Source organism: Balaenoptera physalus (assembly GCF_965194825.1).
Source record: "Balaenoptera physalus genome assembly, chromosome: 8".
NCBI classification, from domain to species: domain Eukaryota; kingdom Metazoa; phylum Chordata; class Mammalia; order Artiodactyla; family Balaenopteridae; genus Balaenoptera; species Balaenoptera physalus.
In genome coordinates, this window is record NC_138887.1 from 16554928 (window position 1) to 16627016 (window position 72089).

Genomic DNA, 72089 nt, shown 5'->3' on the forward strand with positions numbered 1-72089 from the left:
CAAAACACTCTAGGACAGCTTTGGAGACAATGAATATAAAGTATAACCTGAGGGCAGGCTACCATCTAAATATGCTGGCTAGAAGGAAAACTGATAGAACCCCAAATTAAAAGCCTCATATTAGTTTTTACCCGCCACTCTTCTCTTCCTCTTTTCTAAATTCTTAGAGAACTCGCCTCCCGCAGGAAAAGTTATTTTTTCAGCCCCTTTCCTCACAGTCGCCAGTCACTGGTTTCAGATTTTCGGAAGACTGTGGTATCTTAAAATCTGCTGATACTAAAGGCATCTGGCAAAAAGAAGTTAATAACCTTAAATTAAGGCACTTAAAAGCACCCATGGAGGGCTTCCCTGGTGGCGCAGTGGTTGAGACTCTGCCTGCCAATGCAGGGGACACGGGTTCGAGCCCTGGTCTGGGAAGATCCCACATGCCGCGGAGCAACTAGGCCCGTGAGCCACAACTACTGAACCTGCGCGTCTGGAGCCTGTGCTCTGCAACAAGAGAGGCCGCGATAGTGAGAGGCCCGCGCACCGCGATGAAGAGTGGCCCCCACTTGCCGCAACTAGAGAAAGCCCTCGCAAAGAAATGAAGACCCAACACAGCTATAAATTAAAAAAATTAAAAAAAAAAAACGACCTTTTGAGTTTGGCAAAGCTGTAAAATAGTAATCAATATCATATCATTTTTTAAGATGACGCTGTTTCTAGTAGGTAATAATTTTCCTTTTGTATGCAGTTCATTTGCCGCAGTATCCCTTGAAATTGATAGGGTCAGATCATCTCATTTTAGAAATAACAACAGGGAGAAGTGAAAGCAGAGAGCAAGTAACTCATTTGTACAGCATCACTCTTGTCCTAAATTACCAATAAGATGTGAAACTTTTGCTCAGCATTTGCAGTAAAGAACCAAGCCCAAGATGAGACCAATAGAGAAGAGGCATAATATGTTAAGTACCAGAGTCATCGTTCTAGAATAGAAAGAGATTAATGTTAGCCTAAAATCCAATGTGAGGTTGGCCTTAGGGAAGACTCTGTTGGTTCCTGGAGTTGCTGTCAGAACTGGAGTGGTTTATTGAGGCACCTCATGGATGCTTTTTTTCTTAAGGGCCAGTAAACAGAACAGATTTTCATCTAGTGTCATTACACAGAGGTCACACCTGAAAACAAGATAGGTAAGCTGACTTAGTAAATTGTTGACTCTTCTGATCTTAAGTTTCAATGATAGGAGCATTGATTTTCCTGGTATTATCTCTCCGATTTGCATTTATTTATTTATCTATCTATCTATTTATTTATTTATATTGAAGTATAGTTGATTTCCAATGTTGTGCCGGTCTCTGCTGTACAGCAAAGTGACTCAGTTATACACATACAAACATTCTCTTTGATTTACCTTTTTTAAATGTAAAAGTTTAATTGAGATTTAATTCACATACCATACAATTCACCCATTTAAAGTATAGCAACAGAGTTGTGTAACCATCATCACAACCAATTTTAGTACATTTTCATCACCTCAAAAAGAAACCCCATAACCACGAATAGTTACTCCCCTACCATGCCCTGCCTCAGGCCTGGGTAACCACCAATCTACTTTCTGTCTCTATAGATTTGCCAAATCTGGACATTTAATATAAATGAAATCATACAATATGTGCCTTTTGTCACTGGCTTGTTTCACATAAACTTGGTATGATGTTTTCAAGGTTCGTCCATGCTGTAGCATGATAGTACTTTATTCTTTTCATTGCTGAAAATATTCAGTTGTACACCACATTTTAATCCATTCATCAACTGGTGAATTTTGTGTTGTTTCTAAATTTTGCCGGTTATGAATAATGCTGTTATGAACATTTTGTACTAGTTTATATGTGGACATAGTTTTCATTTCTCTTGATATATAACTAAGAGTGGTATTGCTGGGTCATATAGGAACTTGATGTTTAATCTTTTGAGGAACCATCAGACTGTTTTGCAAAGCAGCTGTGCCATTTTACATTCCCACCAGTAGTGTATGAGGGTTTCAATTCCTCCACATCCTCACCAACGCTCATTATTCTCTTTTTGATTAACTGTCCTAGTGGGTAGGAAATGGTATTTCATTGAGTGTTTGATTTACATTTCCCTGATGGCTAATGATGTTGAGCGTCTTTTCATGTGCTTATTGACTATTTCATATTTTCTTTAGAGAAATATCTATTCATATCCTTTGCTCATTCTTAAGTTGGACTCTTAATTCTAGTCCGTTGATCTATGTGACTATTCTTATGTCAGTATCACATGGTATTGATTACCGTACCTTTGTAGTTAAGTTTTGAAATTGAGAAATGTTAAGTCCCCCAACCTTGTTTTTCTTTTTTGAAATTGTTTTAGCTATTCTGAATCCCTTGCATTTCCATAATTAGAATCAGCTTGTCAAGTTCTACAACAGAGCCAGCTGGGATTTTCCTGAACATTGTCTTGATTCTGTAGAACAGTTTGGGGAGTATTGCCACCTTAACAATGTTATCTCCTGATCCCTGAACATGGATCTTCTCCACTTGTTTAGATATTCTTTAATTTCTTTTAATAATGTTTTTATAGTTTTCAGAGTATAAGTTTTGCACTACTTGTTAAATTTATTCCTAAGTGCTTTATTCCTTTGGATGTTATTATAAATCAAATTTTTTCTTTATTTCTTTTTCAGGTTGTTTATTACAAATGTATAGAAATACAACTGAATTTTGTACATTTAATTTACTTTTGCTCTAAGGTAAACTTACGCTGGTAGCAGAAAAGAGCTGAAAGATATATTTTTTGTTCTAAGTAGATTGTGCTAATGAAATAACACATTGTAGCCCAAGCAGTGTCTTTGTTTTATCCTAACGACTGAAATATGTCATCAAAAAGCAGATGCATAATGCAAAGTCATTTAAACATATCGTATTCATCCCATAGATGGTTTCTGACGCTCAAGTACCCCTGGAATAGGTGAATAGCATCATCTATTTCTACAGGTACTTAATTTTCTCCAGCAACAGCTGATAATTAACTAAGGGCTGGCGCCCTAATTCTCTTACTTCAAGTCTTGACTCTGATGTTAATTCCCCACAAGGCCCTTCCTGACCCATCTATGCATGGCTGTCCTCCTGCATTTACTTGGTAACAAATCACCTAGTTTATTTCTTTAATGACACATTACAATCTGTAATTATCTCATTTGTTTACTTTTTATCTCCACCATACGATGCAGGTCCATGAGAACAGGGACTTGCCCTGTATTTGTTCACTGCAGAATCCCCAGTGACTAACTCATACTAATTTTTGGTGCACAAGTGAATAAATGGACTTTCCAAGTATAAAAGCATAACATAGACAACTACTAAACATACAAAGCAACTAACAAGTGACGCTACATCACACTTGTATACGCTTTTGATGGACACCCAAAAGGATTGTAGAGATATGGATGTGATGGGTCAGAAAGACTCGCTCATTAGCTAAATGCCTCACCTCCTTATATGAGCCTCACAACTTGGGTTCAAAGTTGGTTTCCTACAAAATAAAAAAAAATCAGTTAATACATACCATTGGATCTTTAGAGTTGCCCATCAGTAATTGAACTCATGGATGTTAGATCTGCTGGTGTCCATGGTGTATTTTGTGGTTGTCTAAGGAAAGTTCATGAGATGATTTTTTAAAATCTGAATACATTTAGAACCTAGTAATTCTAGTTGTCACAATATCAGCCGTTTGATTATTTAGTCCAATTAATTAGACATTCTGAAATCTTTGGTTCTGTTCTGCAGTTTTTCTATCCAAAACTGTGTAAATTCAAACTATTCGCAAGTCAATTGACATACTTGGTGAAGACAGAATATTCCAAAAATTCAAAATATGCCCTACATATTTCACTGAGATAAATATAAAATTTTAAGAGAGTTCCAGGAAATTTGAGAAAAAGGGAATGCAGCTTTTACTTATGAATCAATAGCATATTTCACTTGTGATTCGCAGAAACAGAGGATTGAACTTAGAGGGCAGGGCCGCAAAGAAAATGATGAGCCTTTATTGAAGTTTGCAGGTGAGCTGATGGTGGCTCTTGCTTACACAAATCCGATGTTAATTTGGGTTGCTGGCTCTATTTTCCTTCTAAGAAGAACAAAGGCTAGGAAGGGTAACAATCATTCATCAGTGATAAACATTTGAAGAACTTGAGCTCTTGTGTTTGAGAATATTTGAAAAGCCAAGTTGCCGCAAGAAAGTTTTTCCTAAATACTACTTTATCCAGATTAATTAGGCAGTGTAATTTTTTCCTAAATGTGAGCCAGGAAAAGATACAGGCAGGAGACTTAATTACTCTGTCTCTGAAGGAATTGTCTGTTATTAATTCTGAATTCCAAAGATTTTCCATGGATCCTGGCACATACGTGTTTGATAATCACGTTGAAAGAGAAAGGACATTCTTGTGAAAGTAAATTGGATACATTCAGCCTTGACCTCATGGCGTCCTAAGTGGTGAGGGTGACTTCAAGTGGAAATGGGGATATTGTTTTGGAGGCCTTGCTTAGTAAGGGGTCTGGAGTAAGTGCTGTTCTGGCTACTATTTCTTTCCCTTGTCTCTCCAAGACTAGTCACTGTTACAGTTGTACTCCTGACCTATTAAATAGAGTCATGCAGTCTCTTCCATATCTTAGAATGATACCCTCTTTCCCCGTGTGATTTGCTTGCTTTTCATTTGTTCTATTGATGTTGGACATGGGGGAGGACCCTGAAACCAAGATACTGAGCTGATGCCTTAAGATGTCAAGAGTTCCCAAAGAAGAAATAACATGGACCTCCCAAGATAAGCATCCCTAAATTAGAGGCAAAGGTTAAAGAGGCAGGCTGATTTCTTCCAGATAATAGCCCTGGTTGTTATGAAGGTGGGAAGGGGAGGAAACAGGAAGAGGACGGTGAAGTGCTGCAGTGGGAGGAGTTAGTTATATAAGTCTCCTGGTTCACATTATATCCCTTCGAGCCAAATAGGACTCGTCCTCAACCTTGCTCCTGTGGCACTTTGGGAACCAAGGTATCAATAATTTCCTAAAATTATGCAAAATCTGATAGGTTGGGTTTGTTTGTCTTTGTAACCCTACCCAAGAACTCTATAAGATCAGAGCTGTTGAAAAAGGTCCTGGAACTGATACTAAATACGCATGGCTCTTTTCCAGGCCATTTTTGTCTAATCTGAACATGAGAGCATTGGGAATTCAGATTCAAATAACTAACGATAATCAGTGAGCTATCTCCTCTTGTTCCCTGAGGAATCCCCACCGCCCAGTCTGATATACACTATAGGACTTCTTCCACTTCCCTTTGGTAAGCCAGAACTGGCAAATGCTTCAAAAGATGCCAAAAGCTACCTGGGAGAATCTTTCTCATAGAACCAGCCAGTAAAGAAAGACTTGATACTACGCAACCTTAAGCAGATAAGCCCAGTCCCTGCTCCTAGAGCTACAGCGGAGAAGCCCTGGACTTGACCCTGTAATAGATGGCCTGGGCAAGGGGTCAGGGGGAGAATTCCCAGGCTGCAGCACCTGCTTCTTGAGAAGGTGCATGTGCAAGTTTCTTTAGAAATGGTTTCCAGGGAAACTATAACTTCCATTCTCTTTTGCTTAAATACACTAAGCACTAAACGTGCTTGCTGGTGCTTGGAGTTCTCGTTTGAAGTCAGAAGCTGCTGAAGAAGAGTGTTTGCGTGAAACACACCCACGTAGCCAGAAATCGTTTTTTATGCTTCCTTCACTAAATGTCAGCTGCATGCTTAGCTGGAGAGAAGTAAATGACCTGGGTTCATTTGTGCGGTGAAAGATAGAGAAGATTAACTTGACTTGGTTGAATTGCCTTTCTTCCCTGTTAGTGTGACGGCTGCTAATTAGTGATAGTGATGTTTGCATTCAGCAGTTGTGTCCTACCAGTTAGATCCTGTATTAGGCTATGTAGAAAATGTGAATACAATAGAATGTCTTTATGTATATTGTTTAATATGCAAAGAAATATTCAAGCAAGAAAATCAGAAAACTTGACCAAAATGTTTCTATACCTACATATCTCCATTTCATGGCCAAAGACTTTCAGAAACTTAGCCTGTTACCCTGCCCTTGTTTCCAGTGTAGTAGGGATAAATCTTGGCAGCCATGTTTTCACCATGTGACCCCCACGTCCCTAATCATAACTGATTGGCCCTGAGGTGGACACCTGACCAAAGCTGAGCCAGTTGTAACCTTTAATGCAATTTAATTGGACCTCAAAGATGCTGGAGGCTTAAACTAGACCATCAAACCAGAGGAGAGCTGAGAGGCAGCCCTGCTTAGTTACTGCTCAACCAACAGGAGGAAAGCTGGTTTGCAGGGAGAGAGAGGTTTTTTTTTTTTTTTTGGCTCTAGAGTGAACTGCAAAATCTGTCCAGAAAGTGAGCTTTCCTTAATTATATTTTATTAGGCAATATAGATGAATCTCAAAAGCATTACGCTATGTGGAAGAAGCCAGGCACAGAAGACCACATACTGTATGTTTCCATTTATATGAAATTCTAGAAAAGACAAAACTCATGATAGAAATATTTCAGTGGAGAGATGGGAGGGTATTGACTACAAAGAAGCATGAGAGAACATTTGAATGATGGAACGGTTCTGTATTTTGATTGTGGTGGTAGATACATGGGTATATACATTTGTCAAAACTCATCAAATTGCACATTTAAAGTGGTGAATTTTATTTTATGTAAATTAATCTTCAGTAAAGCTGGTGGAAAAAGGTAAATAGGAATTAGTAGCCTTGCCGGTTGATTCCAGTTGGTCTGACTTGCTTTAGGCTCAGAAGAACCCAGGGACTAATTTGCATTGATTAGAATAACTCATCAGAGAAAGATGCTATTTAGATTTCCTTGGTATCTGATGTTGGCATAGAATAGAAATTATTTCTCCTTTGAAGTCCTACTCAGAAGACACCATACTTAGAAACTTGTTAAGATTTCCATCATTGTAAATACTCCTAAGAGTCACACTCCAAGTATGATGCCATTGAACTTTTCATTTCGATCTCTCAAGATTCTTCAGCCTTCCTTGAAAAGGAGCAGAGAAATGACAGCTTTCATTTATTGAGCAATAACAGTAATGTAGAGCCAGACACTCTACTTAATGCTTCACTTTCATTATTTCATTTCATCTGCACAGTAATCCTGCAAATGAGGTACTGCTGTTCTCCCAGTTTACAGAGGAGAGGGCTGACATTTAGAGAGATTAGACAGTTTTTTCAAGTGACAATCAGTGCTTGAATTTGGAATGGTCTAATGCCAAAGCCACTTAACTACTCTCTTTACTGCCGCACCTACTCCAGACTTCTCCTGCAACATCTGGCACAGACCCTCGAATGGATTACCGCCAAGTTACTGGCTAATGGTCCAGCATTTCCACTAGGAGCTCTCAAGGCTCAGACTCCATTCAGTCTCCATAGATTAAAGGAGTCAAAACCATCTACCCAATGAAACCTGCAGAATATTCTCTGTCACCGTGAAGAATGATTGTCTAAGCGAGGAGGTGCTTCCAATAATTGTCTTCTCTGGTTTCCAGAACCATGAGTTGGAGAGAGGTCAGGGGTTTGGCAGTGGTTTGTGGACATGGGATTTCCCCAGTGGAAGACCTCAGTAGCCACAGGCCGGTTGTTTTGTAGCACAGGTGCTTGGTGATGATGCAAAGGCAAGCTGCAGGGTGGGAGGCCTGACTGGTCCCTAACAGCTGGTGTTATACATCTGGCGATGGGAGGTGCTGTTCAGCCACAGACCTTGCACGTGGCTGGAAACGGTGGGGGTAATGGTGGGTGCATCTCTGCAGACAGTAGGGACCTATTTTACCTCTTAAGTGTAATCAAAAGAATTCTGAGTTTCATTCTCTGAGTATAAAACTTCTCCGATGACTGGCCATCTGCTGTGAAACACAGAGGAGTGCTGCTGAGGTGCTGCAAAGGGTTTTTATGTTCCTTGGTAGGTCCCCATCCTCATTACATCCTCCAAGTCAGATCGACCCGTGCATGGTGAACTCAGACTCAGAGCCCAGCTCCCAGAAGAGAAAATTCTTACCAAAGCAGCAGGCAGTGAGATTTAAGCCGCACTAATCAGCGAATGTGTAGGAAAAAAAAATCTGACGTTCATGAGAAGTGAAAATGAGGCAGTTTGCACCTCCAAGGGGAGCCTTAACCATGAGCTAGAGAGCTCAGCATGGCCACAGGGGCTGCACAGGTTTGAAGAGCTGAGAAGAACTGAGCCGGGCAAGGCATCGCTTAATGATTGAAGAGAGCAGCCCTGGAGGCCCCCCGCCAAAAGCACTGACACTTTAGGGGATGGATGGGGCCAGCCTTAGCGTAAACAGATCACAATCAGGCAGGGTCCGGTAAGACAGGAGGCTTCGCCATTGTCGTCTTTATGCCAACAACAGCTTTGATGTCAGTGCTTGATAATTATTGACTTCACGTGATTATTTTCCCTCTGAGAAACAATTTTCTGAGCTTTTAATGACACTCCATGTAAGCTAAAGGATAAGATTATCATGCAGACTGCATTTTTTCCCCAAAATGAAAGACAATTTTTTATCCCTTGTTAAGAAATTCAACCTGTAGAAAGTCAAATTCCCCAAAATCCAAGAGAAAAAAATGAATGCAAGGTAAAAAAAAAAAATCACTACTAACGGTTTGGTGTGAGTATATCCCCCAGCCTTTAATGCATGTGCAAACCTACATGTTAGCTTGAACGTAACTTTGATGTAACCCTGTCCTGTAACCACCTTGTTTCACTCCTCAGCAGGTCATAGATGTGCCTGGTTGCCAATAGATTTTGATCTGCCTTTTCGAGGGCTTCATTGCAGTCCAGCGTATGGATGTGATTTAATCAGTGTGCTATTGAGAGGGGCTTTTCATTTGTTTCCAATTTTTGGTTATTACAAAGAGTGCTGGCAACTGTTTTTATCCATAAGTCTTTGCGTACTTGTCCAAGAATTTCTGAAGGATAAATTCTTGGATGTGGACTTGCTGGGTCAGAGAATAGATACCTTCTTCATTTTCTAAGTTTTGACAAAATACCAGGCATGAATTTACCAACATATTCTGCTTTCAACAGTGTCATAGACTACTCTTTCTCTCAAAGTATCGCGAACTCTGGGCATTACCAATATTTGCTTATCTAATGGGGAAAAGGAACTTAGGTTTGAATTTGCATTTGTTTAATCAACAGTGATTTGGGGTCTGCTGTCATATGTTTAATGGCCACAATGCATGTTCTCTGTGTGAATTAAATATTTTCTAATGAGGTATTATCTTTTACTTACTGAATTATTAGAGATTTTTAATATATTAAGAATATTAGCGCTCTGTTATGTATTTTGCTCACAATTCAATCTTGTTGGTAACAGCAGAAAATATCAAACAGGTTTACTTACCTAAACTATGTGATCCCCTGACCCCCCAAAAAACCCCACAAAAATTTTCATTATTGACACTGTATTAGTTTCCTAGGGGTACCATAACAAAGTATCACCAACTGAGTGGCAATAGATATGTATTCTCTCACAGTTCTGGAGGCTAGAAAGTCTGAAACCAAGGCATTGGCAGGGCCATGCTCCCTTGGAAGCTTCTAGGGGAGGAGGCTTCCTTTCCTATTCTACCTTCTGGTAGCCCCAGGAGTTCCTGGGGCTTGTAGACGCATGATTATAATCTCTACCTCCGTCACAAGGCATTCTTCCTTCCCTTCTGTTAAGTATACCACTCATAATGGATTAAGGCCCACCTCATCTTTTTTATTTTTATTTAAAAAATATTTACATTCTTTTTTTATATTCTTTTCCATTATGGTTTATCACAGGATACTGAATATGGTTCCCTGTGCTATACAGTAGGACCTTGTTGTTTATCCATTCTATATATAATAGTTTGCATCTGCTAATCCTAAATTTCCAGTCCAACCCTCCCCTGCCCCCCTCCCCCTTGGCAACCACAAGTCTGTTCTCTCTGTCTGTGAGTCTGTTTCATAGATAAGTTCATTTGTGTCATGTTTTAGATCCCCCATGTAAGTGATATAATACGGTATTTGTCTTTCTCTGTCTGACTTACTTCGCTTAGTATGAGAATCTCTAGTTGCATCCATGTTGCTGCAAATGGCATTATTTCGTTCTTTTTTTGTGGCTGAGTAGTATTCCATTGTATATATGTACCATTTCTTTTTTATCCATTCATCTGCCGATGGACATTTAGGTTGTTTCCATGTTTTGGCTATTGTAAATAGTGCTGCTATGGACATAGGGGTGCATGTATCTTTTTGAATTACAGTTTTGTCCAGGTATATGTAAGGCCCACCTCATCTTAACTCGATTACATCTGTAGACCTTATTTCCAAACAAGGTCACATTCACAGATACCAGGGGTCAGGACTTCAACATATGTTTTGGGGGGACACAGTGTAACCCACAGCAACCCCCATCATGAAGTGTCTACCGTCACCAGCAAATTATAAACTTTTTAAGGACTGGGACTGGGTTGGTCTAGTATTGGATATGGTTGGTCATATCCAATACTTCACACAGTGTCTAGTAAGTAGTGGGCACTCAGTAAAGATTTCTTGAAAGAAAATTTGAATTTTAGGAATATCTGAACCTTCAGACATTGAAAAATGTATGCAGAGAACACACGATATCAGATTCCTTCTTTTATTTGAATTTACGTTTAACAATTTGCAATGAAAATATAAATGCAAGTGGGGAGGATGGGACTGTCCGGAAGAGGGAGTGGCTAGCTCTCTGGGCTCACCTAAGCCAAGGTGTGTGCTCTAGTTCCCCAGCACCTGTCCTGAAGATGAGTTTTTGGAAAATGCAGACAAGCACCCAGACTAGAACCAGATTTCCTGACCAGAATTATTCGGTTGGATTCAACAGAAAATAATACAGCAGAAACTTTAAAAATCCAAATTTCTTTTTTCTTTACATAGTAAAATATAATTGACAATTTATTTCACAAGTCAAAGAGAGCCTCACTTACCAAATAAAGGCCAGAATTTGCTGCAGAAACTTACTTTCTAAATTATTTTTCAGACTCATTTCAAAAAATAACTAATTTCCATTTACATAGCACCAACAGCCTCCAAATTATGCAGAATTCCGACATCTAACCTTTCTTTAAAAAATAATTCGACTCTTGTAACAGATATATTTAACAAAGTTAATTTTTTAAAATTAAGAGTTTGCTCTAGGAGTTGACATATTTTATTACAGTTTCCACTTCCCCCTACTCTCACCAAAGTATCACCAAAGCCAGTCAAAGGCAGTCATGTGGGACTAGGGCTAGAATATCCCCTTTGCTTTACTTTAGTGGCCATAGTTCCAGTTCCAAAGCCATGGGCCAGTGTTTTAGGACTTCACGTACAGCCGTAGAGATGAGGTATTTCAGTTAGAGCAGAAGCAACATTTTGATCTGGAGCGTTAACCTGCACTCACACAGGCGTGGTCTAAGTGTAAGCTGAGCACCAAAGCCATTGTTCAGATGCGCTCAGTGTCAGCTCCATGGGCTTGTGAGCTGGGCAGTGACGCACGCTCAGAAGGTTTAGTGCTCTGCTGTTGCCGTCTTGAATTTCGTAATGATTTGTGAACCACGGCCCCCGCGTTTTCATTTTGCCCTGGGCTTGCAAATTATGTAACCCACCCTAGATACACATATATGCTGCTTTGACCTGAACCATCTGACTTGTGATCTCTGTTTTCATCTGGCACTGAAGATAGAGTAGGGGTGGTTCCCCAACATCTCCTCCCAAGAGCAAGATGACCCAGGTTCTAGCACATTTTCAAAGGTATAAAAGTTGTGGGTCATTGGGGACGATGAAGGAAGCACACAAAGGTGATTTTTGTTTATTTGTATGTCTACAGAGTTAAAATTGTACCTTCATTGGAATATGGAAGCATCAACCCCAATGTGATACATATATATACAGAAACAGCGTTAACAAAAGAACTTGTTCTTTTGAAGAGCAAATTTGTACACACATGCACCAACAGGCTAAATATAAATACATTCCTCTGTCATTCTTCTATCATTAAGATGATTTCTTGAGCAATTCAAATAAAAAGTGGCATTTGTGCAAGGTCTGAGCTTGACTGTGCTTTATAAGAATAAAGAAACATCCTCTTCTGAATGAGAAAGCATCATTCTTCAAAAGAATGGTGGAGAATAGTTGGTTTAAAAATGCTATAAAATGTCTATTCTCCATTAACACAGAGGAATAAACATTTCATTACAGGCATGGTCCTCTGTACAGAGTGATAAGCGTGATGTTAAAAGGATGAGTTGTCAAGGAAGAGGAGCTTTTTCTGGATACTTCAGGAGCTGGGGAAAGGATCAGTAGAAAAGGAAGCACTGTCACCTGCACCTTCAAGGGTCATGCAGGGCTTTTGAACCCTGCTTGCATATTAGAATCACCGGGAGTACTTAGAAAAACACTGATGTCTGGACCTCATCCCAAACTAATTGATTACAAGTGGAGGTGGATGCTCAGGCAGAGTACTTTTTTAAAGTATCCCTGGTGATTCTGATTTGCAGCCAGAGTTAAGAACCACCGGGCTTTTGCATACTCAGAAAGAAAGGTTTGGGCTACACCAAAGTCCAACAGGTATCTATTTAGAAAACTTAAAAATTAAATATATATTTATATCTCATTAAACTTAAACACAGACACCATTAACAGAGTTATTTCTATGTCAAGTATTAACTATAGGTCATTTAAAAATATTTTCTAAATAATTTAATGATCTTTCTCTGTTAACACTTCCAATAAATAGAAAATATTTAAGAGATGAAAATAGTTTTTAAAGAAGACATTTGAATTGTTTTTAGAAAATCTGAAGAATGTGTTGGAGTGTAAAAGTCCTTTAAACTGCAAGATGCATAGGGCAAGTAGTGTTCTTCCTAACTTGGAGAACTGTTTTAGATATTAAATATCTTCTTCCATTAAAAAAGAAAGGAAAAACTGCTGAGACCAAAATTTGAAATTAAGGCATTTGGAAACATCCATAATTTCAGGAATGTCTCCTTTAATAACGTACTTTTTAAAAACTCCAGCAAACAGCTTTACAAATAAGTACCTAAAATTCTAGTATCCCTAGAGGAGAAATTCTTTTCAACTAATTTTGAGTTCTAGGGTAAAGGTATTGTTGAAGATTTCACAACTCTGCATAAAGAGCTGTGAGAATGTGGAAAGTGAGGAAGAAGAGAGGCAGGGAGAAAGGCGGGGGTGGGGGGAAATATAAAGGCCCCAAATGAGTCCCTTTAGTTACTTCCTGTTTCTATGCTGAGAAGGCTATCATAATTGCACCTGAGAGTTTGCTCTGTGGGCAGAGTTGAGACAGATTTTGCTATTCTTAACCCTGGAACCAGACCAGCGGAGAAGGGCCAGGGCACAAAGGTTCAGATGTTCCATTTTGTGTTTGTGAGTCTCAGTGGTAAGAGAACCTAATTACAAAAGACCCTGAAAAGACTAGCTCGCTTTCCTTGCTTTTAGCACATCACTAACGTCTGCAGCCATGGAGGGGATGTTCGGAAGTGTCGTTTACGGAATGAGACAAAGGTTACAATGATCATATTTTTTTCTTCTGAAAAGAGTTTGAGAAACACAAGGATAACCCAGATTGAGAAGAAGCCCAGATGAAAAGAGATGTTACCAGTTATTCTAAAGAATTTCCAGAAGTACTCAATAGTATGATAGTCAAAACATCAGCCCCAGTGAGGGAGGAATTAGGCTGTTTAAACTTAGAATGTTCTCCAACATCATGGAGACAAATGAGAAAAAAACAAACCTGCAAATAAGGCTGAAATTGAACATCACTTAAACAATCAGACATGCCAATATTTTTCTCCAGTGAAGAGTTCAGCTAGAGAAAGAGCTAGGTTTCTCAAGTGGCAGCTTTCATAACGTCCTATGACATTTTACATCAAGTTTGATGACCGCCGTGCTGACTTAAAGCTTTTAAATTCTAGTCCAAAGTATTAGGCAGAATGTTTCTCCCCTTGTTTGATGCCGAGAACAAGATGTAGGAACCAGTTAAACTGCACAGTCCATCCTTTGTCTCTGCAAACTTCAATCTGATCCAGAAAATACTTTTTAGCCTCCTCCTCGCTCTTCCCGACTGTCAGGGCATCCCGAATGTATTCGATGTCTTCTTTGCTGGTTAACTGGGGCATTCCTGTCATCAACATCATGGAGAAGAGGATGATGAGAAGGTTTGTGTGATGACGAAGGGCTAGGTAAGCCTTGACGCAGACATCCTGGATAAAGGGAAAGAAAACGCTGTTAACATAACGCTGTTATGGCATCGAAGTAGGCTGCAGACCAGCAGGCTGTTTTGGAATTTACATGGCATTATCCTGTCCCTGCGAGGAAATCATCACAAGCAAGGCAGGTCCCCTGCCTCAGATGAAAAACTGGAGAACACAGACTGCTTTTATAATCTCTGAAGCAATGTAGTTTGGTTGCACACACCCAGGGTGTGCTCAAGGAAAACTAACTGATACAGTAAGTTTCATCTTCTTTCTTACTCTTTTTACTTCAATCTCTTTTCTAGGCAAATGAGGGTGGAAATTTCTGTAGTCTCTGAAAAGCAATGAGTCAGTTTTTGAACACCATCCAGGAATCACATAACTTTATGTAAGCGTAAATAATGTTTGCCAAGAGCTAATGGAATCCAAAGAACGGATGGAAATGTGGTGTTTGAGATTTAGGTAGTTTTCATCTTTATTTTCCAATGTGTCCTATCCTAAGAAAACAGATGAATTAGTTTTTCATTGTCTGACTCTCCAAATTGTTGACTGACCTTTGGAAATTTAAAATAAATTCTGAATACTGAGTGAGAGAGGGCTTTCAACAATGCTATGGCTGGTGCCTTCTCTAAAAGCCTTGGAGTAGGTGACAGGTGAGTTAAGCCCACTTCTGAAGCAACAGGCATGCTCATGCCAATTAAATTGTTCCAACATGAAGAAGAAGTTGCAAGGTTCCCAATTTTACAAAATCAGAATAGTCCAACCTTAATATCGTAATTTGGCAAAGATGGCATATTAAAGAAAACTGAAATTAATGATTACAGGTTTAAATATTTCAAATAAAATACTGAGTAAAATGTTAAGAGAATAACACTCCATAGGCAACTAGGGTTTATCAGAAACTTGCAAGAGTAGTTCATCATAAGGGACTGGATTAAAACCCACTTTTGATTTTTATCAAAGTAACATGTAATTTAACATGTGACAAAAATGAAATGATGTGAAGAATGATCTGAAATTACCAGTCACAGTCATTCTGAATAATGAGTCTGGGAAAAAGAAATGTATAAGATCAGAAAAGTGAAGGTTAAATCGTTAGTATTTACAAATAACCGTTGTCTTCTAGGAACACTGAAGGGGAAGAAAACTAAAATACTATTGTAACTAGTTTTTATTAAACTAGCTTTTTATAAAATTAATAAATAGAATGCTATAAGTAGGAGCCACCAGTTAGAAAGTAAAAAGACGGATGCTGTGAATAACGGTAACAAAACCCCCATGATTCCTGAGATAAACACCTACACAAAACATGCAGAACCCATTTTTTAAAAACTGTAAACATTTACTGAAGTAAGTAAAGGAAAACTTGAACATGTGGAGTGACATGGCATGTTCCTCAGTGATAAAACTGTTTATTATAAAGATAAAAATTTTTCTCAGATTAATCTATAAATATAATGAAATTGAATACAAATTCCTATTGGATATTTAAACCCAGATATGTTTTGAAGTTCATCTGGGATAATTAGGGCCTGAGAGAACATTCTGAAAAAGTATAGTAACGAAAAACAGTGCTTGCCGTCCTAGATATTAAAGCACGTTATAAAACTACAATATTTAAAACTGTGTGATATAGTACCTATTCTTCTCTAAAAAAGATAAGAAATTTTGTGGAACAGAATGGAAAGTTCAGAGACATATCTAAGTACATATTAAATATATAATAAAGGTGACTCCTCAGATTAGTGGGGGAAAAGATTATTTGATCAACAGGGGTGGTACAATTGGCTCATAATTTGGGGGGAAAATAAAGTTTCTCCCATGTGATATACCAAAATAAATTCCAAAAGAATTAAACATTTAAATGGAAGAAGGGAAAATATTTAAATAATCACAGAATGAGAAAGGAAGGACTTTTTGAAGCTGATTTCCAAGGTGGAATCCATAAGGAAAAGATGGAGAGATTATGGAAACTTCAAATTTTTGGAAAAAAAAGCTATAAACAATATTAAAAGAGGGAAATGACAAGAGAAGACATATTTGCAACATGACAGCTCACTTCTTCATCCCTAGCCCCTGATAGCTCTTACAAAGCAATAAGAAAGAGATAAACAGTCGGCTAGAAATATAGGCCAAAGATATAGTATTTCATACTATAAGACATAAAACCAGATAACATATGAAAAAATATGCAACCTCATTAGTAATCAAATAAATGTAACTGAACATGAGATGGAAACATTCATATACCAAATTGGAAAATCTTTTTTTTTTTTTAATTTTTAAGGATAATCTCTAATGTTCACCTTTCATAGCCTGATGGTAGATGGGACTAGATGGTAGATGGTATACTTTTCCTCACAGACGACTGACAACATGCATCAAAAGCTTTAAAATACTTATAAATGTTATATAACTTAATTGTAGTGGTGGTTACATAACTGATACATTTGTCAAAATTCAAAGAACTGTACACCTGAAAAGGCTGAATTCCGCTCTCTCTGAATTATGCTTCAATGAACTTGACTTAAAAAATGTTAGAATCCTTTTACCCAGCAATTTCCAGGCTAGGAATTTACCTTTAAAAAATTTGGATAATTTTGTAGTGATTTATCTACAAGAATGTTCATTAGAGCATTGTTTAACATTGTGGAAACTTGAAAGCAACTTAAATAAACTTAAATATCCTACACTCATAGATCGATAAAAAGAGTTTATGAAAGTATCTACATAGCTCTGTAACTACTAGAATGATCCTGTAGAAGAGTATTTAATAAGCATGTAAAAGCGAGTTTTAAAAAGCAGGTATGAACCACCACATGTAGTACAATCCCATTTTGGTAAATGGACACAAAATACTTACATAGAAAAAAAGAATATAAGTTTAGTGGTCAAAATTTTAGTAGTGATTTTTCTTGTTGCTTTTATATGATCTTGTCTGTGTCACCTGCACGCGGCAGGGTAACCCCAATGATAGTGGGGGTCAGGCCGGTGTCATTCTGTATGTCAAGGCTGGATTGTGTACGTATCACCGTGTCCAGGTACAAAAACCCACGGACTATTCTGGCATTTTTTAAGTCAGACAGTATATATAAAATGCTCAACATAGAGGGTGGTACATAAGGAGCATTCAGTAAATGTTAGTCCTCTCCCTTCCCTACCTGGAGGGGAGATCAACTCTGCATCTCCTCCCTGCTTACTTACCACAAAGCAGGAGACTCAACACTGTTTGGGCTGTTCCTGCCTTGGTCCAGTCACCTCTTGCACCCTGGAAGCAGCTGTGGTGCATTAGCGCCCTTGCGTTCTTAATGATTCCACTTACGTCCGGAAATCATTTTCTTTTGCTCATCCCTAGGACCCACTGAGGTCTCTCTCATTTCTTGGCAATTACACAGGCTAGGGGCAGACTTCACCCCAGGCAACAGTCTCATTAATTGGCCAACTCGCACAATTTTCACAAGGGCAGATATGGGGATGCCTTTTGCTTTTGAATTAGAGGACATTCTGATTTTTAATTATTTTCTAGCCTTCTGTACGCTGGGGGCTCCGGGCAAACCCCCTGCTGTCTGAGCCCACTGTGTGGTCAAACTCTTTAACAGGAAAATTTTGAGGAGGAAAATTAATCTGGGGTCACGTCATTATAACACCAATCCGTGGGTGCTGAGTAAATATTTAAGTGGCAGTGCACCGATTCACCAATCGCTGTAGCCACAGAGAGACATATGAAAGGGAAGAAACTGTCCTGTTGTTCTCCAAGGCCACCTCTCCCATATAAGGAATTTCTGCTGGCTTGAATTTATTCGGTTAATTCTAATTTTCACACCCAAGGGTCACTTCTATGAGAACAAAATTTCATCTCCAAATTTAACCACACACGCTCCATACTGGTCAGACACACTGTGTAAATTCTGTTTGGCGGTGCAGACTTAGAGACGTGGTACAGACTTAATTATCTTTTGCTTAAAGGTGTGTGGAGCAGGGGTTAAAAGCACACAGTCACACCTCACTGCCTGGATTCAACTCGTGCCTTTATTATCGACAAGCTGTTTGTCATCAGAGAAGTTACTTAACCTCTCTGGACCTTGGTTTCCTCATCGTAGAATCAGAATAATAATAACAACAATACCCGTGTCATGGGATTGTGGTGAGATTCAAGTGCTATGTAAAGGGTTGGCTATTATTATTGACAGTGTAAGAAGTCACACACTTCTCATCACTGAGGAGGTCACCTTGCCATCTAGACCACCTGTCCAAAAAGTCCCCTCCGACAGCAGAGACCTAGGGGTGGGCTGGGCCAGGGCAGGAAGGAGATGAGCCCCACTCCCACCAGAGTCAGTGGAGGGGGTGTCTTGGCGCTGGCCCCAGGAGGTGAGGGGATGATGGAAGCATATAGCACACTGACTACATAGCAGATGGTTCTCTTGCTAGGAGGGGCCCAGCTGGGCCCTTGCTCGGCCTGCTCAAGCCCCAGGGGTTTCATTTCTGCCCTTGGACTCAGCCCTAGGGTCTGTCTGAGCTTCCTGACCGTGCTGCCTCAGCAGAGGCCTGTGGTTTGAGGGGCTGTGAGGATATGGCTTGGGGCGCTCGGGGGGAAGCACAGAACACAGAAGTTATTGGCTGTAGCAACAGAATGTTCCCTTCTGCCGGGGCTGCCGGCCACTGACCACATGCATCCTCAGCCTGTCCTTCTTAACTGCCGGTTGAGGCTTTGTACTGTGGAGCAGAGAAGGGGGAAAGGAGGAACCTGATGTCCAGGGACTCGGTTTAAGATACTTGTTAACTAGTGTGAATGTGGGGAACAGTGTAACATTGTTACTGTCATTGGCTGGACCGCTACCCATTAGCAGCTAATAAGTAGATTGAGCCTATATAGCAGGCAGTCTGCTCTTTATTTCAGAGTTGATTCAAATGCCTTAATTCCAGCAACCAGTACCAAAGGAAAGGGTGCTTTTTACACAGCTACCCCTCTCATAAGTCTTAAGAACAAAGGAAACTATTACCATTTCAGGGTCAACACTTTGACTTGATTCGTTCACTGGCCCAACTTATCCGTTTACTATACTGAAAACAAAGTCCTTTCTGTGCATAATCTATTAACTTTTTAACCACCAATGAACTGTGGCTGCTTTAGACAGTCCAAGGTCGTGTGGAATAGTCCTACTTTTTCTGAAAACCAAACGCCTCCATTCTCATCTAGAAACAAAGTGGAAGTGAAATATTACTGTACACAGCTACAAAAATGAGGAAGTAACCTCAGGGCCATAAAACAGAAACTCCAGAAAAAGAAGCCAGGCTGAGAGGAGAGAGAGAAACAACACTCACATATACTCATCAATGAGAAGAAATGTCCTCACCCACCTACTTTTCCTAAATAGTAATGCAGCCTCTGTCTGCCACATTACTATTACTATTAGTTTTTCTCCCCTGTCTCCTTCCTCAGAGACAGGGGAGAAAAAATAAGATTTGTCAAAGAGAATTTCATTTTTTTAAATAAAAATCAATGAGTTGGCTAAGCAATGCCTTTAGAAGTTATTTTGGCAAAACAGAGAAGGTCAATGATTAGGACCTAGTAATGCTGGAATCTGGTAAATCTGAAAGAAGAGTGTGTCCGACACTTGGTCGTGCATTCGTGGAGTTTGACTTAGGATTGCCATCTTTAAGGACTGAGAAATGATTCCCAGACTAGCTCTGTCTACAAGGGGCAAGGGCTGTACTGCCATCTTCTCAAATATTTAGCTAGAAGCTCATTAGAAACCTAAAGGTACAATTAAACTGTTCTACTTTAGTCAACTATTCTAAACAGACTGTATGTATGTGTGTGTGTTTATTTGTGCCTTGTCCCAAAAAGGGTTGAAGGTGCATTATTTGGATACACAAAAGTCACAGTAACATTCATTAGAAGTGGGTAGAAAAAGCAAAGGGATCCACAATGGGTTTGGAAAAGAGACTAAAACTATACATCACAAATCCTATATTCTTGCTAAGGGCGGCCTTCAAATGTATCTTCAGCCAAAAGGGAAATCGAATCAGTTACTTCATCCCATGTTCAGAAGATTTTAAAAAACTATTTGTTTAGGAGAAACACAACTTTTCTAAGACATGATAGAACTTTCGCAAGAGGATCTTTATAAAAAGTACACTTTGTAACGTGGTGAATAATGTCCTCGATAATATTCTGATGCAAGACAAAACAATTCTCTAAGAGAAACTAAACACTGAGAGAAGGATGCCAGTTAGAAGGTTAATCTTGATAAATGTTTAAAAGTAACAGGGGTCTAATCTTAGGAACCGAGTGACACCGCATGCTGGTGGATTAATGCACAAATCCAGTCCAAGGCCACCTTTCCAGTCTTGTGCTCATATCTTTTCCAGAAAAGTGATAAAATTTGGCAAGCTTATCTAAGTCCTAACAATTCTACAAACCCACGCAAGTCTGCATCTGGCAGAGAAATCACACCGACATATGCAAGCTTCTACCCATGGCTGATGCGGACACTTCTCTGAAGGCATCTTCTGACGGACAGCGTGGAGAGAGGAGGAAGTACTGGAGTCTTCAGTACCGGAATGCAGGAGGCTGAGCTCGACCTCGTTAGTGGGCCAGGATGTAAATCCCCAGAGGATGCAAATCCTTTATCGACTCAGTATATTAGAAACAATTCAACAAACTCATCTCCCTGTTGACTTATAATAGGCCTTTATTACATTAATTTGTGATTAATCATTTGAGCTCCAAGTGACTTCTTTGCTTGGCTCTCTACCCCCTAATCCAGCCCATGCACTGCTTCAAACTGGACCCAAATCTCCCTTCTCGCCTCAAATTCCACTACACACACCCCCGTATACCTAGCTTCCATCCATTCTGGATGACCGTACTCTTTGTTCCTAAAATACTGATACTAAATCCTAAATTCATGCCCTTGCTCATGTTCTTCTTTCTGCCTTCCTGCATCTGCCAGGCAAAATGAAAATGAACTCGGACCTTAAGGCCCCTGATAAAAACATCCCCTTCACTCCACGGCCCTCTTCTACCCGCCAGGACAGGAATCATTGCTCCCTCCGCAAACCGTTGGTGAAATCCTCCCTACAGAGCTCTGTGCGCATCTCTTCAGAAGAGCTCTGGGGCCACGCCCCTGCTCGCGTCCCCTGGGCCCAGCAGTGTGTCTGCCACACCGTAGATAATCTGCAAATGCACGACGAATGAATGCTTCATGTGCCGAAGTCAAGGTCGATGTGGGGCAAGATTCATTGCTTTAAAATCAGGGTGAATTAGGGAACAGTCATATCTGAAGGGAATTCAACTGTAAAGACATGAGCCTTCCCTGGGCCTGGCGCACGACCTGAGAGGTAGTCGTGTGTTGAATGGGCGTGCCATCTTGGATAGGGACAAACAGGGCCTGGTGACTCAGGACGGAGCAGGAGGCCGAGAAAGCCCAGCCAGGCAGGTGCCAGGTACAGGCAGTTGGAGGGATATACAAGCGAGTAAGCGAGTAAGGGGCGTCAGAGCCTAGGACTGGGGCGTACCACAGAAGAGTGCCAGAGGTTAGGTCTCCGTGGTGCCCCCGGTCCCTGTGGCTGGGGTTAGGGAGAGCACGGGAGTCTCCAGCAAGGCGAACGGCAGGAGGGAGCAGGGCCTCAGTCCTAGAGGCAGGTTAACAGGCAGGGTTAATAGGAGGAACTGAGGCAGAAGTAGTTACAACCGCCTGGCATCTGAGGTGAGAGCGAGACCACTGCAGAGATGAACTCTGAATGTAGGTTCGTAGAAACCCGACCCAGGACTCTGTGTAGAGACTGGGGGCAGGGCTGAGCCTGCTGGGTGAGGGGCCTGGGGACGCCCTGGCTTGGGGACAACACTGCCCACGGTGGTGACCCGGCGGGGGCTGATGAAACTGGCCTCCTAGATTAAAGCAACACCGTGTAGGGGCTCCAGACTTCTCTCCTATCAAGCCCTCCTTAAGAGTGACATCTAGGGGCAAGTGCCTTTTAAATACGCTCATCGCCGCCTACTGTGCGGAGCTGTGTACGTGAAGAGGTTACTTGACTCCTCGGATTTCTTCAGCTCCATCCGACAACACACATTTGCTTAGCTCCTACTGTGTGCAAAGAACATCTTCAAAATGCGTGCTTGCTTCTACAAGGCCAAGTTTCACACTCCTTGCAAACTGTCCTATGTTGAATGTACACTATAGGTTTATCCTGAGTGTCCCATCGGCATGACTACTGCTCTGACTGGGGAAAAAAAAGTAATGTTTATGTCACTAAGGAAATCGCCACACAAATACAACTAGGCACCAGATGATGCTTACAGGTCTGTATTATTTACCAAAACATCAGATTTCATAATTAGGCTCACTTCCTCTCTGGATGTGTGGTATTTAACCGCATCTTGAAGCCTTATTAACTAACAGCTGTGCAATGGCAGCTTGTCAGTCTGTGCCTGAGTTACCACTTCATAAACTCCCAGAACACGACGTATTGTGGGGAAGGAAGAAACCAGAGGGGTTCTCTCGTCTCATTTATCTCCTCCCCGGGGCAGGAATTGCTCCTCTACCGACTGGTACCTACTGAGGGCATCCTAGGTCTCAGGAGCCACGTGCGGGATGCAGGTCAGACGTGGCCCTGCCGCCCAGAGCTGCCTCTGGGAAGGGAGAGACAAGTGGCAGATGGTACCGAGAACCGCTTGCTGTGATGGATGCTCCGAAGGCAACACGCGGCGCGCTGTGGCCAGGATAACACGAGGGGCCTCGTCTAGAAGAGGGCTCTGAGGGATGACATTTGAGCAGAGCGCAGTGAAGGGCGTTCCAGGGAGGAGGCCCGGACTGGGGGCAGGTGCAGAGGAAGGCCGCCCTGACCCAGTGAGAGAAGGAAGGCTGGTGCCCTGGGGAGAGGCTAGAGGGGGCAGGGGCTTGTAGGGCGAGCTTAGGTGTTCAGATATGATTCAAAATGAGATGACAAGCCACTAAATGGTTTAAAGTAAGGGAGTAACATTGTGTCTGCTGCTTAAGTTCAGTTTTTAACCAAATTCTGATTCATTTGGTCTTTAAGGTGATAGTGGTTGAAATGGGATTAGAAGTCAGATCCAAACTCAAATTCAGAGTTTTTCCAATTATGATGTCCCCTCTTCATTCCTTTCCTAATCAAAACGACAACTGAGAAGTACAGAGTTTGAAACATTTAAAGCTACAACGATACCATTGATGAAAGAGCTTATTTAGGTAAAAGACCAAATATTTACAGAATGAAGGAAAACCACTAAAATGTTGACAGTGTTATTTTTGGAAGGTGGGATAGTGGGTATTTTATATCCTGATATTTTTAATACTTTGTTGGCTTTTTTTTTTTAAAGGAAACATTTGCTACTTTTAAAATTGAGGGGAAAAAAAACCCCCACGTTCTTACATAAAAGTAAATGAGAAGCCACATTTCATTTGCCAGTGATATCAATGTATTTGCATGTGAGTATGTTCTATATTCGTTCAGGGACATTTCAAATAAAGTGGTTCTAAAATACAGTACCAGTGGGAAAACCATTGTTTAATGTTTTCTCTCTTTAGTAAGGGAGAGATGTTTTTTCTCTAGAGAATTGATTTATCAAAATCATCATCATTGCGATATATCCGTTTAGCACCCTGTGTGTAGGATGCTGCTCCAAGGGCAGACAGATAATCTTGGGTTCAAATAGTAGGCTTTGGTTTTGTGTGTTTTTGTCTTATTATGGCTTGTTTGTGAACTCCGCCCTCTTTAGAAATAGCTCACGAATCTGGTCCTAGGCTAAACGAGCTACCTTGGAAAGAAGAGGGAGGTGGGACAGAGTCACACTTTCCTCTTTCAGTTCCTCTGACTCCGTCCTCTTGCCACGAGCTGGGTAGGTTTTTAAGTCTTTGTGGAGAAGGCTCCCCTCATGCTCAACAAAAAGTGGGCCAGCTCTTCTCCACCCTTCCCAACAGGTGATTCAAACGTGTTGCGTGCATTCATGAACCTGATCAATGCAAAATCAGCGATTTGCTGGAAACGAGGATACCTTTCATTCAAAATGTAAATATATACAGCATCTTCCAGCCTACCTAGAAATGGCAGCTTTGTTATACAAGATCCTGGGAGGCTATTTAGAGAGTTGAGAGACGTGCTCCCTGACCTTGAAGGACTTCATCTCAATAAGAGAGCACAAGACGAAGAAATAGAATATCTTCTGGAAGGCTTAGTAGTATGTAAAAAAACAAAAAACGAAAAACTGTCAGCAGGTCTGAGTCAAAAGATGAAAAAACTCGCTGCTCATCTTTGTCAAGCTGGAAACTTTAGAAATTCTGCAGATGTAGCACTGTACACATATATGTATATGTGTTCAGCCTTTTTCCTGATGCGACTGAGGAGGGTGGGAAAGGCTGGGAGACGAGCAGATAAGGGGGCAGGTGGGGGAGAAAGAGCCTGAACCCCTCACTTGCTCTTCAACGGGAACAGTGCTACTTCGTTGTGTTTTATGTATTACAGATCTGCTTGAGATCTCATTTCATAGAGGGCTTCTCAGCCTAAAAGTTTTCAAAGTTCGAGGACCCCCTGTGATGGATATGACAATGGCGGCTCCGTTGATTGAGTTCCTGCTGTGGACTAGGCACTAGGCCAAGCTTTCTACATATTTCACATAAATAATCCCTAAAAAGACCCCCACATGAGGTGGGCCTTAGAATTCCCACTGCACAGATGAGGAAACCAAGGTTCTGAAAGGATAAGCAATTTGCATCACATCCATAGCGATTAAGCAGCAGAGCCAGGATTCAAGCTCAAGTTGATCTGCTCCAAAGCCCATCCTTTCAACTACAATGCCAGGCTGATCTGTGTTTAAGGCTAAAGTGCATACAGTCAATCAAAGAGTATGCCAACACTGCAAAACATAGACGTATATAAGTACAATAAAATTTACCAAGGTGTGTTTTTGGCAGTACACATGCTGCCTAGATGTTGCTTTAATGAAAGAGGTTCTAAATGCTCAAGAAACAAGCTTTGGTCACAAAAAGGATGGAGACATGCTCCCAGACGGAGAGGACAGACTCCCTGCAAAGAGTTGTTGCTTTGGGTGGAAGCTGCCCAGATGGGGAGGCAACCTCTGGGGGGCCTCTCCGAACCCCAATCTTTTCATTAAAGAATATTTTGAAACTTAAAACGACAACAAAAAAGACTACAGGAGAAGTACTGCTGGGGTTTTAGGGGTGACACGGGTATTATAGGGTCTATGGGAATGTTGTCAACAGCAGGACAGATGGGCAGTCATTCTGGAGAAAACCACTGGCCAAAAAGACCTCGTGTCTGCCTGAGTGTTCAAATGGCACTATTGCTGCTGTGTTTGTTCAAAGGAGATGAACCCCACCTCCACGAGAGGAGAATTTAGTATTTCCCGCCTCCCCTTTAAATGGTAACTCTTCCAGGTTTGTGTGTGTGTGTGTAACCATTTTTCTCTTCCAGGAAATTGTCGCAATATGTGACTTTTAACCTTAAAGAAAAACAGGACTGAAATGTGTCAAATCCCTGGAAATAGTCTGAAACCCAGTTGAGTTTACGCAGAAAAACACACTAAAAATCCTAAGACCATCTGGCCACAGAGATCTCAGTTTCTCTGACAACCACCCCTGGAGCTGTGGGAGGGGAAGTCTGGTAACCACCACATCGAAAATCAGCCAGGAGAACAAACAAGCACAGAAAGGTTTCAAAACAATACATCCCAGTTCCTGTTCCACTGAACGTCAAGGCCCATGTCATCTCTCAAGGTCAACATGGTCCTCAAGTAGACACTCAGGAGGAAGAGTCAGTCCTGAAATGCTGGTACAAATCAAACCATGTTTCGGAGGCGCTAAGGGAGGGGGCTATTTAAAGGGAGCCTGAGACAAATGTGCACATAAAGTAATCACTTGTTGCCTCTACTGATCTGTTTTGTGTTCGTATGGCTCTAAAATAGGTATACTGCAGTAGCAATGACGACTTTTCTGAGTTATGTTCATTCACAGTTATTAAATTTGCAATAGTGAACATTTTACTCCCTGGGTATTTGAAATACCATTTGATAGTCAAAAGTGAATGTAGACCAGGAAGGAATAGAAAGGGAAAGCCGAATGTGGACACCTCCCCAGGGAGCTGGGAGACCCATGGAGGGGCCGGTAGACAGGTGAAGTGGGACAAGCCAGAGCTCTCAGGACAACCTGTAGTTGAGCTGACAAGGTTTCAAATGAGAGAAGGGACCCTCCTTTACAAAAAGAGACAAGCAAGAATTTCCTGTGCTAGTAACCGATAAAAACACACCTGTAGCAAAAATCAAGAGAAGCTCACCATCATTGGCGAGTCCTGAAAAATATATGTAAAATTTGCATCTTCTAGGCAACGTCTTGATTAGGTAAATATTCAAAGGCTAAACCTGCCTGCCAGGTGCTCTTCCTTAAAGCCCTGTCTTCAGGGCCGTATCATCCTGCTGTTCTGTGTTCTTCAGTCTCACTGATTATGGAATGCTTGTATTTGCTGTCTGGTTTTAGGAGAGGGGCTTACTGAGAAGCATCATTTTGCACTTGGGGAAGGAACAGAGGCGACTGGGGGGAGGGGGTGGGTCACACCAGAAGCGGGTGGGCGGAGGCGAGAGGAGCATCAAAGTGAAGTGACAGGTGAGGGCTGCAGGCACCATCTGGTTGATGTTCCCAGCAGGTGGTCGAGAGGGAGGCCAATTACCTGAAATTTCTGGAAGTGTAGACTTGTCTTCTTTCCAGAAGTCCCCATCACAAACAGGAAGTCTGGAGTTAGCACAAATGGCACTCTCTCTTTATTAATGCCCAGGAAACTTTTGTAATTCCCAAGAATGTGCCCAAAGTCAATATGAAACAGATTTCCTTAAGAGAAGAAAATGTCTGACGTCATTATACTGGCATCAGCACTTGCAAACAACACCCTGGTTTGTTCATTTCTTGAAATATTTTGAAGTTGCCTGAAAATGAGCTATCTTGGGTGAGAGAGCTATTTTTACTCTCTGCTTGTGATGTATTTTGTCTTAGCAGGTGTGTGTAGTAGTAGCCACAAAGCACTCTTTGAAACAAGCGTAGTTTTGATATCCTTCTGGTGTTCTTTCAATGACAGCCAAATGCCATTAAAAAAAATTCTTGTCTCAGAATTATTCCTACAAATATAAATCAAAACTCTCTGGCTTATATGTCATCATTATGCCCAGGACTCTCTTATGTGCTTTATGTAACTCAGGAGAGACTGTTTCACTCTGTTTGGGGGAGGGGCAGTCTCCTTTTAGTTTTGAGTAGCAGGCTAGAAAGAAATCATTCTGCATCTCCTTTGGGTCAATTTCACCATCAGCACCACAATTCCCTTCCTCTCTTCTCATTTACAGAGCTCTCTATCATACGAATGACCCATAAATGCATTATCTCTTGATTCCCACAGAGAGTTAGCGGTTTACCCCGATATGGTGTTTTTTCCAGACTCTACTCTTAAATTGGTCCAGACTTCTTAGAGGAAAATGTCACGGTATGCAGCCAATACTGACCACTGTCAGAGAGTACAGTGACCCAGCGAGGAGCAGTAGGTGAGGAAGGGATGGCATTTCAGATTGAAGGGTATCGAAAAAAGGCGACTCTTTTTGTTGCTTCTCTGCACCATCTGACACTGTTGATCACGCCCACCTTCCTAGCTTTCTAGCTCCCGTCTGGCTTGCCCTTCTTCATTCTCCTTTGCTGCATCTTCTTCTGTTACTCACTCCTGGGTCCTCTGTAGGGCGATCCCAGCCTCTGTGTCCCTACACAATAATGACCTCCAGATCTTTGCTCCGACCTTGAGCTCCATGTAACAATTACTCTGTGCTGGGGAAGGGAGGGGTGGGGGGCTTAGTGTTTAATGGGTCCAGAGGTCCCATCGGGGAAGATGAAAAAGTTCTGAAGATGGATGGTGGTGATGGTTGTACAACAATGTGAGTGCAGTTAATGCCACTAGAGTACACACTTAAAACTGGTTAAAATGGTAAATTTTATGTTATGCATATTTTACCACAATCAAAAAACATTACTCTATAAAAAATAAACTCACCTGTCTCTGAGATCATAATATTGTCATTGTGTCTGTCACCTATTCCAAGGACAAAGGTTGCCACACAGTAGCCAGCACAGGAATAAACGAATCTCTCCACCGCTGCCTGAAACTAGTTAAAATGCAACCAAATATTAGTTGTGTCCTAACTACAAAGAGCAGCGTGAATCTATTACAAAGGACTCCCAAAAAGACACTGTTCTGGGAATCATTTTCAGAGAGCAAGTTAGTGGTACCTGATATCATTAATGTTCTATCTATTAGGAGCCAACTTCCTCATTGCTCTACTTACATTTTAGGTGAAGATACAATGAATCACAGTAGCATGAGGAGGAAACAACAGTCAAAGGACAACAGTAATTTAATCAAAGGGTTCACTGCCTTTCCATGCATCATTTGCCAACGCCAGTACGGAACCTGTCATGATTCCTCCTTCGTTGGTGAACATATGTTTTGCTTGTGACCACTTAAAAGTACGCACGGGTTCACAAATCCACATTTTAACAGACTAATAAATGCTACTAATTATATTTCCTCCCCGAAAGACTGCTACCCACGCAAGTGAGAAGTGCTAATCCTCTACAACAGAATTTTAACCAGCAGCTGAACAGCTTGTGAAGGACTCAGCGGATGCACTTCCGAGGAATGGAAGTGACATTCTGAGCGTCCAGAATTTACCATTTAGATTAGGGTGCAGTGGTAAATTATAAATTACTTTTTAGGGTCTGTAGTGTTTCCAGGTAGTAAAGAGTTTATCTGTGGTAACTAAATTTTTCTGCTGAACGACAGAAATAGATGGTCATAAAAAATGCTAACAAGTTATTTCCCAGAACCAAATTTTATGCAAAGCAGGCCTGATAATCAAAGGAGAAGCAAATGCTCAGCGAGGTCTGAGTGAGCACCTCTGTTTTGCACAGATCTGCTGTGTCACCAGGGGAAAGCGCTTAAGCCCCCAGGAGCTCAGGAGGAAGGTGCTTCACCAGTGAGTCAGGAGGCCTGGCACTGGTAGACCCCTTAAAAACATGTCATTATTCTGCTGTATCATGATAACTTGTCAGGAGCCTTCAGACTGGCGAGAAGCAGGAGCCCACCTTTTCTTCAATAGGGTATTTTTCTTTGAGCCAGTGATTCAGGACTTCATCTTTAAAGGCGCCCGTGTTGCCCACTGTGCTTTGCTGAATTTTGGCGATCGTCGTGGCGTCTTTCACGATCTCGATCATTCCTGCAGGAAGATGCACAGAGTCTGATGTGAACTGGGGCTGAGTGCCTGACCCAGAGGAGGAATGGCTGTGTCTTTGTTGAGTGGAGGGCAGAGAGCTTTCTTAACCACAGGGTTATTTTCCAGGTTCGTGCTGGTGGTTTTCTTAGGAGGAAGAGAAAGAAAAGGAGGCAGATAGGGAAGTTGTGTGGGACCTGTTTTCACTATCCGTGAATGAAAAGAGGAAAGGGTTGGTTTTGAATAAGCAAAAGCATTAATGTGCCAAACACATCCTTCTTCCCTTGGCAACCTTTGCCTTTTCCTTTTTTAAATTCCAGGGTCAAATGGGAATGATGTTCTCTACTTCTTAAATTGGAAACTTGACTAAAAATCTGTTTGATTGAAATTAAAATGTGAAATGTCTGTAAAAGCACCTAAGAGGAGAGTATGTAATAGCTTTGATAATGTAAAGTCTGGGACGGTGAAACCAGTGACAGATCTTTCCATCTACTTTTAAATGTTATTTGTGAGAGAGAAGTTTACTGTGCAATGAAACGAGTGAAAGTTTAGTGGTGGAGAAGTAAAGAGGAAGGAACAAGTTCTCACTAAGATCATTTCCATGTACAGTCAGTCACAAGGAGTTGAATCATGCATTCATATATTTTCAACATGTCCGTATTAAACTGAGTCACATGCACCAGCCTTGGAACATCTTCTTCCTTTTTATATGGATTATGATTGTAAATTTTCTGTTATTAAATGCCTACACTGAAGGGATGATGGCCGCTTGGCATGCGGGATCTTAGTTCCTCGACCAGGGATCGAACCTGTGCCCCCTGCAGTGGAAGTGCAGAGTCTTAACCACTGGACTGCCAGGGAAGTCCCATGGGATGGCGGTCTTTTAAAATGAGCTAAGCAGTATATTCATCTTCTGAGGTCCCCACGTACCTATTTTGTCGCCAGTTGAAATGCAACCATATGGCAGGAGGCACAGATCCAAAGATTCAGTCTCCCAAATGGACTCCATGATTCGTAGAATCTGGGCATCAAAACACAAAAACGTTTCCATTATAAATATGTATTATTCTTCTCTGTTAAAAACAACAACAGTCTTCTCTGGTAACACAAAATATTGAAGTGAACATAAAATATGTAAGTAACAAATGTACTTTTATTTATCAACCTGGTACTCTAATGTTTCCCTTCCTTGGGAGCCTGTTAATTTTGGTCCCTGAGAGGCACCTTGGGGAAGAGAATAGTTGGATTTCTCTGGGGGTAGGTTTTAGCCATGATTTATCTATTATTCAAATGTTCCTAGTTATGTGTATTTTACCACAATAGAAAAAGTTGCACTCTAACATCTTTACACATTTTTATCCATAAGGCACTCTTGGGCTACAACCAAGGCAACAATAACAACGATGATAATGATAGCTGACATTCACCGAGGACTGTTTTATGTTGATCCTTTTTTATTAACCCCCTAGTGTGGGTATGATTACTGTTCCCATTCTTTTTCAGATTCTTTTCCATTATAGGTTATTACAAGATATTGAGTAGAATTCCCTGTGCTGTACAGTAGGTCCTTGTTGTTAATCTATTTTATATATATAGTAGTGTGTATCTGTTAATCTCAAACTCCTCATTTATCCCCCGTACCCTTTCCCCTTTGGTAACCATAAGTTTGTTCTCTATGTCTGTGAGTCTATTTCTGTTTTGTAAATAAGTTCATTTGTATCATATTTTAGATTCCATGGTTTGCCTATTTTAAATAAATCACATGAAATATTAGAAATTATGTTACTTCTACAGTATTGAACTAGGGTATAGAGAATATTACTTTACAAATCTGCAAAGCTAAAGTCTATGTTAGATAATATGAAAATGATCAACATTGATACCTTCACCATCCATCTTCTGTTCTAGTAATCTGTTCACTCTTGTTACGTAACTGCATGAATTCTCCAATCACCTACCTGTTCATCTTCTCCCTCCTTCCTATCACATCATTCACTTCAGTTTGTGTACGTGGATGTGTACCAAAGGTGATGTATCTAAGGAGAGCATCTGAGAGTGTCTGGCTATGTCTGTGGATATGAATAAAGTGGATACTTGGGGGTAATTAGGTTTCTATTCCATGTTACCACACTAGGAATGTGGTGTATAAGAAAGAGGTTAGGGGAAGGAAGTGTATCTGGCTATTTGGGAATGCTGGGTATGCATCTCCTCAGGAATGGACAGAACTGTGAGACTCACTAGATTTCGTATCTAATGGTCCACAGCTATATTCCCCAATGAAAACTCTATTATGTCATCTTTGATCACTGTTCATCATACAAAATAGGAGAATGGAACAGGGTCAGTAGAAGGCATTTCTTTAGATCTAGTACAGAATTCTCGTTTCAGATAACTGAAAAAAATTCCTTAACAGCAGCACACCTGTAAAATCAGCATGTCCTGGCGCAGATCGTCGCCGTGTTTAAAGATAATTCCAATTGTTTCATTTGACAGAGCTGTAGGGTCGGCACATTTAAACTCAAGCCACAGGGGCTTTTTCTTGGAGGCCATCACTTTACATTTTTCAATCTGTAAGAAAACAGCCACATGTTTCCCACACACAATTGAAGACACATTGTGGAGACGCACATCCTCTTGCAAAGCATCTCTGTAAACACCTAGGGCAAAGTCCCGGTTGGAAAAGGATTTTCAATGATTTGGGTAAAAATGCAGAAGGCTTTTTCACTAAATCCAAAAACGCTAGTGAGAGCAAGTTACCACACTTAAACCAGTGGTTCTCAAAGTGTGTTGCAAGGAACCCTAAGCATCTGTGGAGGTGCCTAACAGGTGTGGCATATCCCATCCTCTGTATACCCCCCTCCTGTAGGACTCTTGTACTTCCATGTCCCCTCTAACAAAGAGCAATTGTGCTGTTATTTGTCCATACATATCTGGCCTCCCTCTAAGAATTAGTTTGAAAAAAAAAGAGTTCTATTGCTACCATAGTGTCTAAAAATGGTTGTCAAAAATCAGATGCAGTCTAATTCCAGGCCAAATGTAACAAGATGAAATTTCACAGCAATAGATGAGATGCTAGCACTCAGGCACAATGCCTGTCCCCTCCCCCAAACCCCCATATGTCAAAATAAATTCAAGGTGGGAGAAAGGTGGCTTAGCAGCCACTCATTCGAAAAGAGAAAATCTTAGGAGTTTTAGCCAAAAGTGAATTCACCAAGGATCAAAAATGTGACGTGGTCTTTAAAAAAAACCAAACACAATTTGAAGCTGTATTAATATATCATTATTCCTACCAATTTCTAACTTCAAAAGGACAGTGGATAGTGTGTGCTTTTGCTAGAGAGCCAGTTTGCTGCTAATTGTGTATAAAATTAAACATGGATCAAAGACTTAAATGTGACATTAAAACTATAAAACTTCTAGGAAAAAATATTTGTTACATTGAATTAGGCAGTGTTTCTCAACTTTGGCACTGCTGACATTTTGGGCTGGATAATTTTTTGTTGCAGCGGGGACACTCCTGTGTATTGTAGGATATTTAGCAGCATTCCTGGTCTCTACCCACTAGATGCTAGTAGCCTTCTCCCAGTTGTAACAATCAAAAATGTCTCCGGACATTACCAAATACCCCTTGGTGGAGGAGGTGGAGGTTCACCCCTGGTTGAGAATCGCTGGATGAAGCAAATATTTCTTAGGACATGAAATTCATGAAGCATAAAAGAAAAAGTGATAAATTGGACTTAATCAGAATTAAAACCTTCTGCTCTTCGAAATACATTACTAAGAAAATGAAAAGGTAAGCCGCAGACTGGGAGAAAATATTTGTAAACTATATACCTGATAAAGGATTTGTATCCAGAATATATAAATAACTCATAAATAAGAAGAAGGTGGTAACCTAAATTGAAAGTGAATGGAAGATATGAATAGAAACTTCTCAAAAGCACATGAAAAGATGCTCAACATCACTAGGGAAATGCAAATACAAACAACAGTGAAGTACCACTTCATACCCATCTGAATGGCTCAAATTAAGAAGACTGATGATAACAAGTGTTCTCTAGGATGTGGAACAATCAGAGCTCGCATACATTGTGGTGGGAATATAAAATGGCACGGTTGCCATTATAAAATGGAAAACCAGTTTGGCAGTATCTTATAAACACACACGTCCCATCTGACCCAACTATCTCACTGTTAAATATTTACTGAAAAGGTGAATGGAAAACAAACTGTGGTATAACCATACAAGGGAATACTACTCAGTCATAAAAAGGGACAGATCACCGAGACACACAGCAACATGGATGGATCTTAAGAACATTATGCTACGTAAAAGAATCCATATACAAAAACTACATACTGTATGATTCCACTTCATGACATTCTAGAAAGGGCAAAATTACACGATAGAAGACAGATCTGTCATCCAGGATGGAGGATGGAAGGAGGAAAGGACTAACTGCAAAGGGACATGAAAGAAATTTTTCTATAAATTTCTATGGAAATATTTTATATCTTGATTGTGGTGATGGTTATATGGTTGTATACGTTTGGCAAAACTCCTTGAACTGTACACTTGCAATGGATACATTTTATTGTATACAAATGGTTTCTCAAGAAAGCTGATTTAAAACACAATGGATGGAAGATTGCCTGGTGTTGAGGTTTTTAGTATCTAGCCATTAGGGAAGGGCTTGATGGAAGCCCATCTGGGGACTTTCCAGCTTCCCTGTCTCTCTATAAACGTCAGCTTTTATCCACTAGGCCCAGTAAAGCAGGCAGAGCCATCGTCACGACATAGAGACCATGGAGAGACATCAAGGCGATACCTACCACCAGTGCTCCTGCTTTCAGTCCAGGGTCATAGGGAACTCTGAAGCTTTGGGGGAGATTCAGATTCTGCAGGATTTCAAGCTTTTGCTTAAGTTGGGAAATAACTGTAATTGTCAAACGCACACAAGAGTTACGTGAGTTCAAGAAATTACCAATATCATCTCTAACATTTCCCGAGGCCGCAGGTATTGACAACATTCTATATATTTGGTAGGGTGAGGAACAGGAGAAGAGGGGGTAGGTTTCTGTCTTTGAGGAACTAACCATTGAGGGTGGCAGGATAAGTCAGGTTTACTGGGAGCAACATAACCACGTACACACATTACAACAGGGGACAGGAATATCTGAATATATATGGGATACCCAGACAGTCAGAGGGAGAAGGATGCTTTATGGATAATGGTAAGGAATTACTGTAGTTTTCTCTCCAACACGTGAAGCTTTAAACTGCCATCTGATTTGGGAAACAGGTATCGGAAGACCATGTTAAATGAAATTCGGTTAGGGTTTGGGAAATTCTTTTCAGAAGAGGAAGTTAGGTTGTGTGGAGGCAATATGACAGCCTCAAAATTGTGAAGGCAAAATACATAAATAAAAAATTACTGCCTGGGTACCAGACAGACTGGAGGCTGGTACAAATGTTGCTCTTTCTTTCTTACAATAAAAATAAAAGCAAGATTATTATTACCATTATTATTTTTAGAAGAGACCATTATTGGTTTATTGGAAAAGATTCAAAGGCAAAAATGGCAAATCAAAATATCCAGAAGTTTAAAATACTCTCTGAGTATGTTTGTGAGTGTCCATTATGAGCCACAGTGGTGGATTGAGATATACAAGCGTGAATAAGAGATAATTCCTAGCTTCAAGGCTCATACAGTTTAATAGACCAGAAAGATGTGTTAATGACTTTAATTTAATGTAGTATCAACCAAAACCTATGGCAATACAGATAAAGAGTGATTAATTTTCCTAAAGCAGGGGCTGAGGGACAGGATTTCTTAGGGATAAGAAGACAACATTGGAACACAGAGGAGGTGATATATATGTTTTTATAGGAAGTACATATATATATAAACATATATATGTACATATAGCTATATATGATGTATATGTATACATATATACAAAAAATTTAAAATAACTTCTCAATAATTCATTACTTTAAAAGACTGAGGACTTGAAAATTAGATGCATGTATTGAGAGATGGCGAAGAAAGGATATTTGGAAATAACTAATCTTTTTTATGTGTGTGCATAGTTGCTCTTAAAAAATACATCTTACATCTGCATAATGCTGTTTTAAGTTTTCAACGAGTTTAACATCTATTATCATACATTCATCATGAAAAAATATATGTAGTTTTAAAAAATATTAACTTGTAAAGGGAGAACTTTAAATTTGCTTACTCCATGAAGACAGAAGATTAAAAAATGTATTCTTGGCTACCTTGAGGAAGGTGCGACTTGCCTTCCAGAAGGAAGAAGGATCACAGGAGCGATGGCATTTGGAGACAAAGGCATTTGGAAAGAGAACCAAGAGAACAGAGCCACCATACCTTGGGAGCTGACGTCATACTTTTCAGCAGAGAGCGATTTAATATCAATGGTGACCTTTTGTAGCATGTCAATTACTTGGACTTGCTGGGTGAAGTCGCGTAGCATAGCCGTGCCACAGCCCCTCAGATAGGCTTCCAGGATCACTGCAAACCTCTGCTGATAGTGTCTGGACTGGGCGATCTCACTTCTCAAGAACCAAAATAAGAAATGACCAATTCGTTTGTTCTGAGGGTGAAAACAAGAAGGTTGCCACCATTATGACTAATGCTCTAGATCTATCAGCCAATTCTCTGTAACTTTTTAAATGTCACGCTCTTATCAAAAGGGAAGTACTTACTCTCAAGCCACGCTTCAGCAGAAATCTGGCAAGGGCACTGTCATGGTATGGTTCAAATTTCACAGCCTAAAGGAAGAACACATTGGCATTTGTGAGATTGCATTCTCCATGGATTAATCGGGAAACAGGAAACGGAGAAAAACTGGTGCTCTGCCTTAGTGGGTTTGTAGGGATAGGGCGACGAGAAACTGAGCAGTCACTTAAGTTCAATCCTTTCTTTTCAAGGACAGTTTGGGCCAGGGTGAACCACTCGCTGAAGGACCAGGATTAGAAGCCAGAACTCTTGACTCACAATCATGTGCTTTTGATGACTTCAGAGATGAAGAGGTGAGGGCTTTTGTGCCCATGAAGGCTTACCTGATTTGTTGGAAAGATAGAAGGGAAAGATGGAGATGGCTATACACATCTATAAAAGTGGAAGGGAAGAAAGGTTGCTGGAAAGAAAATAAACAGTGGGGATATTGTACATGCAGGGAGAGAAATGTTTGTTAGATGTGAAGATCCTAAAAATCCTATAGCTTCTCTTCTGCTCAAGTTGTGTGGTTGGCCTCTCACTGGCAAGTCACTGTGCTGCCTCCCAGGTTCTTACGGCAACTGAATGGTCATTACTCCCTGCCATGATGCAGTGTATACGGGGCTATTTGCCTGAAAATCTCTTGTTTTATCTGGTTCCTCAGGTTCAGCAGTGTTTAGAAGTTTTCACATCACTTGGCTAATAACAGAGATATTCATATAGGTGGCAGCTCTGTGACTGAGGAAAAAGAACCAATGACAAGTGAAAAATAGGGGTTGGACCGAAAACAGGGCCCAGGTGGGTGGCTGCCCCCCCTCCCCCCCACCCCCCGGCCCCCGCCCCCCGCCCCTGCCCGCTGCAGCCTAGCCAATTAAAAATAAAACATAAAAAATAATTAAATTCTGGTGGGTGCATGGATATTTGTTACACCATTCTCTGCTTTTCTGCAAGTCTGCAATAGTTCATAATTTTAAAAGCAGTAAGACTAACAAAAATTGTTTGATTATTAGACATGCACATATAAAATTATAGGCTAGATGTCATGTATAAGCATAAAGAGAGGTTTAAAATTAAATATCTCAAGAGTATCTCCTTTATAAATAGATACGGTCTATCCTTTTTTTCCTAAGAAATAAGAGATATTCCCGTTCTACTTTATGTTTTAGGGCCTGGGGGCTTTTTGGTATGATTTCCAATCCTTACTCTGGTTTTTCAGTTTGGAAATGATCAGAACAATACTGACTTGATAATATTTCAATTCTCCCCATGCTTTCAAAGATGAGGTGTGCTCTAATTGGTGCCACAGTAGTTGCAGCTAAGATCTTAATTCTGAGACTGTGGTTATTTAACCACCAGTAGTCACTTCAGAAATGTTAAGTTTCTAACCCAAACGTGAGTCTTTTTGACATTCTTCATGTTTCACTTCTGTAAAGACCATGAAGATCTCAACCAGGAGACCATTTTAATTAGGAATGAATGAGTCATTTGGCCATATCTGCAGTGTCTCAAATAGTTTTACAAATGACTACTCTTCTTCAAATTTAGGACCACAGATTCAATGTTAATATTACTTATTGACCTCTTTCATTTAAACATTTCCAAGAAGAACACTATTCATTTTCCAACTCTGCAAAGTTTACTTGTGAAAATGACAATGTAAAATAATTCATGATAGCCTTGGGACTTGGAACAGATCTCATGCAAATTTGTTTTATGTTCTTTTTGTTATGGAGAGCTAGAAAACTTCAGAAACTTCCTATAAATATAGATAATGATTAGATAGTTTGGTGTCCACCAGTCAGCCTGGCTAATCCTAACCATCTCAGATCAAACATCATCTACTCAGAACTGTCCCTGGCTTCTTCAATCTAAATCAAGTGTCCCCAGAACCCCTGACTCTTTTCTCATAACACTCTGTAGCTTTTCCCCAAAGTGTCTGTCACAACGTGTTACTCAATACCTGCCTGTATGTGTACTCATTTGGTGTCAGTCTTCATGCACCACAAGCTACACTAGGGCAGAGTCCAGCCCTGTTTTGATCACTGCTCTACATCCAGCAACCAGAACTGAGGAAGCATTCAGTCTCTGTTGTTGAATTAATGAATGAACACTTCTGCTCTCCAAAATAGAATTCCCTTCCAAATCCTTTCCTTCCTCTTCCTTGTCAAGCAACACAATATAATTTGAGAATGGCTATCGTGAGCAAGAGAACGCTTCCTCCTTTCTTTAACGTCCTAAGGAAACCCATGATTTAGTCAAGGGTTTAGCAAATGATTTAGTCTCTCTGGACCCCAGGGAAAGGCATGTGAAGAGGAGTGGACACACAGTACCAGACCTGTCTAAAGAGAGGGGCTTTCAAGGTCCCATCCAGATATGAGATGTTACTCTACGAATTGTGACAAATACAATCAGAGAGTATGATGTTTTTCCTCTAGGACACACTATCCTGACACTGCTGGGTTGACGCCAGATATTGGGACTCAGTGAAAAGAGCAGGGGCCAGGAGTCAGACCTCCTGGGTTTGAATTTGTCTTTCAAAGTATGTGACCTTGGGCACATTACTTAGCCTCTCTGTGCCTCAGTTTCCTGATATATAAAATGCAAATATTAACTTGACCTCTGTCATCGTTGTTGGGAGAGTTAAATGTGATAATACACGAAAAGCATGTAGATCACCTGGAGCCTTGGCACAAGGGAGCATTCGATAAGTCAAGTCTATCATTGACACAGTAAATGAGAACAAAGTATTCACGGGAACGGTTCTCCTAAAAAGCAGAAATATTAATGTCATCAAAATGCTTGTCAACAAGCCCTCAAAGACAGTTAAAAAGTAAATGGAACAGTTTACTACTTTCTGAGGTAGTTTCATTAGCTCTCCTTTGACTGATCGTGACTCTCTGGACAAGGGGCGTTGGAAGACAGCTGAATGGGGCACCTGTGCATATGCAGATAAATCCCTTGAGGCGAGTGCATCCCCTACCTGGACCAGCTGGAGCAGGTAATGTAGCACGTCATCGTCCTCCAAGCTCTCCAGTTTCTGAACTGCAATGGCTCTTACGTTTTCATCCGAAAAGTTGCAGTCCAGGAGTTGCATTGTTAATCCAACATCCAAAGCACTTTGATCCCAGACCTCCCTTCTGGCTAACAGCTGATATGTTTTGGCCACAATTTCTTGCTGTCCCCATTTCACTGAGCTAAAGAGCTTAGGATACGCTTTGGGATCCTTCAGACTTTCATATCTGAAATGCCAGAGCAACTCTTTGTCTTCGGCTGTGAGAGGGTTAAGCGGATCAGTGGCTATGATCGCCTCTAGCTGCTTCCGAAGCTGATTGGGCATTTCTGCTCGAACCCGGTCCCCTTCCGGGTCAGGGGTGGGCCGATGCTTAGGCAAGGCTATGGGGTGACAGTAATTGTCCAGAAGGATGGAGATGGACATTGAGTTCTCCTTGTCCGGGTTGGTGGCCGACGTGAGCTTGTCGGCGTTGAAGCTGCCTTGGTCTTCCGCCTTCCCGGATAGCTGCCACATGTGGAGCACGTACTCCCCGTGGCGCAGGAGGAACCGGTGGTCTATCAGCAGCAGGTTCACGTAATACAGAAGCTGAGCTTTGCCTCTGGACTCGGGAGCGGGAGCCTCCGCAGAGGCCTTACCGGACAGAGCTGGAGCTTTGCCGCAGTAGATCTGGAGGTTCAGCAGAGCCCCTTTGGGCAAGTCTTTGATCTTGATGCTGAACTCAAGCCACACATTCCAGAGCACCTCCTCCGTGAAGGGTTTGGGGCTGGTTCTCCTTTGGCAAAGGACTTGCTGCCCATACTGGATGTTTGCCTCCACAAAAACCGTGAGGTCCGCGTTCCGGGGCAGGACGGGGATATCGATGCCTCTGATTTTTACCCTGAACTTGCGGTCACAGTCCCACAGGGACACGGTGAACACGCTCTCATGGTCCTTCCCGTGGATGGTCAGCTGCTCATGGTAGCCGGTGACCCCCGTGCAGTCGTCCACCAGCGGCCACTCTTCCTTCCTCACCTCGTCCAGGGCTGGGTCCGGCGGAGCGTCAAGCACCAGGTGAATCTCTTCCCCGTTCTTGAGGCACTGCCTCACCCACTGGAAGTTTTTGATGGGCGTCTCACCCACCAGGTACTCATCCCGGCCACAGACGCGCAGCACAAAGTCCCGTTCGTTCTGGCTTTCAGGGATATCCATCAGGGACTTCTTCTTGGCCATCTTGGTAAAGAAGCTCTGGAGGATGGTGCCCGGGGTGTCATCGGCCGAGACCTTGATGGTCTGGCTGGTGGTGCTGCGATGAATGACAATGAAGATGTAGTTGTTGGTGATCTTCTTCAGCAGGTACTCGGGGAGGGGCTTGGACGTCACCCAGGGGTGCATGGCGTAGAGCTTGGGGTCGCGGCTGGCCACCTCGGCCATGCGCGGGGTCACCAGGCGGCGGCGCGTGAACTCCAGCTCGTCGTCGTGCACGTTGCTGACGTCGGTGACGTCGTAGCCAATGAGGGCCGTGAGCTGGCGCTGGAAGGCCAGCGTCTCCTCGGAGGGCGCGAGCCTCTGCACCACGTGGATCTGCCCGGGGCTCCGGTGCAGCACTTTCCAGTAGCGCAGGCAGTCCAGGGTCTGCACCACCTGGTACTTGTCGTAGATCTCGTACCACTGCCCCTTCTTCTGGTAGAGCAGGAGGAAGTGGTCGGGGCTGAGCCGGTGGTAGAAGTCGGCGGCCACGCTGGTCTCCAGCGCGCGCAGCCACACCTGGGCCTTCATCTGCTCCACGTTGCCGTGGCCAGCCACGTGCAGCAGCGCCGTTTCGGGGGTCTTGGTGTTGCGCTGGCTGGTGGGCAGCACAAACTCAATGGGGATGAGCTCCATGGAGGACAGGCTGGCCGCCGCGCTGCGCGGCTTCATCCTCCGGCGCCTGCGGCGGTTGTCCTCTCTCAGCACCACGTGCTGTTCATGGCTCTCCAGCTCCATGCCCTCTGCGACCTGAGAGCGGAGAAACAGAGGGCTCGGTCACAGGGCAGGCACTTGCCCTTAATGGTTTCCCGCGAGCTGGCAGAAGGAGAAGGTGTAGACGAATGACAAGGACGTGCGCGCGAGGAGACCGGGGCTTTGGAGTCGGGGCCCAGGAATCCTGGCCCCGGCCACTTAGAATCTGGGGCATGAGCCCTTTAAATAATCTCTGAGCCTGTTTCCTATCTGTCAAATGGGGTTAGCAATACCTCAGAGGGGTAAGTAAGGTGAGAGTTAAATAAGGTAATATACTTGTTGAGTATGGGCCATGGGTAGATGGGGATTCATTAATCATTCTCTCTGCTTTCATTTTGTTTGAAAATTGAATTTTAAAAGAGAGAGGTAAAGCACTGATCTAGCACTGTGTCTGACCTACTGCAGTAGTTCTAAGTGGTAATTGTTGTTAAGCATACCGAAGCGCATGCATGAGTCAAATTATCCAGTTAAAGGATCATGTCCTGGTTTATAAGGTGCAATGTGAGGTGCTGAAAAACCCCCTCTGAAAATAGGCCTTTGACTTATTTCCTCTTTGTTTAGTCTCATTTGTCTCCTAGGGGACCCAGACACCTTACCCAACTGGCCTCATGGTCCCTTTTCAAACTTTCTGGATCAGGTATCTGCTCCCTAGTCAACTTCCTGTTTTTGTTTTCTTTTCATTTTTTTCTTTCTTGTTAGGAGAGGTAGTCATTTCATTGATAAAACTCAGAAAGATCAGAATTGGTGAAGTTGCACTCAAGAGCATTTGCAGATATTTAAAACTGAATCATGAAATGTGTAAGTATAGTGGCTGTCATTACTCCATTAGGGCAGTATCTTAGGGGAATCCCCAGGGCTGTACTCTCCAAATATGAACATTCAGGTAATTTTAACTTTGTACCAATTCATCCCATCTGCCTCTGGACAAGCCACAGGATGGAAGGAAGGACCTGCTTTGGGGCCCCAATCGATTATTTAACTTCTTTTTGCTCTAATATTTTCATCTCTATAACGAGAATTCACCAATTTGTTCTCAACAATTTATCCACTCTATCTTCACAAAGCATTTAAGTATAAATGTGGCTTATTGCAGTAAGAAACTCCTCAAATAATGACTGAAATGCTAAACATCTTAAAATTGAAATATGAATAAGGTATTTTGACTTTACTATTTAGTATCCTTTAATATTTTGTAAGATGTTCTAAATAAGAATCAACTAGTGAAACAAAAATTAATGTTTCAGAAAATATTATTTACTTCTTAAAGGACTAATGTTAGTGACACTCATAAGTACTTATTTCCTTAAGAAATAGTGGAGCATTTGACACATACCAGAAAGGAGAGTTTGATTAAAGGGTAAGAAAGGCAGGTTTCATTAGATCCAAACTTCTGTACTCGGCTTAAACTTACTTTTAAATTCAGCAGTCCCTCTCTTAAAATATTACGAAGTTACACTTAGTAAATACATGAAATCAACTGTCCCAAAGGACTGTCTCTTACAGCTTAAGACCTTCACTATTTGCTCCTTTGCTACTTTACAGAATAACAAAGAAGAGAACTGTAAGTTATGTGAATATTGGCACTAACTTGAAATAAAATAGGTCCAAATTTAGGCAACATGCAAATACACAGCAATCACTTCTGCCTCCACGACATCAAATAGACTTACAAGATACGAGGTGCAGAAGAAAACTGGCTGACTCAATACTCACTGCTTTCCTTCATGGTTGAGGCTGTGAAGCTTTCTCCTTTTACGAGAAGATGTTAGAAACACCGTTCAGTACACTAATCGCGAAGAGTGCACTTGTAAGAACGTGAAGGCTGCTGACACAGCCCCCCGTGCCCTCCCTCTTCCTCCCCAACAAAAACAAAAAAAGGACTGATGCACCTGCAAAGCTATTGCCGGAACCTTGTGGATATCCACACACACGGGTTGGACTAGACAATGAAACAGACATTCAGTGGCAGTATCATCAGATGAGCGACAACAGTTCCACATAAAAATCTCCTGGCTGAGAAGGAAGTGTCACTATTCTGAGTCAGACCCAACAAAGGGCAAAAAATAGAAGGAAGCAATACCTGATAAAGCAGCGGAGGTGATGATGTTGAAGGATCATTTGTTTAATTTCTGAAAACAAAACAAATTCAAACCTACCCAGTGTACTTCTAAACTCTTCCGCTTTTCTGGGTCTCCCTTCATATCCAGATGCAGAGGAAGTGTTGCAGTTACCAGGAAGGAAGTTTTAACCAAGTTGATTATACGTGTGATTGCTCATTTAAAAAGTGTCAGAAATGCATTTCCTGTTAAAGCACACACAGAGAGCCCAGCACGAATGTGAGCTAAGTTGACTATATATTTTTTACTCTTCGAACTAATTTTGTAAAAAGTGTGAGAGTGGAAATGAGTTAAAATGACATAGATCTAAACCAAAAATACATTCATGAGACATAAACACAAAAAATGTTTTTCTGGCTAGTTCTCAGTAGAAGGAAAGGCCTCATAGCCGCAATATTAGAGAAACAGCCCGGTGGGAAGATTTTTACTTTTATTTTTTTAAAACATCTTTATTGGAGTATAATTGCTTTACAATGTTGTGTTAGTCTCTGCTGTATAACAAAGTCAATCAACTATATGTATACATATATCCCCATATCCCTTCCCTCTTGCATCTCCCTCCCACCCTCCCTAACCCACCCCTCTAGGTGGTCACAAAGCATCGAGCTGATTCTCCGTGTGATGCAGCTGCTTCCCACTAGCTATCTATTTTACATTTGGTAGTGTGTATATGTCCATGTCACTCTCTCACTTTGTCCCAGCTTACCCTTCCCCACTCCGTGTCCTCAAGTCCACTCTCTACATCTGCGTCTATATTCCTGTCCTGCCCCTAGGTTCATCAAAACCTTTTTTTTTTTTTTTTTTTACATTTCATATATGTGTTAGCATACGGTATTTGTGTTTCTCTTTCTGCCTTACTTCACTCTGTATGACAGACTCTAGGTCCATCCACCTTACTACAAATAACTCAATTTCATTTCTTTTTATGGCTGAGTAATATTACATTGTATATATGTGCCACATCTTCTTTATCCATTCATCTGTCGATGGACACTTAGGTTGCTTCCATGTCCTGACTATTGTAAATAGAGCTGCAATGAACATTGTGGTACATGACTCTTTTTGAATTATGGTTTTCTCAGGATATATGCCCAGTAGTGGGGTTGCTGGGTCGTATGGTAGTTCTATTTTTAGTTTTTTAAGGAACCTCCATACTGTTCTCCATAGTGGCTGTATCAATTTACATTCCCACCAACAGTGCAAGAGGGTTCCCTTTTCTCCACACCCTCTCCAGCATTTATTGTTTGTAGATTTTTTTAATGATGGCCATTCTGACTGGTGTGAGGTGATACCTCATTGCAGTTTTGATTTGCATTTCTCTAATGATTAGTGATGTTGAGCATTCTTTCATGTGTTTGTTGGTAATCTGTATATCTTCTTGCAGAATGTCTATTTAGATCTTCAGCCCATTTTTGGATTGGTTTGTTGGTTTGTTTGTTTGATATTGAGCTGCATGAGCTGCTTGTATATTTTGGAGATTAATCCTTTGTCAGTTGCTTCGTCTGCAACTATTTTCTCCCATTCTGAGGGTTGTCTTTTCCTCTTGTTTATGGTTTCCTTTGCTGTGCAAAAGCTTTTAAGTTTCATTGGGTCCCATTTGTTTGTTTTTATTTCCATTTCTCTAGGGCTCTGGTCAAAAAGGATCTTGCTGTGATTTATGTCATAGAGTGTTCTGCCTATGTTTTCCTCTAAGAGTTTTATAGTATCTGGCCTTACATTTAGGTCTTTAATCCATTTTGAGTTTATTTTTGTGTATGGTGTTAGGGAGTGTTCTAATTTCATTCTTTTACATGTAGCTGTCCAGTTTTCCCAGCACCACTTATTGAAGAGGCTGTCTTTTCTCCGTTGTATATTCTTGCCTCCTTTATCAAAGATAAGGTAACCTGATGCACGGCTGGGCGGGGCTCATCATGGTGGTGGAGAACCAGCACCCCAAGTCTTACCTGCACGTGCAACGCGACTGCTCAGACAGCTTCAGCGTGGTGTCCACGCGTGGCAGCCTGTGCACCCAGGACAGCGTGCCGCCCCTGCAGAGGCAGGTCCTGGTGATCCTGTCCCAGCTGGAGGGTAACGCCGGCTTCTCCATCACCCACAGCCTGCTGCACTGCAAGGTGGCCCAGGCTTTCCTCAGTGACTGGACGGCCTCCAAGCATAGCCACGGCCCCCCACTCACGCCCGAGGTCGCTGGCCTGCATGGGCCCTGGCCGCTGTGACCACCCTGCCCCCCCTGCCTGCCCCCATATGCACTTTACGAGGGAGACCCCAACACAGGATGCTTGAACCAGAATCTCAGGACCCCCATCCAGGGAGTGCCAGCGGCATGGCGCAGCTTCTCCTGGGCCTTCCTTCCTGCCCCTCCCTCCTACCCAGGGCCTCATAGCCACCAAGCAGAATACCTCGAAGCGTCCTCTAGCTCGAGGGAGCGGTGTGCCAGCTCCTCTGACCAGCCCACCTTGAGGTCTGGCTCAGACTGCCAGGGCCAAGGTGAGGCTGCCCCTTCCCTATGGGCCTGGGGCCTCCTGCCTGGCTGAGGCAACCAAGAGCTCCATTCACAAAACCAAATCTGGGGGGTCAGAGGCCAGGACCCTGGGGTGAGCAGGGACCCCCCCCCCATCTTGTGGGATCAGGCCAGGACCCCAGGTGAGAACAGGGACAATCCCTTTTTTGGGGGTCAGAGGCCAGGACCCCAGGATGAGAGCAGGACCACCCTCTTGTGAAGGTCAGAGGCCAGAACCCCTGGTGAGAACAGAGACCACCCTCTTTGTGGGGCACGAGGCCAGGAGCCTTTTCTCCTCAGTTTGCCCTAGGTCCCATCTCCCCCCAAGCCCTCATGAGGCAAGCAGGGGCTCCTGGAGTCCCAGCAGTGTCCCAGGAGGCAGGTGCCTGGCGACCATGGGCTCAAGCAGGGGTGGGGAGGGACACTATGCTATTCCTGGAGCGCCAGCCAGGATTGAAGCCATGCCCCAGGCTGGGGTTGCGGCAGCGGGTCAGGTGGTCCTGAGCCCGGGCCCAGCCCTGTGCTTGGTGAGGGGGTTTGTCCTCAGCACCACCTGACCTCTGCTGGGAGGAACAGAGTCCAGGAGAACTCCTTGGCCAGCCCTGTCCAGTCACATGCAGGGTGTGGCCCCTCCCAGCCCCACCCCGCCTCAGAAGCCCAGTGTCCTCCCTGTGGCTGCTCAGCCCTGAGTTCTGTTTCTGCCCCAGGATGACTGAGGCCGGCTTCCTGGGCCACCTGGCCTCACTGCCCTGCAGCCCCCAGGCAGCAGGTGGCCAAGTCTATGGCCTCTTGCTTCCCATGGGGCTTGCAGGGGGGTGGGTTTACACCTGGAGAAGCACCCAGAAGCAAAAGACTCCCCTTTGGGCCTCCTTTATAGTCCTCCTTTTACTCTGAGCTGTGAGTATTTTTAACCCTGTACATACGGCAGCTCTTCTGACACAGAGGCTATTTTATCAATTGTCAGTACCATCCCTGTAGGATGATTCTCCATGGGTGTTTCCAGACTCAGGCTCCAATGGACCAGATAAAAATGTTTTGTTTTGTAAAAAAAAAAAAAAAAAGATAAGGTGACCGTATGTGCATGGGTTTATCTCTTGGCTTTCTATCTTGTTCCACTGACTGTATTTCTGTTTTTGCGCCAGTACCATACTGTCTTGATTACTGTAGCTTTGTAGTATAGTCTGAAGTCAGGGAGCTTGATTCCTCCAGCTCCGTTTTTCTTTCTCAAGATTGCTTTGGCTCTTTGGGGTCTTTTGTGTTTCCATACAAATTGTGAAATTTTTTGTTCTAGTTCTGTGAAAAATGCCATTGGTAGTTTGATACGGATTGCATTGAATCTGTAGATTGCTTTGGGTGGTATAGTCATTTTCGCAATATTGATTCTTCCAATTCAAGAACATGGTATATCTCTCCATCTGTTTGTATCATTTTTAATTTCTTTCATCAGTGTCTTACAGTTTTCTGCATACGGATTGTTTGTCTCCTTAGGTAGGTTTATTGCTAGGTATTTTATTTGTTTAGTTGCAGTGGTAAATGGGAGCGTTTCCTTAATTTCTCTTTCAGATTTTTCGTCATTAGTGTTTAGGAATGCAAGAGATTTCTGTGCATGGATTTTGTATCCTGCTACTTTACCAAATTCATTGATTAGCTCTAGTAGTTTTCTGGTAGCCTCTTTAGGATTCTCTATGTATAGTATCATGTCATCTGCAAACAGTGACAGTTTTACTTCTTCTTTTCAGATTTGGATTCCTTTTATTTCTCTTTCTTCTCTGATTGCTGTGGCTAAAACTTCCAAAACTATGTTGAATAATAGTGGTGAGGGTGGACAACCTTGTCTTGTTCCTGATTTAGAGGAAATGATTTCAGTTTTTCACCATTGAGAACGATGTTGGCTGTGGGTTTGTCATATATGGCCTTTATAATATTGAGGTAAGTTCCCTCTATGCCTACTTTCTGGAGGGTTTTTATCATAAGTGAGTGTTGAATTTTGTCAAAAGCTTTTTCTGCATCTATTGAGATGATCATATGGTTTTTCTCCTTCAATTTGTTAATATGGTGTATCACATTGATTGATTTGCATATATTGAAGAATCCTTGCATTCCTGGGATAAACCCCACTTGATCATGGTGTATGATCCTTTTAATGTGCTGTTAGATTCTGTTTGCTACTGTTTTGTTGAGGATGTTTACATCTATGTTCATCAGTGATATTAGCCTGTAGTTTTCTTTCTTTGTCATATCTTTGTCTGGTTTTGGTATCAGGGTGATGGTGGCCTCTTAGAATGAGTTTGGGAGTGTTCCTCCTTCTGCTATATTTTGGAAGAGTTTGAGAAGGATAGGTGTTATCTCTTCTCTAGATGTTTGATAGAGTTCACCTGTGAAGCCATCTGGTCCTGGGCTTTTGTTTGTTGGAAGATTTTTAATCACAGTCTCAACTTCAGTGCTTGTGATTTGTCTGTTCCTATTTTCTCTTGCTTCCTGGTTCAGTCTCAGAAGGTTGTGCTTTTCTAAGAATATTTCCATTTCTTCCAGGTTGTCCATTTTATTGGCATATACTTGCTTGTAGTAATCTCTCAGGATCCTTTGTATTTCTGCTGTGTCAGTGGTTACTTCTCCTTTTTCATTTCTAATTCTGGTGATTTGAGTCTTTTCCCTTTTTTTCTTGATGAGTCAAGAAAATCAATTTTGTTTATCTTCTCAAAGAACCAACTTTTATTTTTATTGATCTTTGCTATTGTTTCCTTCATTTCATTTTCATTTATTTCTAGTCTGATCTTTATGATTTCTTTCCTTCTGCTAACATTGGGGTTTTTTTTTTGTTCTTTCTCTAATTGCTTTAGGTGTAAGTTTAGGTTGTTTGAGAGTTTTCCTGTTTCTTGAGGTAGGATTGTGTTGCTGTAAACTTCTCTCTTAGAACTGTTTTTGCTGCATGTCATAGGTTTTGGGTCGTTGTGTTTTCTTTGTCATTTGTTTCTAGGTATTTTTTGATTTCCTCTTTGATTTCTTCAGTGATTTCTTGGTTATTTAGTAGCATATTGTTTAGCCTCCATGTGTTTGTATTTTTTACAGGTTTTTTTCCCTGTAATTGATATCTAGTCTCATAGAGTTGTGGTTGGAAAAGATACTTGATACAACTTCAGTTTTCTTAAATTTACTGAGGCTTGATTTGTGACCCAAGATATGATCTACCCTGGAGAATGTTCCATGAGCACTTGAGAAGAAAGTTTATTCTGTTGTTTTTGGATGGAATGTCCTATAAATATCAGGTAAGTCCATCTTGTTTAATGTGTCATTTAAAGCTTGTGTTTCCTTATTTATTTTCATTTTGGATGATCTGTCCATTGGCGAAAGTGGGGTGTTAAAGTCCCATATTATTATTGTGTTACTGTCGATTTCCCCTTTTATGGCTGTTAGTATTTGACTTATGTATTGAGGCGCTCTTATGTTGGGTGCATAAATATTTATAATTGTTGTATCTTCTTCTTGGATTGATCCCTTGATCATTATGTAGTATCCTTCTCTGTCTCTTATAATAGTCTTTGTTTTAAAGTTTATTTTGTCTGATATGAGAATTGCTACTCCAGCTTTCTTTTGATTTCCATTTGCACGGAATATCTTTTTCCATCCCCTCACTTTCAGTCTGTATGTGTCCCTAGGTCTGAAGTGGGTCTCTTGTAGACAGAATATATACGGGTCTTGTTTTTGTATCCATTCAGCCAGTCTATGTCTTTTGGTTGGAGCATTTAATCCATTTACATTTAAGGTAGTTATCGATATGTGTGTTCCTATTACCATTTTCTTAATTGTTTTGGGTTTGTTATTGTAGGTCTTTTCCTTCTCTTGTGTTTCCTGCCTAGAGAAGTTCCTTTAGCATTTGTTGTAGAGCTGGTTTGGTGATGCTGAATTCTCTTCACTTTTATTTGTCTGTAAAGGTTTTAATTTCTCCGTGGAATCTGAATGAGATCCTTGCTGGGTAGAGTAATCTTGGTTGTAGGTTTTTTCCTTTCATCAGTTTAAATATATCATGCCACTCCTTTCTGGCTTGCAGAGTTTTTGCTGAAAGATCAGCTGTTATCCTTATGGGGAGGGGGTGGGAAGATTTTTAAAGAGCCAAATTAAACCCATTAGTCCTGCAAAGACCATCAATTGATTTTCCCTCATGGGAGTGCACGTGACTCCTTATTCATACCCTGTAATGGAGGCATAAGGGAAGAGAAACCTAGTGATCTGGGGGATTGAGTTATGAAGCTGAACGTTTTCAAATACAAAGTTTGCAAGTTCACTTCCTTAGGCTGGTGAGACAGTTCTCTATTTTTTTCAAAGCTTTTGGTCTCCAAAATATCACTGGCTCAGACTGAAAGTACAGTGTGCATGTGTTTGTGTGTCTGCTAGGGGTGGAGACTTACTGAGAGCAATGATTGACTGCAGACAAAATAGAAGGAGGTTTGTTGGTGTCCCGGGGATTGCGGGCTGAGCACTGCCCCACTGTCAGCCAGAGGGTCACTGGGAGATGGGATCCTGATTCCCAGGCGAGTAGAGAATCCATAGAAAAGCCATCCTCCATCACATTTACAGCAGCTCTGTATCTCCCAGGTGACCTCTGTTCCTTTTGGATCCTGAACCAGTGCCCCCTCTCCTCCATCCCAGGATTTCCTATACTAGAGTTCATACTCCAACCTAGGCTCTTATGGACTCCAGCTGAGGCCCAGGGATGCCAGGGAGAATGGCCTTGGCCTCACTGGTTTCTTGGAGATGGATAATTAAGAGTTCCTCTCAGTTATTCTGACATCAAGATAAATGATTCTCTCATCTGATCTATTTCCTTTCACAGTGGTCCTCTTGGATTTTAACCTTCTACAAACAGTGCTGTAATAGTTGACATCAGCAGGCAAACTATTTAACTCAAAGGCTGCCTCCCTCCCAAATATTTAGAGGGATCGTACCAGTTTCCCAAAGTATATAGGAATACACCCTTAGGAAACTGGCGGCTTTAGAAGCCTCAGAGTTGGCATTCTTGGTTGATTCAAGGGAGGGACCAAGGAGCCACACCTTAGAACTTTGCCAAGCTGTACTTCACCCAGAATGGGAGGGATAGGTGGGCTGGGTGGGAGTTTGGGGCTGGTAGGGCTGACCATAGGACCATGAGCTTGGCCAGCTCTGTTCCACAGATCATTCAACAGATTCCTTCCCTGCCCTGGCCCTGTCACACCCAGGAGGCCAAGTCCCAACCAGACACCACATACACACACACACTAATTATTTTAGAAATTCTAGACTCCAGCTCTTGGGTCTCCTTGCCTCTGTAGGAACCACTTAGCTAAGTCCAATTATGCAAAGGTTGTCTGTTCTTTGACTAAGCTTGCAAATACTTCACGCTTTTTTGGTGGTTTGAGATTAAGTACCCTGCTCTTCCCCAAATCCTAATATAGCCACTAAAATTTGACTATATGTAGTAAATGTTTCAGGGGAGAAATAATGGCCAGATTGTCATTCCTGTATGTGGATATTTCCTCCATGCAGAAGAATTCTTTACTAGTTGGGGCCTCTTGTATCCCCAGATTTTTCAAGTTAGAAAACCCCTCAGCCTTATCACTATCTCGTTTTATTACTATGTTTTTCTCTTTTCTTCTTTTTTTCTCTTCTGTGAATCTCCATACATCCAGCACCATGTTTTCCATATAGTAGACATACACGACATTTTGACGGAAAATAATGCAATCAAATAGCCTGACCATCTTTATCACATCCAACCATCATGGGAATGACAAGATCAAACAGATTAGAAAATAAGAACAGAGTAAGAGGTGACAACAGTCTAGAAACAGATGAAGAATGAATTATTTGCTATGAGGAAGGCTGCTTTGTGACAGCCTTCAGAGAAAGTATTTGTGGTCTAGTTAGAGAGACAAGATATGCAGATGAAAAAAATAATGTACAATGTGATAGATGTATAGGCCTAGTGGTTTTAAAAGTGTATTATGTAACGGTCCTTACATAATACAACAGTTTACTGGAGGAGGTCACTTGGGGTGAGATTTCAAGCAATTTAAATATGCAAGGGGAGGTCCAGGATTTAAGGCAAGAGGAATCAGCGGGGAAAGTCTTCAAGCCAAAAAGTATTTGAGGGACAGTGAACTGATCAGTTCCCTGAACTGGAGGGTTTGTGAAAGACAGCATTGGGAGATATGGGAGAGACATAGGAAGACAGGCCTGTGTTCTCAAACTTATTTCATGTCTTGGCACATGTAAATAGTAACAACATTTGTGTGCTACACTGGGTGCAATGGACTAAATGTTTGTGTCCCCCCAACTCCCAATTTGTATGCTGAAATCCTAACCCCCCAATGTGGTGCTATTAGGAGGGGGGGGGCCTTTGGGAGGTGATTAGGTCATGAGGGTTGTGCCCTTATAAAAGGGTCCCCAAAGAGCTCTCTTGCTGTGTTTCTGCCCTGTGAGGACACAAGGAGAATATAGCAGTATGCAACCCGGAAGAGGACCCTCACTAGAACCTAGCCACGTTGGTGCCCTCATCTCAGATTCTTAGCCTTCAGAACTGTGAGAAATAAATTTGTTGTTTATAGCCACTCAGTCTATGGGACTTTGTTATAGCAGCCAGAACTGGCTGTGACACTGGGATAAAGTGAAGAGGTTCCTCAAAGCATGAGACAGTGCCTGTATCTCCAAGGGCCTGGGATGCCTTTGCGGTGCACTGGCTGGGAAGCTCTTATTGGTCATTGTTCCTGGGTAGAGTAGCTATCCGACTCAGACATGTGGGTATCTCGCAGCTTGACAAAGCACTGGAATCCATCTTTTCATATTTTTTAGTTCAGCCTCAGATGTTTGAAATGAAGGAAATGATAGCAAAGATCAATAAAACTAAAAGCTGGTTCTTTGAGAAGATAAAATTGATAAACCATTAGCCAGACTCATCAAGAAAAAAAGGGAGAAGACAAATCAACAGAATTAGAAATGAAAAAGGACAAGTAACAACTGACACTGCAGAAATACAAAGGATCCTGAGAGATTACTATAGGCAACTATATGCCAATAAAATGGACAACCTGGAAGAAATGGACAAATTCTTAGAAAAGCACAACCTTCTGAGACTGAACCAGGAAGCACGAGAGAATAGGAACAGACCAATCACAAGCACTGAAGTTGAGACTGTGATTAAAAATCAGAGTAAAAGTTTAGAGAAAAGAAGCCACAGGAAATCAGTCACAGTCAATGCAACCCCAAGGATCTACAGTCAGATCCCGGTGCCTGTGGGGACATTCCATTCTTATTATCAGAAATTGACCACAGAGGGCACTTTTCTCAGTTTCCTTGTTCAGCTCAACTTGGCCGATAAAGTTTAGTAAGCACTCGACAAATTTCCAGAAAAGATTTTTCTGTAAACTGATTTTTAGAAGTCCAAATTCCTTGGCGTGATACATCAGACCCTTTATGATCTATCCCTTATAGTCTATCGACTGTACTACGCCATTTTCTCTAAGGGACTTGAGCATCCCTGGAGTGTGGTATCTGCTGCGGTCCGGGAACCAGGGCCCTGAGGATACCGACATACCACGGTATGCAGTTTGCATAACCTCCCCTGGCAGGGCTTCCTAGTTTAGGTTTAGGAAAGCTTTCCTCCGTTTGTGATCACCACAGAAGTAACAGTAACATCAGCACTACCAAGAACAAACTCTTCCATAGCTCTTTCCACGTGTCTTACATTATTCTAAGCACTTTAATATATTAATTCATTTAATTCTCACAACGTTCCAACGAAAAGGGCGTTACTATGACGCCCACGGGCAGATGTTGAAAGTAAGGCACAGGGGAGTTCAGTGGCTTGCCCCAGGTCCCACAGCTGCTAAGAGGTCATTGTCATAGCGCTTCTCCGGGGTTACAGCTGTTTACCAGGCTGCCTCCTCCGCGAGACTGTGAGTTCTTGGGGGCTGTGAATGCTCTGTTCACCACGGAATTCCCCAGGCCTAACACAGTGCTTGGCACATACAAAGTGACGGTCTCAGTAACTATTTGTGGATTAGATAATCTGCACAGAATATCTCTTTTTGGAAAGTCAGTGGATTCCCTTGAATTTACAGGAAGCAACAAGGATATTGGATGATACCCCTGAAGCCTCCCAGATCAGCTGAAACCCAGGCATCCCCTCCCTCCCATGGAAACTCCTAACCCAAAGCCCTGTAAGCTACCTGCTCTTAAAACCTCAGCACAGAAAACTTGCGAGGATAATGGTGTGTAGAGTATGGAACTTGGGAAGGACCCCAGTTTGACTAATGTTAATTATAAGGAACTGTTCAATACAGTGCCTGAGAAATATCCCCTTTATAGCCCCTTTGCCTGATCCAATTTATAAGTTCTCTTTGTGGTTCCCTTATTACTTGTGACAGAAATATAAGACCGAAAACTGCCTGTACCACATCCTTGTGAGCAAGAAATCCTCCCATATGATGGATACCCAGACCTGTCCCTGGGACCCTGCCTTCTGAATTACCTGCAGACTGTCTAGAATTTTAATCTATCTACCTACACACCTGTCCAATCACCTGCCTCTTCTCTATCTACCTCTTACACACGTCCCATGATCCTGACAGAGACAAAGCTGTGTGCAATAAACAGGGAGTGAAGTTTCTAAGCCAGGGACGGTTCCTTCATTCCTGGGATTTTTCCTGTTCAAGGGCAGAGCAGAGAGTCCTAGGAGAGGGGAAGACTTAGTAGACCGGCTTGGATGGAGCCTGCTTTCAAAGCCCTGGTCCTGAGGCTCCAGAGGTGACAAAATATCAGTAGAAGCGGCTTCTCTGGCCATTATCCAGGATGTTGTTCCTTCCAAAGCCCTGGATCCTGGCATAGAGTCTGGCAGGAGTCACATCCCGCTGGAAGGAAGCACGGAGGGTGCCCTGCCTCTCCAGGTTTAGGGAAAGGGTGCAGGGGCACGGACTGGGGGTGGGGAGGGTTTGGGGGCGTGGGTCCCGAGCCAGCTTTTTCCTGGCTGGGGACACAGCGGCACGCGTTCCCTTGCTCTGTACCTGGGAGGAATCCTCTTCCCTCCAAAGCTCAGCCAGCTTTTGCTGCAGTTACCCATGTTGTGGGTCTGTTTAATCCCATGACAGTTTTCAGCAGATCGGGAGAAGCCCTGATGGGTGTATCTCAGTAAGGCTGTGAATTTCCCCTGGAGCGTCCCCTCGGCTCCCCGCCCGCCCGCTGCAGCATTTCTCCTTTTCTTTTAAAGTGGGTGCCTGGCCACCCCTCCCCTCTCTCCTTCCTTCCTTCCTTTTCTTTTAAAATAGTATTTACTGACCCGCGGGGGAGGGGCTTCTGCGCTGCTGATAATGGTCTGTTTCTTGATGAGGTGCTGGCTGAACGGTGTGACCAATTTGTGAACTGTCACTTCTCTGTGTGTGTGTTATACATCAGTAAAAGTTCAAAAATTAGTACTTACCTAAAATTATTTTTACTTAAAAATGTCTAAAGTTTAAGTGACTTCCCCTATTTTCTTAATTAACTGGGGGTTTATTTCCTTCTTTTTTCTCCACATTCTTGCAGACTCCTTTCTATCTGAATCTTGCTATTTCAGCTGGAGGCCGGTGCTGGACCATCGTGTCTGCCTCTCAAAGCAGTGACCTCTGCCCAAACACTCCATCTTTGTATATAGTGGAGGGCCCTCTGGTGGGGCAGAATGTCATAAAGGAAAGATGGTCCCATGTGGGCTCATTTGGAGGGAAAGGTGTCTCTGATCCAAGCTGCTGTGTGGAATTCCACTTAATTATTCGTTGACTTGTGCATTCATTGCCATTTGTTCATGCGTTCATTCACCGTTTATTATCGAATATCATCCAACTGCTGGCACGTGGATTCCTGTCTGCAAGGAGCTTGCAGCCTAGCAGGCAGACAGGATGTCCACCTGTCATCACCGTGCGGCGGGGAGCATGAGCTGGCCCCTCAGAGCTGCACAGGGAAAGGGTAATAGCAGTTTGGAGCAGGAGGCTGTCTTTTCCAACCAAGCCTTCCAAAGGGAAGGCCTCATTCGGGGTGGTAGGCAGAACGGGTAGAGCTCACAGGCAGAGGTGGGGGGAAAGAGCAGTCCGGCAGAAGGAATAACATACGGCGGTCAAAGCTCAGAAGAATGAAATTTCCTCAAGGAGTCCAGAATGGGAGAAGAGGCCAAGAGAGGGTGAGCTGTGGCCAAGTCATGGTGCTCCTGCCCTGGCCCTGGCAAGAAACATTCCGCAGGAGGTGTTAAACAATTGGGAAGAGCCAAATTTAACAGGGTCGGGGGAGGGACAGGGTTAGAGTACATCTTTATGGGCCCCTGGTCTTTCTTCTTTCGATTAACAGCTTTATTGAGGATTACTTTATTACATAGCATCCCGTTCAGTTTTAACCTTTCACATGGTTCTCTGACGCAAGTGCAGCAGTCCTGATGTATTCATGAAGGTATGATAACTGTGGTAGTTGCTATAACAAAATCTCAGTGGTTTCTTTCTTTCTCACATCATAGTCCCAGGCTGGTTGGGTGGGGCAGGTGCTATTCTAAGCATTCGTTCAGGACCCAGCTCCTTCCAGCTCGTGGTTCTGCTCTCTCCTTGGATCTTGAGTCCTCCACTGGGTCTGAGAATGGCCCGCATCTCTTGTGCTCACGTTGCATTGGTCAGAACTCTGTCACGTGACCCACCTAACACCAAGGGTGGCTGGGACATACAGCCTATCCGTGTTCCCTGGGGGGAAAGAAAGTAGGTTTGGCCAAGCCATAGCATTATGTTTGCCACAATATATTAGAGATGACAGGGCTTCGATGAGCGTGATAAAATTTAAGTGCTATCATATATCTAATTTCATGCATTATGAATTATTTCTATCATAAGACACTTAGAATATGGCCCATCAGCCTTAGGCAGTCATTGATGTTGTGATTATATCTTGTTTCTATGTTGAGTGGTTAGTGATAACTAAAGGGTTTTACAGATCCAGAAACTGGCAGTTCTCCCTCTTGCTGTCTCCAAATTCCTCTGTAATAATTCAGTTCCTTCTTCACTTGCTGGGAAATTCTCTTCTAATCAGACAGGGCAGTAATCCAGAGGATACACAGAGGCGACTGGAGAGAGATTAGTAGAAAGCTAAGGAATTACGTTAGCTGACTTTGTCATTGTCAAGGCCAACCAAAAAATTCACATTTTTGGAGTAGTGTTTTGTCCATTTATCCTACTACCCCATCGCTATTAAAGTTTATTTCTCATAATAAAAGTTCATTTTCATAAACTTGAAAAAGAAAACTATTTTTAATAAAATGTTTATGTGTATCATCAACAGGGTAGGGGATTGGTGGAAGGTCTGGGTCAGGTAGTCATTTGAAGACCAGGCTGAAGGCTCTGCCATCTCCAACATGGGGCTTTCTAGGTTGCCTCAAGCATCAACATCCAGCTAGAAGATGAGAGCAGTGGATGGTGCATGTTTATGGGTTGGACCTGAAAGTGGTAAATGGCATTTCCATCTCCATTTCATTGGTCAGAACTCAGTTATGTAACCCCACCTATTGCAAGGGTCTGAGAAATACAGGCCCTGTTGCAACTCAGCAACTCTATCCTATGTGGTGGAGGGAGGGTCATCAGTCTTTGGTGAACAAGTCATCTCTGCCACAGCGGGGCTACCAACTTCTCTTTCTTTAAACTTACACACAGCACCCTTGCCCTGCCAAAATGAGATGTACTAGGGATGGTGGTTTCAAGAAACAACGGAGACCTTGCTTGAATACAATGGTTCTAAAAGGATGAAATGCTTTGTTGTCATTGGATTGACAATATAAATTTGTTGGACTGATAATACGCGTACCAAACAGGGGGATAGATAGTGTGGATTGTTATGTGGCACAAAGGTCCAAAGGAGGTAAAAGGCAAAAGCAGATGTGATAGTCAGTAGGGCTGGTGACAAACACTCCAGTCTCCTAGGAGGCGGGTGGTAAGATGATATTCCCCACCCCCTTTGAAGTTAGGATGATCACTGATGTGCTTTGACCAATGGAATTTGAGCGCAGAAGTGTGTCACAAATTGCCATGTTTCCTTCCCTGTGCTGTGGAGAACTTGGAAGCACCTGTTGAGATGGAACCTTGTCAACCCAGCCCCTGCAAGACTGGGATCAGCAGAACTCTCCAGTTCTCTCGTGGTGAGTCAAGCTGCTGAAATCTCGGAGTGGTTTGCAACTGTAGACCAACCTAGTATGTTCTGACTGTTACATCAGGTAAACGTTCTTCTTGAAAAAAATAGGCTGACATAAGATTTTGCATCAGATTTTAAAAGGTTAAACGTCACTCTATGGGGTTTGAAATCTAAAGTTGCTTTGGGTGGAAGACTTTGTTGATATCAACATTAAGTGGTATGAACCAGTCCTATTTATTCATTGAAATACAATATTTAATTTTAAAATGCTTCAAAAGTGATGTTATAAACTTCATTTTTTATTTTTTATTTATTTATTTTCCTTATTTTTTTGGCTGCGTTGGGTCTTAGTTGTGCCACACGGAATCTTCTTTGAGGCATGCAGAATCTTTTGTTATGGCACACGGGCTTCAGAGTGCGTGGGCTCTGTATTTTGTGGCATGTGTGGGCTGTCTCGTTGAGGCACACGAGCTCGATAGTTGTGGAGCAGGGGCTTAGTTGCCCCACGGCATGTGGGATCTTAGTTCCCCGACCAGGGATCGAACCCACGTGCCCTACATTGGAAGGCAATTCTTTACCACTGGACCACCAGGGAAGTCCCCAAACTTTTTTTTTTTTAATTAACTAATTTATTTATTTTTGGCTGCATTGGGTCCTTGTTGCTGCGCATGGGCTTTCCCTAGTTGCAGTGAGCGAGGGCTACTCTTTGTTGCAATGCAAGGGCTTCTCAGTGAGGTGGGCTTTCTTGTTGCGGGGCACGGGCTCTGGGTGTGCAGGCTTCCGTAGTTGTGGCATGTGGGCTCAGTAGTTGTGGCACACGGGCTTAGTTGCTCCACAGCATGTGGGATCTTCCCGGACCAGGGCTCGAACCCGTGTCCCCTGCATTGGCAGGAGGATTCTTAACCACTGCGGCACCGGAGAGGTTCCCCTAAACTTCTTTATTATATAAAATATCAGAGAAAAAGCAAACATTTAATCTAATGTTTAAGCTACAAAGTTATAGACAAAAAATAGCTGATTTCTATTTCCAGCTGTTTTAAAATAAGATATAATCATCAGAGGTTTCGATGCAGATTTTAGTAAAAGTAGATTTCATATAATTCTTTTTGTCTTTTTTTATGCTGCTGTTCCTCTTTCCCTTCAGAGACTTTGTGTGGCTTTTCTTAGAACCTTCTCCTTCTTAATGGTATTGAAATAACTGGAATTAATACCAGAGGCTCTTTTTTTTCTTTTTTTTCCTCACTTCTGCTTTAAAAATTCTATGATGACCATATTTAAAATGCAATATCAGTCTATTTGCCACCAGTGCCAAGATTCACCATGGATGCCTTATATCCTCTGCCCCTAAATGCCTCACGATAGCAAAGATGATGACAGTACTAAACCATGTGCATCCACCTTAGTGTGAGGCAGTAGGTTATGAGGACTTCCTATTTTACAGGACAGCAGGAAGTTCAAAACTTGGTAGGAAACAGGGCTATGCTAGTGTTTTCCAAGGGTCAGACAACATCAGAACCCTCTGGGAGACTTGTTCAAAATGTGGGTTCTTAGTTTCACTCCAGTCTCCCTGAACCAAAACTTCCAGAGAAAGGACATGGGAATCTGCATTTTTAACAGTCTCTCCAGTTGATTCTGGTGGACAGCTGGGTCCATCTTAGCAAAGGCCAGAGAGGACCCCAGAGGCCAGCACAGGGCAGCATGCCCTCCTTGCCCTTCCTCTGTGGTGAGGATAAGGGCACTTCCATGTGCCCATAAACCATTTGGGATGTGAGAGATAGTGAGACTCTTCAAGAGGAGAGACTCTCTGATAGGGAGTTTGAGCTTCGAGTTAACTAAATATTTACTCAAAGGAGACTTTTTACAATTGATAAGACTGAGGGACTTTAATTGGCAAGTTAATTCTTCCCTGTTGGTGGAAGTAGAGGCTCAAAGGCAAAATAATTCAGTTACAGGAACGAGATACCTTTTTTTCTTTGCACAACAGAATCATGGTCTATAAATATATTCCGTACCCTTTAAACAACCCAGAATTTCCAAAATATAGTTGACATTAAAATGTTTTTTCAAGTAAAATTTATTAAAATTCTGCAGAAACTACTGTTCTCTGGAGTACATTTTGGGAAATGTTGCCCCACATTATTTTGCGTCTTCCTGTTGTCGAGTCAAACTTGGGTCCACTTGCCCATGCACAGTAAAGCCAACCTACTGATACCAGCTTGGGATGAAGGAAAGTACAGCATTTATTGCAAGGCGTCCAACCTGGGGCCAAAAGGGGAATAGGCAGCTTATGCTCAAAAGAGCAGAACTCTCTGATGGCTTTCAGGGAAGAGTTTTCAACACAGTGTGAGGGAGAGGTTCGCAGGGTGCCTGATTAGCTCCTGGACATTCCTCTGATTGATTGGTACGAGGTTACAGGGTGTTGTTTAGCGAATCTCAATTATCAGATTTCTGGCTCAAACCAGTCTGGGGTCTATGTGCTTGTGGGAAGCATAGAGTTAACTTCTTCCACCTGGAGGGGGTTTCAGTATCTGCAAAACAGCTCAAAGGATGTGGCTCAGAATATTATCTACAGTCCTTGAGGAGGAACTAAAGGTCCTTGACTTTGTTTTTAATGGCTGAACTATTATTATTTTGTCGTGCTTATTTTCCTTTGTTTCCGCATTTTCTTACTTCTCTGATAACATACTCTTTAGAAATCAGGGAAGGCCTAGGAGGCTAAAGCTTTTCAACAGACAAGAGGCAGGGGACACAGGGGTTTGTCCCAGGGAAGGCCCCGCAGCATCCTGCTTGGTTTCAACCTGTGTGTGTGTGTACCATGTGTATTTCTATAATCTTAAAAAACACTGGGAAGGAGCTTCAAGATGGCAGAAGAGTAAGATGCGGAGATCACCTGCCTCCCCACAAATACATCAGAAATACATCTACATGTGGAACAACTCCTACAGAACACCCACTGAACGCTGGCAGAAGACCTCAAACCTCCCAAAAGGCAAGAAACTCCCCACGTACCTGGGTAGGGCAAAAAAAAAAAGAAAAAACAGAGACAAAAGAATAGGGACGGGACCTGCGCCAGTGGGAGGGAGCCGTGAAGGAGGAAACGTTCCCACACACTAGGAAGCCCCTTCGCGGGCGGAGACTGCGGGTGGCGGAGGGGGGAAGCTTCGGAGCCACGGAGGAGAGCGCAGCCACAAGGGTGTGGAGGGCAAAGCGGAGAGACTCCCGCACAGAGGCTCGGTGCCGAGCAGCACTCACCAGCCCGAGAGGCTTGTCTGCTCAGCCGCCGGGGCGGGCGGGGCTGGGAGCTGAGGCTCGGGCTTTGGTCGGATCGCAGGGAGAGGACTGGGGTTGGCGGCGTGAACACAGCCTGAAGGAGTTAGTGCGCCACAGCTACCTGGGAGGGAGTCCGGGAAAAAGTCTGGAGCTGCTGAAGAGGCAAGAGACTTTTTCTTGCCTCTTTGTTTCCTGGTGCGCGAGGAGAGGGGATTCAGAGCGCCGCCTAAACGAGCTCCAGAGATGGGTGCGAGCCGCGGCGATCAGCGCGGACCCCAGAGACGGGCAGGAGACGCTAAGGCTGCTGCTGCCGCCACCAAGAAGCCTGTGTGCGAGCACAGGTCACTCTCCACACCGCCCCTCCCGGGAGCCTGTGCAGCCCGCCACTGCCAGGGTCCCGTGATCCAGGGACAACTTCCCCGGGAGAACGCACGGCGCGCCTCGGGCTGCTGCAATGTCACGCCGGCCTCTGCCGCTGCAGGCTCGCCCCGCCTCCTCCGTACCGCTCCCTCCCCCCGCCTGAGTGAGCCAGAGCCCCCAAAGCAGCTGCTCCTTTAACCCCGTCCTGTGTGAGCGAAGAACAGATGCCCTCAGGTGACCTACACGCAGAGGCGGGGCCAAATCCAAAGCTGAACCCCGGGAGCTGTGCGAACAAAGAAGAGAAAGGGAAATCTCTCTCAGCAGCCTCAGGAGCAGCGGATTAAATCTCCACAATCAACTTGATGTACCTGCATCTGTGGAATACCTGAATAGACAACGAATCATCCCAAATTGAGGAGGTGGATTTTGGGAGCAACAATATATATATATATTTTCCCTTTTTCTCTTTTTGTGAGAGTGTATGTGTATGTTTCTGTGTGTGATTTTGTCTGTATAGCTCTGCTTTTACCATTTGTCCTAGGGTTCTGTCTGTCCTTTTTTTTTTTTTTTTTTTAAGTATAGTTTTTAGCACTTGTTATCATTGGTGGATTTGTTTTTTGGTTTGGTTGCTCTTCTTTCTTTTCTATTATTTAAAAAAATTTTTTTTAATAATTATTTTTTATTTTAATAACTTTTTAATTTTATCTTCTTCTTTCTTTCTTTCTTTTTTTTTCTCCCTTTTGTTCTGAGCCATGTGGATGACAGGCTCTTGGTGCTTCAGCCAGGCGTCAGGGCTGTGCCTCTGAGGTGGGAGACCCAAGCTCAGGACACTGGTCCACAAGAGACCTCCCAGCTCCAAGTAATATCAAATGGCAAAAATCTCCCAGAGATCTCCATCTCAACGCCAAGACCCAGCTCCACTCAACGACCAGCAAGCTACAGTGTTGGACACCCTATGCCAAACAACAAGCAAGACAGGAACACAACCCAATCCATTAGCAGAGAGGCTGCCTAAAATCATAATAAGACCACAGACACCCCAAAACACACCACTGGACGTGGACCTGGCCACCAGAAAGACAAGATCCAGCCTCATCCACCAGAACACAGGCACCAGTCCCCTCCACCAGGAAGCCTACACAACACACTGAACCAACGTCACCCCCTGGGGGCAGGAAACAAAAGCAACAGGAACTACGAGCCTGGAGGCTGAAAAAAGGAGACCCCAAACACAGTAAGTTAAGTAAAATGAGAAGACAGAGAAACATGCAGCAGATGAAGGAGCAAGGTAAAAACCCACTAGGCCTAACAAATGAAGAGGAAATAGGCAGTCTACCTGAAAAACAATTCAGAATAATGATAGTAAAGATGATCCAAAATCTTGGAAGGAGAATGGAGAAAATACAAGAAACGTTTAACAAGGACCTTGAAGAACTAAAGAGCAAACAAACAGTGATGAACAACACAATAAATGAAATTAAAAATTCTCTAGAAGGGATCAATAGCAGAATAACTGAGGCAGAAGAACAGATAAGTGACCTGGAAGATAAAATAGTGGAAATAACTACCGCAGAAAAAAAGAAAAAAGAATGAAAAGAATTGAAGACAGTCTCAGAGACCTCTGGGACAACATTAAATGCACCAACATTCGAATTATAGGGGTCCCAGAAGAAGAAGAGAAAAAGCAAGGGACTGAGAAAATATTTGAAGAGATTATAGTTGAAAACTTCCCTAATATGGGAAAGGAAATAGTCAATCAAGTCCAGGAAGCACAGAGAATCCCATACAGGATAAATCCAAGGAGAAACATGCCAAGACACATATTAATCAAACTATCAAAAATTAAATACAAAGAAAAAATATTAAAAGCAGCAGGGAAAAACAACAAATACCATCAAGGGAATCCCCATAAGGTTAACAGCTGATCTTTCAGCAGAAACTCTGCAAGCCAGAAGGGGGTAGCAGGACATATTTAAAGTGATGAAGGGGAAAAACCTACCACCAAGATTACCCAGCAAGGATCTCATTCACATTTGACAGAGAAATTAAAATCTTTACAGACAAGCAAAAGCTAGGCGAATTCAGCACCACCAAACCAGCTTTACAACAAATGCTAAAGGAACTTCTCTAGGCAGGAAACACAAGAGAAGGAAAAGACCTACAATAACAAACCCAAAACAATTAAGAAAATGGTAATAGGAACATACCTATCGATAACTACTTTAAATGTAAAGGGATTAAATGCTCCAACCAAAAGACATAGACTGGCTGAATGGACACAAAAACAAGACCTGTATATATGCTGTCTACAAGAGACCCACTTCAGACCTAGGGACACATACAGACTGAAAGTGAGGGGATGGAAAAAGATATTCCATGCAAATGGAAATCAAAAGAAAGCTGGAATAGCACTTCTTATATCAGACAAAATAGACTTTAAAACAAAGACTATTACAAGAGACAAAGAAGGACACTACATAATGATCAAGGGATCAATCCAGGAAGAAGATATACAATTGTAAATATTTATGCACCCAACATAAGAGCACCTCAATACATAAGTCAAATACTAACAGCCATAAAAGGGGAAATCAACAGTAACCCAATTGTAGTAAGGGACTTTAACACCCCACTTTCACCAATGGACAGATCATCCAAAATGAAAATAAATAAGGAAACACAAGCTTTAAATGATACATTAAACAAGATGGACTTAATTGATATTTATAGGACATTCCATGCAAAAACAACAGAATACACTTTCTTCTCAAGTGCTCATGGAACATTCTCCAGGGTAGATCATATCTTGGGTCACAGATCAACCCTTGGTAAATTTAAGAAAATTGAAATCATATCAAGTATGATATCAAGTATGATATCAAAAAAAATGGTCATGAAGAACCTGGGGCAAGACGGGAATAAAGACGCAGACCTACTAGAGAATGGACTTGAGGATACGGGGACGGGGAAGGGTAAGCTGGGCCAAAGTGAGAGAGTGACATGGACATATATACACTACCTAACATAAAATAGATAGCCAGTGGGAAGCAGCTGCATAGCACAGAGAGATCAGCTCTGTGCTTTGTGACCACCTAGAGGGGTGGGATAAGGAGGGTGGTAGGAAGGCAGATGCAAGAGGGAAGAGATAAGGGGATATATGTGTATGTATAACTGATTCACTTTGTTATAAAGCAGAAACTAACACACCATTGTAAAACAATTATACTCTAATAAAGATGTTAAAAAACAAAACAAAACAGAACACAAAACATTGTCATGCACAATTGGTGGCTTCCCCAAATGGAAGACTCAAAGAATTGACTATTAGACGGCTGCTATGGGGAGTATGATGCCATGTTGTTTTGAAGATTGCAGCCTTAGAAACTGAGATAAAGGAATGAAGAAACTTGGAATGGAAGGTTCAGTGCCTTAATTTGTGTTCCTCCAAAACAGCAGCCTCCAAAACTGAGAGAAAGATTTGAGTGCAAATAGTTTATTTAGAAGATGATCCCAGGAAGCATGGTGAAAGGACGAGATGGGAAGACAGAGTAAGGGGGGAAATCAGTAAGGGCTATGTTAATGACCACTGTGGGCATGGGGGCTCAAACCCTCTGGGCTGCTCCAAGAAAATGTGTAAAACATGCCCCCTCGCCATCCTACTGGCGGGGGAGGAAGTTGTTTATTTATCCCTCATTGGTTGAGGTTTGCTCCTGGCCACATAAATTCTTTGGCATTTCTGGCCTATGCTATGCTTGGGGTGAGCATGCCCTTGGGCAGAGAGACACAGGTACCTGTGGTTGGAAGCTGTTGGTGTTGGGGCAGTATTTCCTGAAGACCTTGGAGGTGAGCCAAGGGCATATGAGTGGGTCATTGACAGTGTCTGCTATATCCAAGTTAACTCCCATCTTTTAAGGTCATTGTTTCTGCTCTTATTGGCAAAAAGTTACCTCTTGTTCTGGGGTTATGTTACCAGCTGGAACTGCCTATTTTGATCCCGACCGTATGATCAGTAGTGATGCATTTTGAAAGGCTTGCTTACAGATTAATTCTAAAGACATCTGTTCATCTTGCATTGCAGGAAACAGTGGTGTTCAAAAAAATCTGAGCTATGAGTGATTTAAAGTCTACATATAGGATGGAGCATAGACAGGACATTTGATGGCCAAGTCAGTCCTTGTGATTAGAACGTATCACTAGTGACCAGTAACATGGTCTCAGTCAAATCTAGTCCCCCACGCTTGTACAACATGATAGGCCATCATGGTAATGAAATGCAAATGAACTGAAAAGTAGTTGATTCATTTTAATAAACATTTAATGAGTCCTTATTGTGGCTTATAATAAAGAGCACACTGAAGGTGATTTTAGAATCACAGTGTTTTAGAGCTGCTGGGAATTATGCAATGTGTATTATGAGTCTGTCTCGTGTTAGGAGCATGGGCTTAGGAACCAGACTGCTTGGGTCTAAATCCCACTTCCAGTGCTTGCAAGTCTGCCTTGGGCAAGTTACCTCCTACTTTTGAGTCTTAGTTTATTCTGTATAATTGTACCTACCTCATAAAATTTTCAGGATTAAGTGAATGAATACATGTAAAGCTCATAGAACAGTGCCAGGCACATGGTAAGCAGTAAGTAAATTTTAGCCATTAACTAGCTCTTTCCTGTTTTACAGATGAAGGAAATCCAGCCTGGAGATGCTCGGTGACCTTCCCAAAGAGATGAGACCAGAACTCATGTCTCCTAATTTCCACAGTGATTTGTTTTCAGTACAAGCTGCAGAATGATGGCAGACAAACTCTAAAGGTGAGATCTTTATTATTATTTGAAAGACAAGGTGGGTAACATTTTGAGAGCAATTAAAAAAATCATAAATCTAACATAACATAGTATGTCCTATTTATGAACATTAAATGTAGACGGAAATAAAAGTAATGCGTGGAGATCACCATGGCATCAAATTACCATAGACGCTTCCTGAAAGAGAAGAGCCTTGAGCCTAGTGCCTTTAAAAAGCATTGCATTTGGTTGGGACGATAAAATGGCAAGAAAGGCCTGGTGGGAAAAGGGCACAACGGTAACAACGACCGGGTGTGTGTGAAGCAGTGGTTCCCGAGGAGATGGGCTGTGTCGTAGGAAACTGAGTTACATGGCGGTGGCTTGCAAATAGGGTTCATGCATATGTTTTCTTTGGCCTATAGAGTTTGACAAAAATTTGAGTCAGTTACTTTATCTGACAAGGTTCTTCAGAGAAACTGAACCAAGAATATGTATATACTACAGATTCTATTTCACTTCTAGTGATCGGTCTGCTCAAATTATCTGTTTCTTCTTGATTCAGTTTTGGTAGCCTGTATGTTTCTAGAAAGTTGTCCATGTCTTCCATATTGTCAAATTTGTTGGCATATAATCGTTCATAGTATTCTCTTATGTTTTTTTCTATTTCTGTGGTATCGATTGACATTTCTCCTTTTTCATTTCTTATTTTGTTTATTTAAGAATATGTGTGTGTGTGTTTGTGTGTGTGTATACATGTGTGTGTATATAAAGAGACTGACTGATTGATTTTTAAGAATTGGCTCATGTGATTGTGGGGATGGTATCTGAAATCTGTAGGGCAGGCCAGCTGACTGGAAATTCAGATGGGATTTCCTTGTTACATTTTTGAGGCAGAATTTCTCATCCTTTCTTCTCCAGGAAACTGAAGATTTTTGCTCTCAATGCCTTCCACTGATTGCATGAAGTCCTCTCACATTATTGAGAGTAATCTCTTTGCTTAAAGTCAACAGATTGTAAATGTTAATAACATCCACAAAATACCGTCATAACAACACCTAGCCTAGTGTTTGACTAAACAATGTGGTACCATGGCCTAGCCAAGCTGACACATAAATTAACCATCACAGCTACCAACATCAAAAAAACCCCTCTAGACTTTAAAAGGAAGAGCCAGATTTCTAGCTTCTTTGGAAAAATGGAAAGAAGTTCTTTGGATGAGGCTGGACTTCTGAGTTGTCTAAATCTCTACCCTGTCCACGGGCAGTTTGGGCTTGTGTCCTGAACCCTGAGGGGGATGGAGGAACCTGAGTTTGGTAAAGGAAGACAAGACCTTGTGATAGAGGACATTGGATCTAAGTTCAGGAGAGAATCCTAGAGCATTACAACAGCAAGAAAGGAACTTAGAGATCTTCCAGATCAGTGATTTTTCTGTGGAGGCTGCTTGGCAAGGGGAAAAAGCAGTGGTGGCAGTGGTAGGATTTTGTTCCTTTGTGTGCTTTAGTCTAAGCAGCAATCCTTTTTTTTTAATTGGGGTATAGTTGCTTTACAATGTTGTGTTAGTTTCTGCTGTACAATGAAATGAATCAGCTCTATGTATACCTATACCTCCTCCCTCTTGGACCTCCCTCCCCAACCCTCCAGCCTTCTAGGTCATCACAGAGCACCGAGCTGAGCTCCCTGTGTTATACCTCAGGTTCCCATTAGCTGTCTGTTTTACACATGGTAGTGTATTTATGTGAATCCTAATCTCCCAAATTCATCCCACTTTTAATCTGGTTTATGTTTTGGGCCGCTCAAAAGTTTGAAAACCACTCCTCAAGACCAACATGGCCATTTTACAATTGAAGAAACCATAGCCTGGATTCTCAGTGTGGGTTTCATATGACAGGCAATAGAAAGCCTCTGATTGCCCTTTTTTAAAAAATTGAAGTATAGTTGATTTACAATGTTGTGTTAGTTTCAGGTGTACAGCAAAGTGATTCAGTTTTATATATATATATATTCTTTTTCAGTTTCTTTTCTATTATAAGTTACAAGATATTGAATGTAATTCCCTATGCTATACAGCAAGATCTTGTTGCTTATCTATTTTATATATAGTAGTTTGTATCTGTTAATCTCAAACTCCTAATTTATCCCCCCATCCCCTTTGGTAACCATAAATTTGTTATCTATGTCTGTGAATCTGTTTCTGTTTTGTAAATAAGTTTACTTGTGTCATATTTTAGATTCCACATATAAGTGATATCATATGGTATTTGTCTTTCTCTGTCTGACTTAGTTTGCTTAGTATGATCATCTCTAGGTCCATCCATGTTGCCGCAAGTGGCATTATTTCATTCTGTTTTATGGCTAAGTAGTATTCCATTGTGTATGTATACCACATCTTCTTTATGAATTCATCTGTTGTTGGGCACTTGGGTTGCTTCCATGTGCTGGCTGTTGTAAATAGTGCTGCTATGAACATTGGAGTGCATGTATCCTATTGAATTAGAGTTTTTTCTGGATATATGCCCAGGAGTGGGATTGCTGGGTCATACTGTAGGAAAGCCTTTGATGACTCTTAAACATGGGGAGTTATGCAGTCATATGAAAGATTCACCAGGCAAGAAATAACTGAAGCAGTGAGAGACTGGGAGCAGGAGGGCTATGAAGAAGCCATTTCACTCTCCACGTTGAAGTACTCACAGTTTAGCTCAGGTAGTGGCTCGGAAAATAAAGAAAGAGCAGGAGTGGTAATTGGAGACAAGCCGGAGAGAAGCAACAAGGCATGAGCAGAGGCAAAGGAATCGCCAGGGTGTCAGGCCTGAGAACCAGTAAAATAATGATACTTTTCGCAGAAATTGGAAAGCTGGAAAAGGATTCCATTGAAGGGCCAACTTCTTTCGCATCACTTACTGTATTTGGGCTTCAAGTTTATTTTTAACTGGGCTTAACTGACTTCATCCTTGCCTTGAAACAAATGTTTCACTTTGTCTCTAAGGATTTGTTGACAGCATGTGCCAGGATAAACTTAGTATTTGATAGGAACGATGGAAAATTTGGTAATATTATCAATGTATAATGTATACTTATACTTTAGATTGTAAAAGATTTATTTAAAGACTTAAGAATCTTAATGCTTGCAGGCAAATGATAAACTTTAAATACATAGCAAAATAAGCCTATGCAGTATTAAACAAATTAAATTCTTATTAAAGAAAATGTGTGTAATAAATAATGTACCTTTAACTTCTGTGATGAATTCTATTGTAGAAATAGCTTTAATTAGCTTCACTGTGACTGTCTTTTTTATATATGTCCATTAGCACCTTCCATAGTGCCCCCAAATTAGCGATTTAATCCTAATAAAATTTAATTTTAATATAATATAATTATAATAGAATGTAAGTGTTTTCTTCATTGAACTAGTCTAGTCCTCAGTCTGAATTAAACTCTGCCCAATCTCATCCTTAGATAATCCTCAGATAGCCTCTCTCAAAATGCTTTGTTTATCTATATCCTAGGTCAGAATATCCTCTTTAATTCCAATATAAAGGGATTCTCTAAACTGACCACTGACTTCAACAGGCGGCATCCTTACCAATACATTGTGTATAATATATTGAATAACTATATGTGCTAATGTTCTGTATAACTACATCATTCAAAGAATATATAAACTATAAGACCAGGGAGAAAACTGTAGAAGAGAGAAGCAGAGGAGACAAGGATGAGTTTAGGAAAAGAACTGAAGATCGAAGACTGGATTTTAGGAAACAACTACAGTTAGGGGCAGAAGAAGAAGGAAAATCCAGCCATTCACAGAAATAAAAAAGAAATATATAGAGAAACAGGAGAACCTGGTATCAGAGAATCCAAAGGAGAAGAGCTTTCTAGGAGAGGGTAAAGGTAGATGGTGGCCAAGCAGGTGAGAAGCAGACAATGAAAACTTCGAAGGGATCATTGAATTCGGTCAGGAAGTGTTTGGTCCTGATGTGGAGAGAACAGTTTCAGGAGGTGATAGATGTCACATCGAGGTGACAGTGGTTAGGAGAGGATGAAGGAGAGGGAATAAAAACATTGGCTGAAATTCCGAGAACATTTTGAGGACCTTTAACCAAGAGTTCACTGCTGGCTCCCTTGAAATGCCTCATTTATTTCAATCAACTAATCTATTAGTGTCAATTACAGACCCTAATAGATTGAAGTCAATCTATTAGTGTCTGTAATTCATACTCAAAACAAAGACTCCATTTTTTTGGTTAATTACCCAAGACAGGATTTTATTAGCCAGTGAGCGTACAGCCTAATAATCAGCCGAGGTAGTCTGTAGTTGTGGTATTATTAAAATGGCTTGGATTAATATCCCCTTTACCATGGATTTATCTGTTCATAGAGACCACAGAGGCTATCAACTATAGAAATAGAATTTTGGTCTTTAGTTCTGTGGGTCTAATTACTCTAAGGCTGGCAGAGAACAAGGACTCAAGTCATAGAAATTACAGCAAATTCTCTAAATTGTAAACACTGCTAAACATGTCACAATGGGAACATATTAGAAACTCCTTGGGGCATCCCCTCCCTTGTCCTCCTATCACAAGCCTTCTGCTGTATCTGCATTTGTCGGCCATTCTCTCTCTTGAAAATATCTTCCCTTGGTTCATCTGACACAAGCTCTTCTCTGGTTCCCTTCTTCTCTGACTGTCCCCTAAGTCTCCTTGATTCCTTTTTCTCTGGCAGCCCTTTAAAGGGCACTTTCTCCTCCTGGATGCAGTCACCAGCTCTCTTCTTTCTTGACGCCTTTTTGTGGAAGATCTTGTATCCTCTCATGGCATCACCTGTCTCCTATGATCAGGTGATCTCAAATCTACCTGCCCTGTTCCTTTCCCCTAAACTTCATTTTCATTCAATATATTCCCAGCTGCCTATTGAACAGCTCCTGGGAGGGGCTTCCCAGGAAGCTTGAACTCAATATGTCCAAAATCAAACTTGCATCTCTTCACCCAATGCCTCATTCCCCTCCAAACCTGTTCTTCTCCCCTTGGTTAATGGCTGTAGCATCTACCCAGCCACCTGAGCTAGAAAACTTGGCGCGATCCCTGGTGCTTTCCTCTGCCCACCTCGCACATCTAATTTGTCTCTGAATTGTGACCACTCTGCCCTTTGACATTTTTCTATTCATTCGTTCATTTGTTCAGTCAACAAATGAATCTATTGTGTGCCAGCTACTGGGGTCACAGCAATGAACATAACAGATAAAGTCCAAGTTCTTAGAACTTCTATATAATAGGGGGAAATAGGCGGTGGACAAATAACTATAGCTGGTATTAAGTGCTAGGAAGAAAAGTGAAGCAGGGTAAGGGGACACAAACTCATAGAAGGGAGCTGCCAGTTTAGATACAATGATTAGCGAAGACTTCTCTGATGAGGTCACAAATGAAGAGACGTCTGAGCAAGTGAGGAGGTGATCCCTGTGAGTGTCTGGACGTAGCCCTGCTTCTGCATTCTTAGCAGCCCTGCCTGGGTCCAGGCTTCATCACTGCTCTCCTGAAAGTTTTTGGGTTCCATGCTTCAAGTTTCTTATTTCTGGGTCTCATATGACCTCTCATTCCTTCTTGGC

At 42.1% G+C, this 72089-nt stretch overlaps 1 protein-coding gene across 2 annotated transcripts; it reads right to left on the reverse strand.

The window, feature by feature from the left end:
- Positions 1 to 11607: 11607 nt before the first annotated feature.
- Positions 11608 to 43978, reverse strand: PIK3CG (phosphatidylinositol-4,5-bisphosphate 3-kinase catalytic subunit gamma). 2 transcript variants are annotated; one of them, XM_082473682.1, is made up of 11 exons: positions 43389 to 43978; positions 39299 to 41305; positions 36306 to 36371; positions 35968 to 36193; positions 34409 to 34512; positions 31997 to 32143; positions 30506 to 30596; positions 29451 to 29581; positions 28360 to 28471; positions 27004 to 27161; positions 11608 to 14310 (listed from the first exon to the last, which is right to left on the reverse strand). In XM_082473682.1, exons 2-11 carry the CDS (start codon positions 41291 to 41293, stop codon positions 14032 to 14034), a joined length of 3309 nt encoding a protein of 1102 aa, XP_082329808.1. In that variant the 5' UTR covers positions 41294 to 41305; positions 43389 to 43978; the 3' UTR covers positions 11608 to 14031. The 2 variants fall into 2 exon arrangements, with proteins under 2 accessions (XP_082329808.1, XP_082329807.1); XM_082473681.1 differs by lacking the exon at positions 43389 to 43978 and having other exon boundaries at positions 39299 to 41354.
- Between the last annotated feature and the right edge of the window lie 28111 nt (positions 43979 to 72089).

Excerpts from the sequence above, each read along its gene's own strand:
- PIK3CG (XM_082473682.1), bottom strand. The coding sequence starts at position 41,293 with ATGGAGCTGGAGAGCCATGAACAGCACGTGGTGCTGAGAGAGGACAAC. Across the intron at positions 27,162-28,359 it reads TATTATGATCTCAGAGACAG|GAAATCTGTTTCATATTGAC; the intron begins GTGAGTTTATTT and ends TCTTCTCTTAAG. Across the intron at positions 14,311-27,003 it reads TACACTTCCAGAAATTTCAG|GATGTCTGCGTCAAGGCTTA; the intron begins GTAATTGGCCTC and ends CCCTTTATCCAG.